We start from the raw sequence: 72,089 nt of genomic DNA on the forward strand, positions 1-72,089 counted from the left end.
TGAAGAGGCCAAAGGAGTCACCAGATGTTGTGCACTTAACACATTTAACAACATTTGATTCCATCTATCAACTGCGTTTGGGATTTTCTTCCTTAGCCTCTAACCCTCATAAATCTAAATGGTATCTACATTTGATGTGGCCTTTCACAATGTTCTCTATGCTTATGACTTGGTTTTGCGGGCGCGCCGTTGTTATAGAAAGCAACACCTTCAACGATCTTAAGTTACAATGTTGGCTTATACCAAGATTTAGAACACAAGTATGATATTTTTCACTCACTTTACATTTTGCACTTTAATCCAAGTCTGAGAAATTATTTATGATTTTATATTTTTTAGTATTTCTCCAAAAAGCATAGAAAAACATTGAACAATTTCATTGAAAACGCAATTATGGAGGCCGAGTTAAATGGAGCAAAGGTGGTAAGTCTAGGACTTTTTAATGAGGTAATTACTCACACTTTTTCTATTGATTTATTATTATTAATATTAATTAAACTAACACTAATTACTATATTACAATCATCTTGATATAGAAAAAATTTAATGCACACCGTGAACACTATATTGGAAGATTCCCAGAACTAAAGATAAAAATTGTAGATGGGAGTAGTCTAGTTGCTGCAATTGTGCTCAACAACATTCCAAAAGGAACAAATAAGGTGCTTCTTAGAGGCAAGTTTAATAAGGTTGTGTTTGCCATTGCTAATGCTCTATGCACAAAAAATATAAAGGTATATGTACTTCATTATTTTTTATTTCATACTATTTGTAAAATTTGAAGCTATTCTCATAATATATTGATAAATCGTAAGCAGGTAGGTGTACTATACAAGGATGAGTTTGAAGAGCTTGAGAAAAGGGTCATTAAGTCAAAAGAAAATTTGTGTATTTCACCCATCAATACTCCAAAGGTGGTTAATATAATATTTTTTTTATTTTTTATTTTAAATCGTGACAATTTTAATAACTAATTATATTACTCTTAATAGATATGGTTAGTTGGAGATGAATGGGATGAAGATGAACAAATGGAAGCACCAGAAGGATCTTTGTTCATACCATTTTCTCATTTTCCTCTAAATTATATCCGAGAAAAATGTTTCTACCAATACACACCATCGATGATTACTCCTAATACATTCACGAATTCACACTCGTGTGAGGTGTGTAAATTAAATAACACATTTTTATAGCATTCAATATGTATTATAATTTAAATGAGAATGATTATGTAATTTGTTTATATATGTGACAGAATTGGCTTCCAAGAAGAGTAATGAGTGCATGGCGTATTGCTGGAATAATTCATGCTTTAGAAGGATGGAATGTTGATGAGTGTGGTGACATTATACTCGACACTATGAAAGTATGGGAAGCAACTATTCGCCATGGTTTTCAACCTCTAAAGATATATGCTCACAAACCAAGTGTGACTGATTAATCGGGTTATCGATAGAGGTTTCTCGAGTTTGAGTTAATAAAGTTTGTTTTACATTAGTGTCACTATAGTTTTTTATAATTCCAAGATGTTCATGTATGCTACTTAAAACTTCAAATGTATATTACTACTTGAAATGCATGTTGAAGAAGAATGCAAGTTTGAGATTTATTGTAGTGTGATTATTCTGTTTATATCCGTTGTTGTTTTTATCACTTGAGATACTATGTCCTCATTGTTGGTGATTTGATTTTAAGGATATTCTATGTGAAATTTCGGATTCGATTACGACCACATTTCTATGATGATTCAGCATTAGAGACATATATAATGCTTTTATACAATCTGATGAATCCAAAGCTTTGATTAATCCAACTAATTTTAGAAAACTCATTCAAGCAATAATAATTTTGGGCTTTTCAAGCAAGAATTATTTAACAATAAATGGGAATACTTTGGTGATTTCAAGAGAGAATTAATTAACAAGGTGTGACATCTCACAATCATTCTTCTTTTAAGTAATAGTTGTATTAAGAAACATAAGCTTTGTGGAATTAAGTACGAGGTGTTAAAAATGATTAAAATAGGATTAAAAAAAAAGGAAAAAGTGATTTCATTGAGTTAAGAGGACAATATGGTCTTTTGACCTCAAAGTATATAAGGTGAACATTAGAGGAAAAAGAATGGTAGGGGGAAAACTATGTTGAGGAGGAATGTTTTAAAATAAAGAAGGAAGAGTAAACTTCAAGCTCAACCTAACATCGAAAGGATTCATCTTGTTCTTGAACAAGGTAAGCTTTTTCTCACAGCAAACATATTCTTATTACATATTATTGACGTTATTTTAAATGTGTGAAGAAAGATGCTATGACAAGATGTGAAATATCCCATCTTTCGTTGATCAAGGAAAGAAATAACATGTTAAGCATAATATGCCTCGTCCTACGAGCCATCTTGTCTCCACCAAGATTAGCTTCGCGTGCAAGTCTAACTGTGTAGTTCTCGCGCTGTTTAACAATTTATTTTCTTATTTATTTAATTAGATTTTATTCCTTTATACGTGTTTTTAGAATAAGAAAGTTTTTCTCAAGATATTTTTTAGAAAAAATAAATTTGATGAATTATGATATGATATAGATTTAATTAATCAAATATTTTCAATCAACATAATGAAAGACTAGTTTCTAAGACGCGACAAGTGTGCAACTCTGCAAAGTAGTATAAAAATAGATTACTGAACCACAAAGACCAAATATTTAATTACCGAATTTTATTCTATCGGTGTATACCTAGATTGACCAAAAATTGGTGTTTTGTGAAATAACTTAAATAAAAAGCATTTTTGAAAAACAACATAAATGAAAATCACTTAAAATATCATGAGACAAACAGGACTTAGGGTTCATCTTTCTTACTTCGACATATCCATATAATCCTTTCGCTTCTATTACGAGAAATCTGACACGGTTATAGAAAATAGATAAATATGGACAAAACCTACTTTCGTCAGCGTGTTGTCCTATCTATGGCAAATAAATCGTCGGCTTTCCACTACAACAAACAAGACCTTAGACAGCGCTTTTTTTAGCCTTAGACAGCGCTTTAAAGCGCTGTCTAAACCTCCACTGCTAAAGGTTTAGACAACGCTTTTTTAAATCTTAAAAGCGCTGTCTAAGCCCCCCCCCCCCCTTAGACAGCGCTTTGGCCAAAAGCGCTTTATAAGACCCTCTTATTTTAAATTTTTTAGATATACCTTAGACAGCGCTTTTGAAAAGCGCTGTCTAAGCCCCACCCCCTTAGACAGCGCTTTGGCCAAAAGCGCTTTCTAAGACCCTCCTATTTTAATTCTTTTAGGTATACCTTAGACAGCGCTTTTCAAAAAGCGCTGTCTAAGCCCCCCCCCCCCCCCCCCCCCCCCTTAGACAGCGCTTTTTACAAAAGCGCTGTCTAAGGTATACGAAAATTGAAACTAACATTTTGATTTGTAACTAACCATTGCATTTCATATAAGTTTAGCATTAATTTCATGAGCATTGTAACAGATTTTGAAGGATATATAAACGAAATTCCAGTTTCACAAAAGCAATTTTCTTCATCCATTCCAATTTTTAAAGATTCACTCATTCACAAAATTCCAGTTTCACAGAAGAAATTCTTCATTCATTCATGAAGCAGAATTGTCATATATTCATCCATGAATTTTCCACAAGTCAGAAACGGCACAAATCAAAAGTTTTAGAACATACATAACAACGCCACAGTTAGCATTCCACAGGAAAATAAGTATACCCTTAATTAAATCCTAATAATTACACATAGACATCATTGAAACTCGCTAATAAAAAATTACCAAAAGTGCAAGAATTAACCGTGGCAGCCCACCCCAATTCGGTACAGATGCAAATTCTGAAATCAGTTCGAAACCAAGGTAGTACATCCTGCATAATTATCACAACAGAACGAATGTTGTAAGTTAACATTAACCAATATAACTGAATCTAACATAATCATGTAATACCGTCACTAACCCTACTTCAAGTTATTAACATGGTTTTCTAAACAACTCAAAATTCAAACCATTCAAACAGCTTTTTAACAACATAGCAGTATGTTATAACCATCGTAAACGACATTTTAATCGAGTTTTACTAAGTATCGGTGGCAAAATTCTCAATTAACTTCAAATCCATTACAATTATTAAGTTGTTGGCAAGTGAGCAACTCAAAACACACTAGCTAGTGCTGTCTAAAACGAGTCGTTAGCAGATTCCCAAAATTAGTCATAACAACTTAACTGATACAACTTGCTGCGGTAACAGCTCCTGGCGCTCATGCCCAATGACAAGTCATGCACCAAGACAATCATTAGCATAGCGGAAAGTTTCAGCAAGTAAGTTCTACATCAAATAATCAGGCAAGTGTTTGGTCATGGTCTTGGCCTTCACTAATAATGTTTCTGATACTAATAGGCCATGACAGATCTCACCATCAACTTGCTAACAGATTTGCTAACATCAATCTAACCTTTTGTAGTAACATAATTTCAAAGCAATCGATTATAAATAAAACTAACAGAGTCAAAAAATGGGAAATAACTAACAGCAGGACTTTGACTAACAGTTAAGTTTTTTTTTCTAATTTCATAATAACCATGACTAACTAGTTCTCTAACTTAACCTAACTAATTTTAAATTGATTTGACAGACTTGTAACTAACAAAACAAACTAACATTTTAACAGCAGAACTTCCAACCACAACAAACCTTCATAGAAGTAACGTGCAAATCCAGCTGAACTGCAAGCTAAGGTCCAATTTTGACTTATCCCTGCAAGCAATACAACTATTTTAACTGATGGAAATAATTAATAGAAAATCAATTCACATATAAAATTAACTTGCAACTAACAGAGTTTTAACAAAAATCCTAACAACCTGCCCTAACATAACTAACCTGCCCGATCCGTTGCCCGATTTGGTTGAGAATACCATGTATATAACAGTGCAATCAGAAGCTTTTCTAGTTTTTTCATTCCTCACCTTCAATCTTCACTCTTCACTCTCAAGCTCTCTACCCTCATATTCAGAATCGGTTGCTTTTTGCTCAAAGATTAGAGCTCATTCTTCACAGTTCATCTCTGAGAAGCTCACTTCACTTCCCTCTCGCGTGACCACTTCGCCACGTAACCACCGCAGTGATGACTCTGCAATTCCATAACACAGTTCAGAAGAGTTGAAGAAGAAGAAGAATCGCAATCACAGTTGAGAAGAATAAGATACATAACGAGTGACACAACAAGAGGAAGAGAAGCTAATACCTGCGATTCTCTGAAAATCCACCGCACCGGAATTCTGAGCCGGATTGGAGTTGGATCCAAATTCGATCTTCCATTCGCAATTGGTGTTTAACATTAAAAGTAATCTGTTCAATTATAAGGCATTAGTTGTCAAAAGTTACTAACAATGGAAAATCCAAGTCTTGAGACATGAGAGTTTGGGCAGTCAGCTGTTAACCTTAACACCATCCAACTTCAAACATAATTATGATTTTGAAAATATATAACAAAAGAAGCAGAGAAAACAAAGAACAAGAGATAACCTGAATCCGTGCTCCAGTAGAAGCTTGCATACTCTTAATTGTTTCTCCTCCTTTACCAATTATAAGGCCGACCTAAGAAACCAAATCAACTATAAACAAAACACTGTAGAAAGTACATGGGTGTACATATTTCGGGCAACTTTGCACACCTTATTGTTTGGGATTTGCATCGAAAATTCATCACCCCCAGATTGTGCAGCCATCCGTCTAGTACCACCACCGGCAGAAGCCCCGGCTTCAGCCTAGTAAAGAAGCAACTCTTATCAGTGATGTTAATGGTTACATTTCCCCCAGATTATTACAGTTAAAAATCAGTAGAAAACAACCATCGTCAATGACGCTTCACTAACAGGTTACAGTTAAGGCCATTCGACTTTGAAGATCATTTTATAAAACAAATTCAGCACAAAACAATCATACTAAAGTTACAAAATCAGTTCAAAACAAATACTGTCAGCAATATTTCACTAGCAGGTTACAGTTGCAGTCATTCAAACCTCACTAGAGCAAATTAATCACTTTTTTTTTCATGATTATGGAAAAAAAATAGAGATGTACACGTAAGTACAGAACAGTTATAGAAAATAGGACAAGAACAAGGACAACATTTCTGTAGAAATTGTATAGAATCATGTAACCAAGCCTTTGGTAATTCCAGTGACCATGAACCAACAAGAGAGGAACTAAAAACCTAAACTGTCCCATTGCGAAATCTGATGACATTACAGCTTGCCTGCCCTCTTGTCCACTGATGCCGACTCCGACATCAGCCATTTGAATCATTGAAACATCATTAGCACCTGTAAACACATGCATATACATAATCAGACTAGTATATTACAGGAACTAGAACAAAATAATGGCGACAAAATGAACAAAAAATTTACTGACTAAAACGAAATCGAGATAAGAATTCATACCGTCTCCAATGGCTAGTGTCATGTCAGATGTTCTCTTCTTCACAAGGGAAACAATACTGGCTTTTTGCAGAGGAGCAACTCGACAACAAAGAACAACGGAACACAAACTCGCAAGTTGAAATAACTGAACCAACACAAGTAGCCAAAATTAGTAAATAAAGCATCATCAAGAAATTCACTGTAAAGAGGTGTGTGTGTGTAAATAGTATCGGTAATTGAAAAAACATAATTGATACCGTATAAATAAGAGCCAAATGCAGAATAATCAGTGTGTGTGTGTGTGTAAAGAGGTGTCAAATGATTAATTATAACAAATTATAGATTATTTGAGTATCAAATGATCTTGCATCCATTAATTGCAACATACATCTTGACATCTTGCAAAAAAAAACACTTTTTATTCCAGCAATGCTCTATCGTACTTACAGTTATGACTAGCCAGTGCCATCATGTGACAAGTGTAATTCCAGCAATGCTCAAAATGAAAGGGATACCTTTTCTCACAGAAAACTTATTATGGATTTGATTAACAATTGCCAAGCTAAACTGTGCATATCTACTCCAACCATAGGGCAAACTAGTTGAATCTGCGACATCCAAATACATGGACAAATAGTCCACATTGTTTCCTGTACCAAATGCCCTGCTGTCCATAGCCAAATACCCTCAATTCTGCAATGCATCACTCATTCCAACCAACCTTCACCATATTGCCATCACCAAATTTACAACAATGCATTCCAAAACATGCACAAACATCAAGCAAGGCAGGTCAACATACAAACCTGCAACAGACCTTCACAATTCAACCATGCATCAATTCAATTTCAGCCGCATCAAACTAGAACAAACCTGCAAAGTTCAGTGCAATTTCATATGAACAAACACACTTTCAATCCAATTCCATCAAGCTGCAAAAAGCCATAGCAAGCAAGCATCAATCCATGAGCACCCTGCACCAATTCAACTGTTGCAGCAAAACCCAACAAATACAAACAATTCCAAAAATACCTAACAACTTCATACCTGCAAGAAGACCAAGCATCCAATGCAACCTAACCATGTGCATATAAATGGACATAAAACTTGCAACAAATTCCAAACCATGCAACCAAAACCAACAGCAGTCCAAGTCAACAACAACAAGTCCAAGGCATCATAGCATTCACGCATTTGAAGCATAACTGCAATTCCACATTAATGTATAGTAAGCCAATTCCACTCAATTCACATTTTACTACAGTAAAGAAGTAACATTAACAAATGTAATATAGTAAAAAGAGCATAACAATCCAAAAGAAGCAGACAAGCAAGGTACAAGGGCGCAATGCTTTTTCAGAGCAAACATGCATTTGGAAAAACATGGTCTAGCATTTCCAATTCCATTCCCTTTTATAAATCAAAACCCAACAAAAATCCTTTACTCTTCAATATAAAAGAAGAGCACACTCAAAGTTAAAGGAGGGGAGACAACATCAGAGTTTGAAAAAACACACAACATCAAACACTATTCTCAAGCCCTAAACCTAAACAGTTGAAACACCAAACCTCAAAATCTCAAGTCTCGAGCTAGCCCAAAATCCCTCTCAACCCTCACTTATTTTTTTAATAGAGGAAGAAGAAGAGAAAGCATAGAAAAGTAAGAGAGGAGACCTCGCCTGAAATCTTCGTCGTCGTTGCCCTCACTCTGGTCATCTTTTCCGACGAGGTAGTGACTCAAGTTCCTCGATTGACCTTTTTTTGTTCCCATCATGTAAAGCTCGCCTGATAGAGTCAAATCCCTATGGTTTGAGACTTTGACTCTCTCTCATGGCCATTTAATTTATCTTTAGGATTTTAGGGTTCATGATTTCTTCCTTTCGATTCTCCTGTTTGATTGAGAGTTAGGTCTTGGGGTGGTGGTCTTTATGCCTAGGAGGACAAGACGAAGGGTTTGAGTCATTTTGTTTCCTGGTTTGAGCTCCACCACCGTCGACGATGATTTTGAGGTCTTGGGCGCTTTTGGTTTTAATTTTTTTTTTTAATTTAAAGACTTAAGACAGCGCTTTATCAAAAGCGCTGACTAAGGTCTATATTTAAAAGCGCTTTCTAAAAGCGCTGTCTAAGGGGGGGGGGGGGGTCTTAGACAGCGCTTTTAGAAAGCGCTGTCTAATACCCCCCCTTAGACAGCGCTTTCATTATTTTTTTGAAACATTTTCCGTGTTTAATTTTAATTTTAACCTTAGACAGCACTTTCTTTTAAAAGCGCTGTCTAAGATGCGCTGTTAAAAGTCATTTTTGGCGTAGTGTTCGCACGACCGAATTATTCATCAAAGATTCTTTTCTTTACGCAACTATAAAAGATGGAACGTTTCTCGATCAAATATGAGAATTTTCGTTGTATCAGACTTAATTCTTTAAAAACCTGCTTTCGGATACTGATGCATATCCTTTCAGATTATGATCGGTTCTTGAAAACTCTTTACTTTCGTATAAGGGTTGGAGTGAAAAATTCAGGTTTTAAAATAACGCGTGAATGTAATTCTCGGGAGTAATTTGTGAAGAATCATACGAATAGTCATGAGATAATTCTCTTGACCCTTAGTCCTTGTGGACTACTCACTTAAAGTGAGAAATAACACAATCAGAGCAATAATCATAATCGAAAACATGATTAATAGTAAAAACGTAAATTGATAATGATAAATAAAGGTAAATATAACTTTTCTGACAAGAAAATATCTTGAATTGATAAAGATCCATGTGCTCCAATGGAGACTTGAGTACATAAATACAGAAGAACTTAGAAAATAAAATACATAAAAGCTTAAACAAAAGAAAAAATGGTCTTTAAAACTCAAGACTACCTATGAATTTTATAACAAAATTCTATTAGTGGACCAAATTCATTTATTCAATTCCCATAAAATATAAAATATCTAAGATCAAATGATAGAAAAATCCCAAAGCAACAATAAGAGAGCTCGAAAAGGTGCAGTTTCCTTTTACCGCATTTTCATCATTTCGGTCCTAAAATTATTTATTTCTCAACCAAAAAAACATGACATGTGAATCTAAATTATGCCAGAATGTCATGATAAACTAATTGAGGAGTACTTTTCAGATTCTGAGTACTATGGTACAAATCTACACGTTGGACTTGTATCTTACTTTGCAGAAGATGGTCGTGACGTACAAGGATTGGCATGAGATGCTGCCTTTCGCTTTGCATGGGTACCGTACCTCAGTACGTACGTCGACCGGGGCAACCCCTTACTCCCTAGTATATGGTAGGGAGGCAGTCCTACCTGTTGAAGTGGAGATTCCTTCTCTGAGAGTCCTGCTGGATGTCAAGCTTGACGAAGCTGAGTGGATTCGAACGAGGTTTAACGAGTTGAGCCTTATTGAAGAGAGGCGGTTAGCAGCTATATGCCATGGGCAGTTGTATCAGAGAAGGATGAAGAGAGCCTTTGATCAGAAAGTGCGTCCTCGAAGCTATCAGACTGGTGATTTAGCTTTGAAGAGGATCCTTCCTCCCGGTACAGATAACAGGGGCAAATGGACTCCTAATTATGAAGGTCCATATGTTGTTAAAAAGGTTTTCTCTGGTGGAGCCTTGATGCTTACAACTATGGATGGTGAAGATTTTTCGTCCCCTATTAACTCAGATGTAGTCAAAAAATACTTCGCATAAATTCACCCGCTGGACAAAAAGAATAAAAGAGTCCAGGCAAAAAAGGGCATCCCGGCGAACCAAAAAAAAAAAGGAAAAGGTTCGGGCAAAAGTTAGGGATAAAAAGGAAAAAATATGTACACCCGGTAAGTCGAAAACCCGCAAGGGCGACTTAGGCAAAAATGGGTATCCCGGTGGATTGAAAACCCGAAAGGGCGATCCAGGCAAAAGAGGGATTAAAGCGAAGACTACAGTCTGAGTTATCAGTACTCCATCGCGCTTCAGTGTCTACCATCTTGAAGGATAGGATCGGTCCAGTCATTCTTCTCAGAAAGCAAGGAATTTGGGGAGAAAGTTGAGGATCTGTGAGTCATAACAGAATTGGGAAATAGTGGATGCCATGTTCACATTGCCATTAGGATAGTTTATTTTCCTTTTGTGCGCAATTACCTCTTCCTAGGAATTGCTTCCTGATGTATTTGCCTTTTCAAGCCCATTTTCAAGCAATAAAAGTCGTTATTCAGATAAATTGCTCTCTTGTTTTTATTTTACTATTTTGTTTGCGAAAACGTCTGAATTTTTGATAAACATTGCATATAAAAACATGAAGGCTAGACAATAACGTGCGGAAAGATAAAACATTTGAAAATCATTTTGAATGTTGAGTACACTCGGGTGTATCTTGTCCATACAATCCCCTGGGGCATGTATGTCTTGTTGTTTTGCAGGTTATCGTCTTTGGTTCCTGGCTAGAGCAGACAAGCCGCGGTTTGTTCAGAGATGTTTCGACACTGTCCGGTGGTGTGAGAAGTTCAAGACTTGTCTCCCTATCATAGTCAAGATCAGAGAGTCCTCAGCAGGATTGAGGATGTTTCCCCAGCAGGCTTGGAAGTGGCTTTTCCCCAAGCAAGTCTGAAAGCTATTATAACTATTCTTCCTCGGTAGAAGCATTTGTGGGTAGTGTGTCCCTCAGCAGCAAGTTCGAAGGCTATTCTATCCCCAGCTAGTCTGAAGGCCGTTAGTCCCCACTGAGTCTGAAGGATGTTGTATCCCCAGCGGAGGTATCAGTGAGTAGTTTATTCCTCAGCAGTCGGGTATGAGTACTGTAATCCTCAGCGGGGTTGTGAATGTTTTCCCCTAGCAGATCTCCCCAGCAGAGGTTTGTGTTGATGGTGTTCCCCAGCGAGTTCCCCAAGTGGATCAGGGTCGGTGAAAATTATCCCCAGTAGAGTTTATCCTACCTGTGGATTGGCCGCTATCTTCAGCAGAGGTGAGCATTGGTTGTTCCCTAGCGAAGTCCCCAAGTGGATTGGATTCGGTGAAGGTTGTCCCCGGTGGGATCCTTTCTCCAGCAGCAGTGCTATTCCCCAACCAGAGACTCCCCAGTTGAGTTGGTTTCTCTGCCGTCCCCAGAGTACCAGATCAGCAAGGCACCCCCGGCAGTGCGTCCCCCACAGAGTTGGAGGATCTATTCAGATTTGTGTGCTCAGCAGAGCAATCCGTTGGCTCCCCAGCAGGAGTTTTCATCATTTTGAATCTTGCATGTAGTAATCATTGCATCCTCAAAGCGCGTAGCATTTCCATTCAACATGGAGCATTACGCCATAGAAAAATTCAGACATATGCATTCATGTGTTAAACCTAATCAGACCATATCCCCGGCAGAGGCGGATCATTGTTCAACATCTGTACGACACATTTGCTACAGTTGCTCTTGACAGACAGCATTCAAGGTTGAATCTCCCCAGTGAGCTCCCCAATGAGATCCCCAGCAAGTGTTTAGCCTTGCCTTGACATATGTAGATGTCATCCCTGTGATACCGGTAAATGTCATGTCAGCACCCGTGTGTGTTCTTTCTTTGGTGTCGGTACGCACCATTGTTTCGGTGTCGGTAAACATCGAGTCTCACTCCAGTCATTGGTAAATGTCTGGTCGTTCTTTCTTTAGTGTCGGTAAACACCATTGTTTCGGTGTCGGTAAACATCGAGTCTTCCTCCAATCATCGGTAAATGTCTGGTCGTCCCTTTTTTGGTGTCGGTAAACACCATTGTTTCGGTGTCGGTAAACATCGAGTCTCACTCCAGTCATCGGTAACTGTCTGGTCGTTCTTTCTTTGGTGTCGGTAAACACCATTATTTCGGTGTCGGTAAACATCGAGTCTTCCTCCAGTCATCGGTAAATGTCTGGTCGTCCCTTTTTTGGTGTCGGTAAACATCATCTTTCGATGTCGGTAAACATCGAGTCTTTCTCCCAATCATCGGTAAATGTCTGGTCTTGCTTCACTTCTGTACGCGTCGTCTTTCGATGTCGGTAAACATTGTATCCTTTCCCAGTTCATCCGTTGATGTCTGGTCACCTCTCAGTTGGTGTCGATAAACGTTGAGTTTTTTCCATTTCGTCCGTTGACGTATGGTTGTATCTCTTTCCCAGTCATCTGTTGATGTCTGGTCACCTCTCCGTTGGTGTCGATAAACGTCGAGCTTCTCCCGTTCGTCCGTTGACGTCTGGTCGAGTCTTCCCAGTTCATCTGTTGATGTCTGATCACCTCTCCGTTGGTGTCGATAAACGTTGAGTTTTTCCCATTCGTCCGTTGACGTATGGTTGTATCTCTTTCCCCAAGTCATTCGTTGATGTCTGGTCACCTCTCCGTTGGTGTCGATAAACATTGAGGTTTTCCCATTCGCCCGTTGACGTCTGGCGATATCTTTTCATTGATAAAAATCAAAATCCCCGGTGATAAATATCAGATCCCAGTGGAAATTGCCATTGATGAACAGTTTTTTTCTTGGATCCCCGTAGAGTGCAAATTTCTACGGTGCTTTGGTATTCAATCCCTGTGTACCTTGAAGGTCTGACAGCCGTCGCTCTCATCCGTTCAGGTTCCCAGTTGATTGAATAGGGGCAGCTGTAGCACCTCAAATTTGCACCTCCCTTCTGTATATACATTTCATTTTTAGGTCATTAATATTGCATTCACATTGCATATGCCATTATATCTCATCAGTCAAGACTGGTCAGGAGATTCAACTGTGCAAGAGAGCAAGAGCATTTTCCATGAGGTGAAAGCCCTATGGTGGTTCCAATGAGCTTACATGACCCAAGGATCATTTTGAAGCAACTTGGCCAAGTGTTGAAGGCTCAGAGTCCACAGTACATGTCCAGGTCATCGGAGGCCCATAAAAGTCAACTGCAAAGTCAACTGTGGATTTGGAGGTAGGAAGTGATTAGAGACACTTCATTCATGTTCAAACAAGTCTCATTTGACATTTCAAACACTCACATTGAAGAATTTGAAGTCAAGTCAAAAGTTTCCCAAAATAGAAAGTGACCCATAATTTGAAATTTCCAAAAATGGAAAGGTCTTGGATCAACTTCAACTTGATTTTACATCATCAAAAAAGCTTCAAATGAAATTTTGTCCAACATGAAAGTTGAAAATGCAAATCATGCATGAGGTGAAAATGCAAATTGATGCATACACCTTGTAACTTGTTAATCCCAATTTGTTTTGGCTTAAGCATGATTTCAGATTCATTAACAAGGCATATATAATCATAATCACAACTGCATTGATCATTAACAACACTTTCAGATCTAGATTTTGGAAATTGATCAAATTTTTCTCTCAAAAAGAACTTCCAATTTTCTCACACAAAGACCATTTCTCTTGTTAAACTCATGATCATGAAGTGTTTCTGAGGAGGATTGAACGTGAATTTGGAGGAGTTCGTGCCATACTCAACCATACATGAAGCTTGAAGCATTAATGGAATTTTCAAATTCAACTGGATTCACACGTGTTTGAGCTCCAATCTCTCCATCAATCATCTCAACAATCATTGTAGAGGAGCTTTGGACCATTGCTGAGCCTTGTAGCACGCGTTTCCAACTTGCTGTTCTTCAAGAGGTCAAGTTTCGATCTCACCTGTTCTCAAATTCATTGTTATATTTGTGTAGATCTTGTGTTGGTGATCATTCTGGTAGAAAAATCAATTGAAATGGTGCATTATTCATGAAGTTATCTGTCTTTGAAATTTTGGTGTCAATTTTTATTTTCTTCGATCTGAACAATATATGAGGTTTTAGCATGATTTGTTGTTTGATCTTTAATGTGCATGAAACAAGGATTCGAATGGTGTTAAAATTTTTGATTTCTGGAATTTTTCTGGAAAATCTGGAAATGTGTTCATGAAGTTCATCGTCTTCATCATGAAGAAGATGAAGATCATGAGGTTTTTCCAGATTAGCTACGAATGTTCTTCATTTGCTACGAAATCTTCATGTTTAGCTACGATTTCTGGAAATTCTGGGCGCGCCAGGGCTTTACAGGGAAACGATGTCGTTTTACGCTTGGGCGCGCATTTTGAATCTGGACCAGGTTCGAGTCCCAGCGAGCGCGTTTATTCAAATTGCTTCACATTTTCATATTTTCCCTCCATTTCCATATGCCTTGATCATGTTTGACTTCGAATTTTTCCCAAACTTCATAAAATCATAATAAATTGAAAAATGATCCAATTCAATCCCAATTTTTTGCAAAATGCTCCTTGTTTTGTCTAGTTTTTTATTATCATGAATTGGAAAGTTGTGCATGGCTGGAAAATTTATTTGCTCTAGGTTTATTGAACACATGTGCATTTGTGACCTTGCCTTACTCTTTCCTTTGTGAAATGCTTGATTTTAATCCAATGGACTTGAAATTTTACATGCCGATTCTAGACACATTGATGGACATTTTGGCTTTGGTTTGACATTTTTCCCATGCTCCATTTCTGTTTTATGCTTGTGTTTGCATGGTGTGACAATTTGTGTCACACCTTTTGATGTTCAACTTGTGCAATTTGATTTCTATGCCAAATGACCTCTAATTCTTCTGATATTTTGTGTGATGATCATGTTAGATGTGTTGGATGTTCATGAATTTTTCCAGAATTATTTGAATCATTTCTGTTTTAATTGAGAATTTTCCTTCATGATGATCATTTGGATGCCTTGAATTGGTCATTGACTTCTCTTGCCTATTAAATGGACTTGCCTATTGATTTTTCTTTGGTACTTTTTATGACTTGTTCTTGATTGGTTAAACATGATTCATGTTGAGTTTGAGCTTCTGTTTTGGATTTTTGATTCACTTTTGACCCTAGGCTTTGACCTAGTGGTTTGCTACTTACATTTGAATTGTGAATTTCAGGTCCAAGTATGCATCTCCATGAATGATGTTGCTCCTTCATTTGAGCTTGATCATGTGTTCTTATTGGCTAACATTGGTTTGTTTTGTAGGCTTTGAGGACAATTTACTTGTGTTTATGGCTTGCTCATTATTGTTTGATTGGTGTTGTCTGTCTGTCTGATATTGACTATTGACTGTTTATCTGAGTGTACTGATTGGTTTAGCTGTTTCCACAGGTACCTAAGTTGCTTTAAGTTCATTTGAACTTTGCTTTGCTTGCTTGTGGTTGGCATACCACTGAGGTATAATTCCTTGATCTTCATGTAGTCTGGAAGACCTGTCATGTTATGTTGGCAGGCACCTGTTTGAAGCCCTCCTTAAGAGGCAATGCTTGTGGATGTTTAATTTTGTGCCAAGCAGGTTAAGTCCTCTTAAGAGGCAATTGGCAGATAAAAGGGATGTGCAATCCATCCCCTGCTATTCAGTTGTGTCATTCACTTTGCTCACACCATGTGTTGATGCATTGTGAATAAGAACCCAAGGTCTTGTTGTGTCAGTCATCTGTGCAGAAGAGTTCCTACATTCTGGACTCCCACACTTTCTATTTGATTCATGCTCTCCCAGGCCAGGGATAAGAGCTGTGAGGTCTTACCCTCACTTCCTATTTCATATGCTTCACCCTAACTCTCAATGTTAGGGTTAAGAGCTAAAAACACCCCATTCCAGTTGGCTTGTTTCTACAGCCTAGCCTTGCGTGAGCCAATTGTTTGTATATAGTGTGTGCTACTTGTGCTTATGTTTGATGATGTGCTGTTTAGGATAGCTTGCTTCCTGTGCAAGTTAGGATAGAAACCTCAACATAGGGATCTTATGCATGACAACTTCTAGGCTCGAGTCGTAGTCTCCCTAGTAGATTGTTATCCCCCCTTTGTCTCTGGTTAGGATAGAAGTTCTTTCCCTGTTAAGGGGAACTACGTCGCCCTGATCCTCATACCAGATGAGGTACGTAGGCAGGAGATGAGCTGATCTCTTCGGGCACCCTTTTTCTTTTTCAACCCCTTGCGTGTGTTCGGAGTCTGACGTAAGTCCAGAGATTGGCAGTCGGTTTCCTGTGTCTTGTTTGCTTGTTGGAGTCTGACGTAAGTCCAGCGATTGGCAGTTGGTTTCCTGTGTGTGTTTGTTGTTTCAGAGTCTGATGTAAGTCCAGCGATTGGCCTTCGGTTTCCATGTTTGCCTGTTTGTGTGGAGTCTGACGTAAGTCCAGCGATTGGCAGTCGGTTTCCTGTTTGTGTTTTGTTTGGCGTGCGTTAGCCGAGCTACAAGTGCTCTGATTCTTTCTCTGGTCAGAGAAGATACGTATGCATAGGATGCGACATCCTAGCGAGCACGTTTCCCCTGTCCCGAACTACGTCGACTCTGATATCTGTGCCTGACAGACTACGTAGGCCCAGGATGCGATATCCTGCCGAGTCTGTTTCTTCCGTCTTTTCTGTGTTTCCTTCCAGCCTTGTGCAGTTTGTGAGAAGTTTCTAGCAACCTTTCTTCTATTCTTTTGTGCGTGGATCCCGTCGAGTACGACGGATGCGTAGGGGTGCTAATACCTTCCCTTCGCGTAACCGACTCCCGATCCCATCCTTCTCTGGTCGTGAGACCATTCCTTTCCAGGTTTACTTCGAGCATTTCCTTTCCCTCTTTGGGATAAATAACGCACGGTGGCGGCTCTGTTGTTTCGTTTTCCCGCCGGTTTTTCGCGTAATGCGACAGACCATTTCTCCACCAATTCTAAATCCAATGTATTTGAAGTTTTAGTTGATGATCACTGAGCGAGAATCTCTGACGGATGTAAGTTTGTAGAACAAAGTCTTGTTAGGGTGCAGTTACTTGCCAAATCCCTTTTTTTGCAAAGATTACCCCAGGGTGAGGTACTCAATCTAGCGGGATACAATTTTTTTTTATGTCTCTAATTTTTGCCTGGATCGTCCTTTCGGGTTTTCAACCCACCGAGATGCTCATATTTTGCCTAAGCTGCCCTTTCGGGTTTTCAACTTAGCGAGCTATTCTGTTTTTATCTTTAGGCGAAGTATTTCTTGACTGCATCTGAATTCACTGGACGAGTGAAATCCTCCCCATACATAGTTGTAAGTATCAAAGCACCGCCTGAAAAGGCTCTCTTAACAACATATGGACCTTCATAGTTTGGAGTCCACTTGCCCCTAGAATTGGGCGCGAAAGACAAAACTTACTTGAGCACAAGGTCCCCCTCTCGAAACACACGAGGCTTGACCTTATTATCAAAAGCTTTCTTCATCCTTTGCTGATATAACTGACCATGACACATGGCAGTCAATCTTTTCTCTTCTATCAAATTCAGCTGGTCATAGCGACTATGAACCCATTCAGCATCAGTAAACTTGGCTTCCATCAAAACTCTCATTGATGGGATCTCCACCTCTACTAGGAGCACAACCTCCATGCCATAAACAAGGGAGAAAGGGGTTGCCCCTGTTGAAGTGCGGACAGATGTACGATAGCCATGCAAAGCAAATGACAGCATCTCATGCCAATCTTTGTATGTAACAACCATCTTCTGGATAATTTTCTTGATATTCTTATTAGCAGCTTCAACAACCCCATTCATCTTGGGTCTGTAAGGAGAAGAATTATGATGTGCGATCTTGAACTCGCTACACAGCTATTTCATCATTCCGTTGTTCAAGTTTGATCCATTATCAGTAATGATCTTATCTGGCACACCATACCGGCATATGAGTTGATTCTTGATAAATTTCACGACCACCTGCCTGGTCACGTTTGCATACGACGCCGCTTCGACCCATTTAGTGAAGTAATCAATTGCTACAAGAATAAATCTGTGACCGTTGGACACTTTTGGTTCTATCATGCCAATCATGTCGATTCCCCACTTGGAGAAGGGCCATGGTGAGGAAATCACATTCAGAAGTGTCGGAGGAATATGAATCTTATCCACATAGATCTGACACTTATGGCATTTCTTCACATATTTGCAACAGTCAGACTCCATTGTCATCCAATAATAGCCTGCTCTCAACATCTTTCTAGCCATGGCATGTCCATTGGAATGTGTACCAAATGAACCCTCATGGACCTCAGTCATTAACAGGTCTTCTTCGTGTCTATCCATGCATCTAAGCAGCACCATGTCAAAGTTTCTCTTATAAAGCACATCTCCATTGAGGTAGAAACTGCTTGACAATCTCCTCAAAGTCTTCCTATCTTTCACAGATGCACCAGGCGGGTAAATCTGGCTCTGAAGGAAACACTTGATATCATAATACCACGGCTTATCATCTTGCATCTCCTCTACTGCAAATACATGAGCTGGTCTATCCAAGCGCATCACAGTGATATTGGGGACTTCATTCCAAAGTCTGACCACAATCATTGAAGCAAGTGTAGCGAGAGCGTCTGCCATCAGATTCTCATCTCGAGGAATATGATGGAAGTCAACCTCAGTAAAGAACGTTGAAATACTCCTCGCATAATCCCTATATGGAATGAGGCCAGGATGATTCGTTTCCCATTCACCCTTAATCTGATTAACAACGAGGGCTGAATCACCATAAACATCAAGATGTTTGATCCTAAGATCAATACATTCTTCCAATCCCATAATACAGGCCTCATACTTAGCCATATTGTTCGTGCATTTGAAAGTTAGCCTTGCTGTAAAAGGAAAATGTGTGCCCTGAGGAGTGATAATCACTGCCCCAATACCATTTCCGTATTGATTCACAGCGCCATCAAACACCATGCTCCATCGGGAACCTGGTTCTGGTCCTTCATCGAGCGTAGGCTCATCACAGTCTTTCATTTTCAAATACAGAATCTCCTCATCTGGGAAGTCATACTGAACTGACTGATAATCCTCGATTGGTTGATGTGCCAAGTGGTCAGCCAAGATACTACCTTTTATCGCCTTCTGAGCTCGATACTCGATGTCATACTCAGATAACAACATCTGCCAACGGGAAATTCTTCCAGTTAAATCAGGCTTCTCGAAGATATACTTGATTGGATCCATTTTGGATATCAACCAAGTGGTATGATTCAACATATACTGGCTTAAGCGCTTAGCAGCCCAAGCCAAAGCACAACATGTCTTCTCAAGCATTGAGTATCGAGACTCACAATTAGTAAACTTCTTACTCAGGTAGTAGATAGCATATTCTTTCTTTCCTGATTCATCTTGCTGACCAAGGACACAACCCATTGAGTCTTCAAGGACTGTAAGATACATAATCAATGGTCTCCCTTCAACAGGCGGGGTCAGAATCAGAGGTTCAGACAAATACTCTTTAATGCTGTCAAAAGCTTTTTGGCAATCCTCGGTCCAATCATGAGACTGATCTTTCTGGAGGAGCTTGAATATTGGTGCACATGTGGCAGTCATGTGGGATATGAACCTGGAAATATAATTCAAGCGGCCAAGAAAACCTCGGACTTGCTTCTTAGTTTTGGGCGCAGGCATCTCTTGTATTGCTTTGATCTTGGCAGGATCAACTTCAATACCTCTTTCGCTGACAATAAAGCCCAAAAGCTTGCCGGAACGGACCCCAAATGTACACTTGTTGGGATTCAGACGAAGGTTGTACCTCCTTAAACGCTGAAAAAGCTTCAACAGGTGCTCTACATGTTCAACCTCCGTTCTTGACTTAGCAATCACATCATCAACATATACCTCGATCTCTTTGTGCATCATATCATGAAACAAGGTAGTCATAGCTCGTTGATACGTGGCTCCGGCGTTCTTCAAACCGAAGGGCATCACTCGATAACAAAATGTTCCCCAAGGTGTGATGAATGTTGTCTTCTCCATATCCTCGGGTGCCATTTTGATTTGATTATATCCGGAAAATTCGTCCATAAATGAGAAGACCTTGAATTTAGCTGTATTATCTACCAACATATCAATATTTGGTAGAGGGAAATCATCTTTCGGGCTAGCTTTATTCAAGTCTCTATAGTCCACACACATCCGGACTTTTCCATCTTTCTTATGCACGGGCACAATATTGGCCACCCATTGAGGATATGTAGAGGTCACCAGAAACCCCGCATCAATTTGCTTCTGAACTTCTTCCTTGATTTTTACTGCCATATCGGGATGAGTTCTTCTGAGCTTTTGCTTCACAGGCTCGCACTCAGGCTTCAAAGGTAGGAAATGTCGCACAATATCTGTATCTAGACCAAGGATGTTTTCATATGACCAGGCAAAAACGTCAACATATTCTCGTAGCAACTCAATCAACCCCTTCTTAACAGACTCTTCCAGGAGTGCCCCAATCTTCACTTCTCACACACAATCTTCAGACCCCAAGTTGACTGTTTCCAGATTCTCGTCAGGAATCTCTTCAACATCATCTTCTTCCGCCTCAAATACAGGGAATTCAAAGTTGGGAGATGGTGTTGGATCATTATGTTCAATGGGTTTGATTAACCTGCATGATGATTTGGGATATAAAAGAAACTTTAGAATTCAAACAAGGAAAATCATTATGCAGATGAAAAAATTGATTTTGTTCTTATTTTTAGGGTTTTATGCGATCACCAATTTCATGCAAAAGCAAAAAGGGAAAATAATTGGAAAAACAAACATTTAACATGAATTTATTGAATGAAAACATCATTGTATTTATGTGCCAACAATGTCATCACTTCTCCTTTTGGCATGGGAGAAGGGTTTTTAAACACAATGAACATTACTTTGACTTATGGATAACTATCGGAATATCAACAGCGACCCAATTATTGCAGACCCCTCCAGGGATGATGAAATTGCCAGAATCCTCTTCGTCTTCTTCCAAAACGGCAGCAACCTCTTCGTCTTGACCGGTGTGGATAAATCCACCACTCTTGAAAAATCCTTGCTTGTTGAAGACCCCAAAAGAGTAGCCTATGCCAGCCCGGGACTTGTTGTCTTCCAACTTGATCATTTACCCCAAACCGGCAGTTGCACCATGCTCAATGGTCAACTTTGCATCTTTGTAGGAAGCAAATGAAGGAGTTATCTTCTCAACAGGTTCAGCAATAGATAAAGCTTGGAGCGGAGTTCCAACTTCATCCTCAGCATCTATATAAGAGAAGGAAGACAAATGGCTTACCAGGAGAGCCTTTTCTCCCCTACCACCACCAGCTTCTTATTCTTTACAAATTTCAATTTCTGGTGTAGGGTAGATGTCACGGCGCCAGCCTCGTGAATCCATGGTCTTCCTAGGAGACAACTATACGATGGGTGAATGTCCATAACCTGGAAGGTAATATGGAAATCACTTGGTCTGATTTTGACTGGGAGATCAACATCACCAATCACAGTTTTGCGAGACCCATCGAAAGCCTTCACAACTACTCCACTCTGCCTCATGGGAGGCCCCTGATATGATAACTTCGCAAGAGTGGTCTTCGGCAATACATTCAACGATGACCCAGTGTCTACCAGCACATTGGACATGGCGTCATCTTTGCAGCTCATCGATATATGTAATGCCAAGTTGTGGTCTCTTCCCTCCTCGGGGAGATCAGCGTCACAAAAACTCAAATGGTTACAAGCGGCGAGGTTTGCAACAATGCTGTCAAATTGTTCTATCGTGACGTCGTGATCCGCATACGCCACATCCAACACCTTCGGAAGAGCTTCTCGGTGTGGTTCTGAATTCAATAGCAATGATAACACAGATATTTTGGATGGCGTTTGCAGAAGCTGATCTACAATGTTGTACTCACTTCTCTTGATGAGCCTCAGCATCTTATCACAATCTTCTTTCGCATTGCCACTCGGGCCAGCAGAAGCAAAAGTTTTCAACATAGAGGAGGGCTTAGCAACAAGTTCCGGATTCGGAGCGCTCACAGCATTCCCAATCGGGTGTTCAACAAAATTAGCATTAACACTTCCTCGAGCATCAGCTTAAGGCTTCAACGGGGCCGAAAAGACACGACCGCTATGGGTCAAACCGCTGACATCGGCAATATTAACGACGGATGAAGAGGGCAGGGATACCTCTTTCCCATTTTCCACTGCTACAGCATTGTAGCGATAGGGGACCGCCTTCTCAGAAGAGTACAGTACAGGGCCGACTGGCTTTATGGTCAGAGCAGGAGAAACCTTCTGCTTGCTACCATCATACTTGATGACAACAGGCTCAGGTATTCGGAATACCGGAGAAATTACGTTGACTTTGACAATATCTTCGTCAACATTTTTGTTCTGAAGGATCTCAATGACTCCCTCATCCAGCATTTCTTGAACATCTCTGCCACCTGGCGACACCCTCTCTGATTAACAGAACAAACTCGACATCTATCGTGGTCATGCTCATAATGGCTATAGTCACACAACAAACGATGCATCTCAACCAGCGATTGTCGGATATGACTGACATATTTAACTTTGTACTTGCCAGGGCAGCCCTGGACCATATTGACAGATTTCCCATGCTCGGGCAATGGGTTCTTCTTCATGTTCGGATCTACGTCCTCGAAAAACAAAATCCCGCTTCTCACAAGGTCTTGCACCTTGGTCTTCAAGGGATAACAATTCTCCACGTCATGTCCGGGAGCACCAGAATGATATACGCAGTGAAGCTCAGGCTTGTACCACCACTGGGGGTTAGCAGGTACAGCGGGAGGGTCTCGTGGAGTAATTAATTTTCTATCAATCAGAGATGGATAGAGTTCAGCGTAAGTCATCGGAATGGGATCAAAAGTGACCCTCTTTCTCTCGTAGTGTGTGTTGGCATTGTTGTTATTGTTTCGAGGCTGGTAGGCCTGTTGTTGTGGACGCTGCTGTTGTTGCTGATATTGCTGAGATTGTGGTTGTTGATAATGTTGAGCTTCCCTGAAAGTAGGTGCTATATGAGCCACCTGATGCTGGTTGTTGACTGGCGAGGAATCTTCCTCTTCACAGAGGGTCTTCTCTTGACATGGGAAGACACATCACGTGCCTCTCCCTCCTTCTTCTTTGCAAAGCTTCCATATCTCTTTGCTGAAGAGCCTTCATCTCGAGTCAAACGTCCTTCACGGACCCCTTCCTCCAGTCTCATTCCCATATTCACCATTTCGATGAAGTCTGAGGGAGCACTGGTTATCATTCTCTCATAGTAAAATTAACTCAAGGTCTTCAAAAAGATCTTGGTCATTTCTTTCTCCTCAAGGGGTGGCACTATCTAAGCTGCCAACTCGCGCCACCTCTGGGCGTATTATTTGAAGGTCTCTTTCTCTTTCTGGGACATTTCCCTCAACTGGTCCCTATCAGGAGCCATATCCGTATTGTATTTATATTGTGTGACGAAGGCCTTACCAAGATCGTTGAAAGAGAGGATATTCGAACTTTCCAGACCCATGCACCACCGGAGAGGGGCACCGAATAGGCTGTCCTGGAAATAGTGGATGAGCAATTGGTCATTATCAGTCTGCGTCGACATCTTGCGAGCATACATCACAAGATGGCTGAGAGGGCATGTGTTTCCCTTATACTTCTCAAAGTCAGGTACTTTGAATTTAATAGGGATCTTCATGTTGGGCACAAGGCACAACTCAGCAACACTCTTACCAAAGAGGTCATTTCCCTTCAAGGTCTTTAGTTCCTTACGAAGCTCAAGGAATTGATCTTTCATGTCATCCATCTTCTCATAAACGTCTGGGCCCTCAGATGGCTCAGAATGGTAGATGGTATCTTCAACTCTTGGTAATGTGTGCACGATGGGAGGTGGCACTGAAAGGACCGGGCTAGATGCCGGCAAAGAAGCAAGAGTAGGAGCAAAACCCTCTGGCATGAAATTGGCGGGCATTCCCCAAGGGAACCTGGTTGGCATAGATGGCACAAAGTGGGCTATTGCAGCAGGTACAGTAGAAGTCGCAATCTCAGAAATGACCGTCCTCTGGGAGGAGTTGAGGGTGTTGGAGAAGACTGGCTCTGAGCGGCCAAGAATGACTCCATCAGGGCAGTCAATCTGCCTACTTCTTCTTTCAGCTCGCGATTCTCTTGTTCCAAATGATCCATCAATCTCGAAGAGTTGGCTCTGGTGTAGTACTGGTGAGTCAGCTTGTCTTTGAAATAAATGAAGAACACAGAGTTAGACCATAGGACAAGAAGCCGGGAACAAAACCTGCTTATGCACATGATGCATGCAATGCTTGTGCATATGATTTGTTTTTTTATATCAGAGGAACTTTAGAGTTCTATTTGCAAATTTTGGGAAATATTACACTTTTATCATATATGGAAACATCTCATAATATCTGGAAAAATATTTTTTACACCAAAGAAGTACAACATTGATAACCAAATACAAGAGAAAAGGAAAATAATCATCATATGGATCCCTAGAAACAATCATCTAAAGCTCGGGACACGGGAATATGAGATGCATGAAGCCTCTTCACCTCCTCCTCATAGGATGCCTCCATATTTGCCTTCTCCTTGGCGAGTCGATCGTACTTCCTCTTCCAAAACTTGGAAGACTGAGGAAGTAGAGAAGTCCATGCATCATTAGGATCATCAATAACCTGATGCTCGAGAAACTCAATCAAAGCATCCTTCTCCTTGACCTGCTGAAGCAACTCTCCTCGTTCACGGATCCAAGCACGTGAATGGTCTTCATCTCTCAACTCCTCTACTCCTTGGTCAGGGAGGGTTGAAGGCCCAGCCATAACCAAAGGTGTAGGTCTCGGATACTCGTAAGGCATGAGGTACTCAGAAGCTCTCCTCCTAACCCAAGCAGTGTAAGGCTCCAAAGCGACACAGTTCTTTGGACCTAGTTCCTTCCTCCCTTTCCTATGAATATTGCGCCAAGCACGAACCATCTTGTCTTTCAAGCCTTTGGGATCTTTACCCTCCTGAAAGAACACACCCTCCAACAGAATGTTATTGGGTTTATCCTTTAGGGGGAACCCAAGCTGACGACGTGCCAAAACGGGGTTGTAGCTAATCCCACCACATGTACCAAGAAGAGGTACATTGGATAATTCACCACAAGAGTCGATAATCTTCACACCATCATAAACGCGGTTGTACCAAGAGATATCATCATTAGTGAGAGACATAAGTCCCGTGGACCACCGTAGACATCCTTTGTTCTCCTTGAAGGCAACCGTCTACGGCATGTGAGAAATAAACCACTTGTACAACAGAGACAAATAACACACAATGGCACCACCGCCTTTTGCATTCCTCATATGCAAAGAGAAGTAAGTGTCACCCAACAGAGTCGGAACGGGATTAAGAGTAGAGAAAATCCTAATAGCGTTCTGTAAGACCCCAATTTTGGGCCCTAAGATCCCTCATGGCCCATATCATATCATATCATGGCCTCAAGGATCATTGCATGCCCTAGCTTCCCTCCTAGTGGGTAGGTTGCCTTGTGGGTTGATTCTTGATCACCAAGCATGTTTTGCATTTGTATATCTTTGCTTTTCATATGTTTATCACCAAAAAGTACAAAAATATTGTCAGTCTAACCTTGTTGCTTGCAGTTGAAGCAATCATCAGCAGTTAGGTCAAAGTCAGTCATTGATCAGTCAAAGCAGTGGATGGTGGCCATTCTTGCAGAATTTGGGCACCATGATCAATAATCAAGAGTTCATACAACTTGGGACATCATTTGGAATCAAGGTCTCAAGGAATTAGGGTTTGGAATTCATCAGAAATGTTTCAGTCATCCAAAACCCTAGAAAAGTCAAACTTGGTCAACTGTGGATTTAATCAATGTTTTGATGGATGGAATTGATTTGAAGGAGTTCATTCATGTCTATATAAGCCTCATATATCATGCCAAACCTCATCATGGAAGAATTTGAAGCAAAATCAGAAATTTCCCAAAATAGAAAGTGGACCTGTAATTTTAACTGCCAAAAATGGAAACTTCTTGATCCTCAACTTACATCATGATACAAGCTTCAAATGAATTTTTGCCCAACATGAAAGTTGAAGGTCTTGTTCTCCCATTTTCAAAAAGTCCAAGAACACCCAAATCCCATGTGTGGTTTGCAAGATATGATCAATTCAATTTCAAAAATTTGTGAACTTCAAATGGCCATATCTCATGAACCACAAGGCCAAATTTGGTGGGGTTTTTTCCTACAAACCACATTTCATCCCCTCTTTCCAAAAATATAAATTTCATGAACCAAAACCTTGCCAATCAAAATGGCATTTTTTGACTTGTTCCATTTAAAATCAAGTTTGACCAAGAGTTGACTTTTGGAATTAGACATTTTTGACACAATTGGCCAATTGGGATGTGTTTAATAGGTCATTTGCAGCCTGTCCAAAGGCCCAACTCGGACAGACCATACCTCCACATGTACCTTTGGTTCACAATTAGCAAATATGCAAAATGGCTTCATTAAGTTAACTTTGGTTAGCACATGGATTAACAACCTTAAACAGACCAATATAAAGTCATTTTCTGCATTTTGAACTCTAGAGACAGCAGCCACACGACCAGAATTCTCTCTTCTCTCTCAATTTGCATTTTGGCCAAAATAGAATTTCTGTCAAGAACTCTAAACCACTCGAGCTAGCTTTCCTTCCTTCATCACTTGGACAATCTTTGGAGGCATTTTGAATCATAAAATCACGACTGGAACTCCCTTTTGAGCTCTGTTCCTTCAAGCTACCAACAATGGCAGATCGTGATTTGTTTATATCCAAGCATTCTTGAGCTGAAAGAACTTCATCATCCATCATTTCAAAGCATAAAGCACATCTGTCTTGAGCCAAAGAAGTCAAATAGCAACTGCATCATCACTTTGCTTCAGTTTTGGTGAGATTTCGACCTTCACCATTTACTATGCCATGCCATGTTTAAGATAGGTCTTTGTATGCTGAACACACTGCAATTTGTCTCACTTGAAATGATTATGATATGGCTGAGAAATCTAGGTTTACATTTTATGTTCCAACTTGTTTTTGTGGATTTCTCTTTTATGAGCTCGAATTGATGATGATGATTGTTATATTGTGCTTGTGTTTGGTTTGCTGAAGCTATTGATATGCTCGATTGATCTTTCTGGGCTTGTTGAAATTTCACGATGATTGTTGGTTGATGAAGATGAACCCTGTTCCATAAACCCTAGAATCCAGAAATTCATTTGAAATATGTTGGTTTATTGCTGTTTAGATGTTGCATGAACCTACTGTATCAATCCCTTGCTGTTTACCATGATGTTTGAATTTCGATTGATGATGATTGTGATGAAGATGATGAAGCCATGCTGTTAGAAACCCTAGCTGTTTGCTTTCCAGAAAACATGTTAACATGGTTGGTTGCTTTGTTTGGTTTTTCTGCGTGATCACTGTTCCATTGGGCATCAACCAATGAGAACATTCCGTTGCCTGGCCATTAAGCTGTGTGTTTTGATTAATGAGAGTGGTAATTGCGAAATTGCCACCGGTCAACCTCGTTGACCTAGTATAACCATGTTCTTTGTTCATTTTTGCCTCAATTGTTACTCATCTTCCAAAAATCATTACTCATTCAATTTAACTCCAAAATTCATGAAATTTTTTCCATCATTTGCACATGAATGTCTATTATTTAATCATGATTTTTGCTGAATTTTTGGGTGGCTGGATTTTAATTGGCTTTAGGGTTCTTAACATGTATGCTCATTTGATACCTTTTGCCAATCTTTTTGTGAAATGATCATGTTGCATCCAATGGTTCTGAAATTTTTTGTGGTGAAACTAGACTCATTCATCTTTGTTTTGATGTAGAGTTTGTGCATTTATCATTTGTGGTTTGCTAGATACAAATTTTTGAAGTAAGGTGTGACAATTTGTGTCACACCAATGATATGCAAATTCATGATTTTTGTTCACATGCTTCCTGGCTTCCAAATAATGTGAAATTTTGCATGAGCCATCTCTTATATGTCTAGTTGATGTGTGAATTTTCCTGGAATTAATTGTCCCATTTCCTATTTGTTTATGAATTTTCTTCCCTGCCTAGTCAATTGTTGACTTTGTATGATATATGTTGCCAAATCCTTTGTGAAATTCTCATATCTTATTGTATGATCATGAAATTTCATATGTGCATACTAGACATCTTGAGCTTTTCATTGGTGTTAATCCCATCCATTTCTCATCTGTTTTCATTTTGTTATGATTTTTTGAAGATGACACATGTTTTGTTGACTTCTTGGTGCATACTTGAAAATGTGTTGACTTCCTGATTTTATTTGACTATCTTCCCATGATCCAATTGAGCTGAAATTTCATATGCATGCTATGTTATGGATTTTGATTGAGTATGAATTATTTCTTAATTTTTGGAAATGTTTATGTTTGAGTTTGAGCTTGGTCTTGCTGTTGACCTTTTGTGTGCTTTCATTTGCCATGCCTTGCCTTCTTTGGTCTATAAAATGATAATGATACATGATATGAATATGAATCCAATTGTGCTTGCTTCCTAAATGTTTGAACTTGATTATGGCTGACTTTCCTTTGCTGTTTTGACTTTTTCATTTGTCTTTGACCCTAGGCTTGTCCTAGGGGTCTCCTGGCTTATGTTTGAGCTCATTGTTTCAGGTTAAGCACCAATGCTTCAAAGATCATACAAATGTGATTGAGTGTGGTTACATATCATATGCTAACTTTTGTTTTGTAGGTTTGACTCATGTGTTTGAGTCTTGTGCTTTGCACAATTGATCATCTGTTTTGTCTGTGGATTCAATTCCTTTTGCTTTGACTTGTGAAATGTTTACTGATTAGTTTGACTCTTTTAGGTACCCTTAGTTGCTTAAGTTCTCTGAACTTGCTTTGCTTTGCTTTTTAGCAACTTGCTTGAGGTATAATCTCTTTTTCTTCATGTAGTCTGGAGACCCGGTCTGTTATTTGACCGGGCAAACTGTCTGAAGTCCTCCTTAAGAGGCAATGCTTGTGTGTGTTTAAATTTTGTCCCAAGCAGGAAAAGTCCTTCAAGTAAGGCAATTGGTAGATCAAAGGGATAAGTAGCCTATCCCCTACTATTCAGTGAGTCTTCTCCTTGCTCCCATTACATGGTTGAAGCATTGAGATCAAAACCCAAGATCTATCGAGTCAATAATGTGGAAAGAGCTCCATCTTTCTGAGCTCCCACACTTTCCAATATGCTCTCCCTGATTAGGGATAGAAGCAATGAGGCACACCCCTCATCTCCTTTTCATCTGCTTCACCTTAGCCTCTCAATGGCAAGGTTAAGAGCGACCTTTACCTATTACAGTGGACTTTCATAGTCAAACCCTCTTGTGTGAGCCCCCTTGTTTGGCTATAGAGTGTGCTGTTTGATATTCATTGATTGATTGATTGCTTCATATGCACCTGTTTGCTTATATGTTGTGCATTTATCATCATCAATTGCCATTAATGCATGATCATCTCATTTGTCTTTGTGATGCTATCATTATTGCTTACCCATTGAGGACAATTGTAAGTCCATTGCTTTGGCATTTGCTCCTATGATATGGAAGGATAGAGTGTAAGACCTCATTGGTCACTCATATCTTCTGTTTTATCTGTTTGTATGTGAGGATACAGTTATAAGTCCCTGTAAGTTGGCATCTGTTGTCCTGTGATCATAATTTGATCTGTTTGATTTGTATGTGAGGTTGCAGTTATAAGTCCCTGTAAGTTGGCATCTGCTTTCCTGTGATCATAATTTGATCTGTTTGATTTGTATGTGAGGTTGCAGTTATAAGTCCCTGTAAGTTGGCATCTGCTTTTCCTGTGATCATAAGTTGGTTTATCTGTTTGTATGTGAGGTTGCAATTATAAGTCCCTGTAAGTTGGCATTTGCTTTCCTGTGATCCTTTGTTGCTTTTGTTCTTGTATGTGAGGATCCATTGTAAGTCCCCAGTAATGTGGCATTGGTATTCCTATGATCATATGTGGAGTTAACCTAAGTCCAGATAGATTGGCAGTTGACTTCCATATTTCATCTTTGTTTTCTTTTGTGGAAATTAGTGTAAGACCATTGAGTGGCTTCTGATATCCTGTTCTGTTTTAGGAGACTGGTGTAAATCCATTTATTGGTATCCGGTATCCGCCTTTTATTTCTTTGTTTGAGGAGATTAGTGTAAGACCATTGAGTGGCCTCTGATATCCCGTTTTATTTTAGGAGATTGGTATAAGCCCAGTGATTGGCATCCGATATCCGCTTTTGCTTTCTTCCTTGTTTGTTTGTTATTATCCATTGCTTATTCCAAAGGACACACTTGAATCATCTCCCATATGATCTCAAGAAGTGAACCTTCTAAGAAGTTTTACTTTCCATCTTCATCCATTCATCATTCATTATGTCCTAAACCTTTTCACACTTTACTTTTCAAACTTGACATAAGTGTTGTGCAAACATCTTCATGTTTTCTATCTAAAAACCTGGACTCAAGTCCTTGACTTTTTTTCAAACTTCATTTCATAATACTTCTTTGAATTAATATTAATCATACTTTGACTCCATTTTCATAATCACAATCAATTAACTTCACTCATTCACTTGTTTTGGCTTTGACCATTGTTAACCTTTTCATGCATGAGCTAGAGGTTTGATTTATCTTAGTGGTTGATGTTAATCTCACCTTCTGTCCTTAGTTGATTGAATTGTAAGTCTTCCTCGCCTATTATAGGGTTAACCCCTCCCTGGCAAGTTGAAGCTGTTCTCACATGGTGGACTTGTTGTTTGTATAAGGTTGAGTTTTCTCCCGTGGATAACGTAAGACCTCAGTGCTTGTGTTTAAAATTGAACCCAACTCATTTTTGGAAATCTTTTAGCCGAACTACGGCGTTTTGATCCTTACCTTTGATGGAAGGTACGTAGGCAGCGGGTTCATCCGTTCAAACCCAATAAAAATTGTACATTCTTTTCTCATCATCCCAATCATGTTTGCACAATACTTATGTCATAACAAATAACAATTTAATACAACAAGTGTGAAAAGGGCTCCCTAGGAGTACCTAGGACGTAGTGGGTGCCTAACACCTTCCCATTGCGTAATTTACCCCTTACCCAGACTCTCTGATCTTTTTATTAGTTTTCTACGTGTAAAACTTCTTAGGCTTTTGTTCGCTTTTTAGCCAGTCCTTTGGATAAATAAAAGTGCGGTGGCGACTCGAAAATTCATTGTATGCTTTGCTTATGGTTTAATCGATAAATCATATAGCGACGAATACACCGCTACAGAAAAGTGGCGACTCTGCTGGGGAAACTCTCACCAGAATCCCTGGTTGTATTGCCTACTTTTCACCCTTGTTGTGCTATATTGTTATCTGTTATATGACATATTTTTGTACAATTTGGGATCACTGTATTGATTGTAATGTTTGAATTGCTTGATATACAATTGCTGTGTGCTTTGGTGATCTGTGAGATGAGTTCTGTGCCCGAACTCGAGTGCACTCTAGGATAGGAGAATGGCATAGTCTTGTTGACTGGTGTGGAGTATTCCTTAGCCAGTTGACTTGCGAGTCCATTCACTTGGTGGAGGTCATGTTGGACTAATAATGTCACACAAGTTATTTGTGGTTAGGCATTATTCTTTCAATCATGTTCCGCAGAAGCCAAGGACCTTAGTTTACCAAACCCATCCTGGCCTATTTTTAGGACCGTAGTGCGGAGGTCGTTCAGATGTCAGTTCTGATACGATTGTTACGCGATACTACACTCATAAGAGTTTCTCTTGAGAATATTCTTGGAATACGAGTATTCGTTCCTCCGATAATATTCGAAAGATGGAACGATGATTATGGGAACCTCTGATAGAACATGTCTGGCAGGTTTAAACCCTAGTACACTCCCTTTGGGTGGTTCTTAACCGAGACTCCATGCTCGTGACTCTCAACAAACTCGTGATTCGTGGTTGAGTCGTTCAAACATTGTTAATATCAATGGATCCCGGATCAGGTTTAAAACCTAAAATCCACCAAAGCGGCTGGTTGATATTAAGAATGTCTGAACCGGTTCATGTACCGTTAATATCAATGGAACTTGGGTGTCGATAAGGTGAAAACCTAAATCCACCAAAATGGATGATTGATATTAGGGATACAATGAGCTTTCCCACGACCTTTGTTTGGTGTGCTTTGCTTGATCCTTGAGTGTGTTTGTTGCATTCATGCATTCACGCATTCATCCGCATTCATGTCATCAAAAAAGGAAAATTTTCAAGGAACTTAAAGGGTTATTTGCAAAATTTTCAGACATGGAAAGACCGAAAAGGCATACAAAGAAATACAGCTTTAAGCAGCCCGACGTAAAAGAGTTAAGGAATCTGACATCGTATGTATTAGATCCCTTGGGTTTCAAAGCTCGCTATGGGAAGCTCCTACCTCTGCTCACCACTCAGGTTGACGAAGGATTGATGAGTACCTTGGCTCAGTTCTACGATCCCTTGCATCATTGCTTCTTATTTCCGGACTTCCAGTTGTTGCCAACTTTGGAGGAATACTCTCATCTTATTGGGATTCCGATTCTGGATCAAGTGCCGTTCAGTGGCCTAGAGAGTATTCCATCTGCTCGAGAGATTTCCAGTCTGTTGCATATAGATGAGGATCTGATTGGAGCTAATCTGACTACCAAAGGCGGAATTCAGGGTTTTCCTTCCGAGTTCCTCATTGCCCAAGCTACCTTTTATGGGAAGGCCATGAGTGAGGATGCCTTTGAGGCTCTATTCGTGCTGCTCATCTATGGATTAGTGCTATTTCCCAACTTCGACAAATTCGTGGACATGAACGCCATTCGGATCTTTTCAGTCCTTAATCCAGTTCCGACTTTGTTGGGCGATGCTTATGTCTCCTTGCACCTGAGGAATATGAAGAATGGAGGAGTCATTGTCTGCTGTTTACCCCTGCTGTACAAGTGGTTTATTTCGCACTTGCCACAGACAGTTGCTTTCAAGGAGAACAAGGGATGTCTACGGTGGTCTCAGAGACTCATGTCTCTCACCAATGATGATATCACCTGGTATGATCGCGTGTATGATACCGTTCAGATCATCGATTCTTGTGGGGAATTCCCTAATGTGCCTCTTCTTGGTACATGTGGTGGGATTACCTACAATCCTATTCTTGCACGTCGTCAGCTTGGGTTCCTCCTGAAGGATAAACCTAATAGCATTCTGTTAGAAGGTGTGTTCTTCCAGGAGGGTAAAGATCCCCAAGGCCTGAAAGCCAGATTTGTCCGTGCATGGCGCAGTATTCACAAGAAGAGTAGGAATGAGTTGGGTCCAAAGAACTGCATTGCTTTGGAGCCATACACCTCTTGGGTCAGACAGAGGGCTGCCACCTACCTGATGCCATATGATCATCCAAGACCTACACTGTTGGATGTGGCTGGGCCTTCAACCCTCCCTACCCAACGTGTAGAGGAGTTGAGAGAAGAAGACCTTTCGCGTGCCTGGATCCGCGAGAGAGAGGAATTGCTGCAGCAGCTCAAGGAGAAGGATGCTATGATTGAATTTCTCGAGCACCGAGTGATCGACGATCCGAACGACACTTGGACTTCTCTGCTTCCTCAGTCTTCCAAATTCTGGAAGAGGAGGTATGATCGACTTGCTAAGGAGAAAGCTGATGTGGAGGCTGCCTATGAGAGAGAGATCAAGAAGTTGTGCACTTCTCGTCTTCCAGCATCCCGAGCTAATAGGGATCCATAGGATGTCTTTTGCCTTTTCTCTTTGTAATAATTGAATCAAAAATGCTGTATTTCTTTGTCTTAATATTTTGAATGAAATATTTTCCATGAGCAATTAAAATGTTTAAATATTCAAAATATTGCAAACAATACCCTAAGGGTTCCTTGAAAACAAAGCATTTGCACAAGCATTTCATGCATCATTCTTGCATAAACAGGTACCCTGTGTTTCTGGTCTTCCGGTTCTAACCTCTGTTCTTCATTTATTTTGAAGACAAGCTGACTCACTGGTATTATACAAGAGTCAACTCTGCCAGAATCATGGAACAGTTGGAGCAAGAGAACCAAAGTCTGAGAGATGAGGTCGCCAGACTTGGCGCTCTGATGGAGCAACTTCTTGCTGCCCAGAATCAACCTGCCCAACAGCCAGCAACTCCGGTTCAGCGGACTGTTATTTCTGAAGTGGCTACTTCAACGGTGCCAGTCAGTGCCCATCAGCCAAATGCCATGCCTCCCGGTTTTCCTTGGGGGATGCCTCCAGGATTTATGCCTGATCTGCCAGCTCCTACATTTGCTCAAATGTCGGCATCTAGCCCGGTCCCTGTTCCCGCTCCTCCTGTCGTGCATACCATGCCTAGGGTAGACGACACCATCTATCACTCTGAGGCATCTGAGGGCTCAGATGTTCATGAAAAGATGGACGCAATGAACGATCAATTCCTTGAGCTGAGAAAGGAATTGAGGACTCTCCGTGGCAAAGATCTCTTCGGCAAGTCTGCAGCCGAACTCTGCCTAGTTCCCGGTGTCAAGATACCGATCAAATTCAAGGTCCCAGACTTTGAAAAATATAAGGGGAACACCTGTCCATTGGCTCACCTGGTCATGTACGCCAGGAAGATGTCAACACAAACTGATAATGATCAACTCCTGATCCATTATTTTCAAGACAGTTTGTCTGGTGCCGCGCTCAGATGGTACATGAGCCTGGACAATATCAACATCCGATCTTTCAATGACCTTGGCGAAGCTTTCGTCAAGCAATACAAATACAATGTCGATATGGCACCTGACCGAGATCAACTCAGGGCCATGTCCCAGAAAGATAAGGAGTCGTTCAAGGAGTACGCCCAGAGATGGCGTGAGCTGGCAGCTCAAATAACTCCACCGTTGGAAGAGAAAGAGATGACCAAGATTTTTCTGAAAACTCTTGGTTCATTTTATTATGAACGAATGGTGGCAAGCGCTCCCTCTGATTTCACCGAGATGGTGAACATGGGGATGCGTCTTGAAGAAGGTGTCCGTGAAGGACGATTGGCTAAAGATGATGGTTCTTCCTCTAAGCGGTATGGAGCGTTTAAGAGGAAAGAAGGTGAAGCGCATGCTGTGCAATCTCAGCCGAAACATAGAAGACCCTCTGTTCAGAGGAAGCCTGCACGACATTCCAGTCATCAGCACCAGGTGGCTCATGTAGCGCCTGTATTCAAAGATAATGCTCAACAGTATCAGCATCAACAGCAATATCAACAACCACAATACCAACAGCAACAGCAGCGTCCACAGCAACAGGCTTACCAGCCTCGTGGAAGTACAACCAATCAAGCTAACATGAATTATGATAGGAAAAGGGTCAGCTTCGATCCAATTCCTATGACATATGCAGAGCTTTATCCCTCCTTGTTGGAGAGGAAATTGGTTTCTCCCAGGGATCCTCCTGCTATTCCTGCAAACCCGCAATGGTGGTACAAACCAGACCAGCATTGTGTCTACCATTCCGGTGCTCCGGGCCACAACGTTGAGAACTGTTTCCCGCTGAAGAATAAGGTTCAAGACCTTATGAGAAGTGGAATCCTGAGTTTTGAAGACTCAAACCCGAACGTCACCAGGAACCCATTGCCTTCGCATCACTATGCCAAACAAGGGATTAGACAGCGCTTTTTTTGACATTAGACAGCGCTTAAAAGCGCTGGCTATACTGGCGCTGGTATAGGTCTTAGACAGCGCTTAATTTACTAAAAAAGCGCTGGCATAGGGGGGGTTTAGACAGCGCTTTTTCAGTAAAAGCGCTGTCTAAAACCCCCCTATGCCAGCGCTTTTTTAGTTAATTTCATGTTGAAATTAACTAAAAAAGCGCTGGCATAGGTGGTTAATTCAACAAAATATAGTGTAAAAAAGCGTTGGCATAGGGTGGGCTATACCAGCGCTTTTACACTTAATATTGATTGCAATACCTTATAATGAAAACAAGCATTAAGATTAAGACAGTCAAAATATAATAACTTATGAAAACTTATAACAAACAACAAATAAACACACACGCATAGTATTCATTAAGCTCCTCATAAAGCTAAACTCACTAGTAAGATGGAAATTTTTACCCTGAACATTGTTGTTGCCAAGTGCTATGGATACAATAGTTGTAGGTGGATTTAGACTGCTTTCCCTACAATCTAGCAACATGATTGAACATTAGTGAGCAAATAATTGAATGATTTAAGTAAACTCGCAATGGAAGCGTTCTAACATACGCCTTAAAGAAGAACTCATTCTTAATTGCTTACCTTCCCTTACAGCAATAAAACGGTTAAAGCGTGTATCTAATACTCCATCTGCATAGCTTACAGTCGGTCCACCATAATCCGGAGTGAGAGGTATAGGAGACACATCTGGTGTGATCAAACACACAAAAAAAACAGCACAAGTTAACAAAATTGCTTGCTTCACACACATTGAAAATCACACAACACCAAATCAACATTCTCATGTTGATACAAATCAATATGCAAGTATTGAGCAAAAAAAAAATCAATATGCAAGTATTGAGCAAAAAAAAATCAATATGCAAGTAAACTACAGTTGACTATAAAGAAAACTTAATTTGATGGCAGAATAAAACTACCATGCATTTTTGGAAAGACGGTAAGTTTGATAAAATCATGGTGGCGCTGTGATTTTGTTGGTAGTTTTTGCTAAAATCGTCTGTGTGCCAGTGCCACCGTAATTCAGCTTAACTCGCCGTGAATCCAAACATGCACATATCAAAGGTGCGCAAAAATAAGGGTATTGGGGAGTGAAAACTGATGCTTGCTTACCAAGAGAAGAGATGGATTGTTTGTATAATCTCTGATCCTTGTAATTTGCAAAAAAGACAACATCTCCTGAAACAGTGAAAGCACCACCACCATATTCCTGAGCCAGGGTTCTCACTCCAAATTCCTTCGGAGTAATAAAATATTACTTACTACCAGTCAACAATTCTGCATGGAACTTGTGAACAAAAGAAACAAAAAAATCTTACTTGTAACGCTTGTAAGCTAAACCTCTAAAAGCAGCTTTAGCTTCTGCTGCTTCAAGGAAAACAACCTGAAATACCATCCCCAAATAATTCAAAGCCTGAACAATAATAATAATAATAATAATAATGATAATGATGAACATGGCCAGGAGAGGAAAAATACCAGGGCCAATGTTTTGGTGGAGGGGAGAATTATTTTATCCAAACTACCAAATTTCCCAAACATGTTTGCAAGTTCATTTTCGGTAGCACCATAGGGCAAATTCTTGGCTAAAATTACATGATTAAAATATGCATACATCTATAAATAAGAGAAAAAGCAACCTGCTATCAATAAAGAAACATACTGTATCAGGGCGCATGAACAGACTATTCCATGCTCTGGTATCTCCACTAGCTTCAGCTGCTTTCCTCTCTTCTTCTCTTCGTTGTTTGAGAGTTTTTGTTCCTTGATCCTTGGAAACATTGTTCCTACAACATGTAAACCATAAAATGACAATACATGATAATCCAATTTAACATCTTCCACGATGCAACATTATTCCTTACTCTTCATTGTTTGAACGTCTTGGTATAGCTGGCATAACATGTAATAATCTTCCCTGGAAGATTGAATTGTCTGACTCTTGCAACGCCCTGATAAACATTTTCATACACTTGCATAAATTACAATATAACAATAGTTGGTATAAATGAAGGTGAGAAAACAATTTCTATCCATCTAGCTGTTATTACCTGGCTGCAAAATCTGGAACTGTGAAATGAATATAAGCTATTCCCTTGGATCGTTTCGTTTCCTTATCAACAACTAAATGAACCTGTGAGACACCGCCAAACTGACTGAAATGCTCTTCCAGTTCCTCCTCCCTGTAACAGAGCAACAATAAAATGATAAAACCAATTAAAAATAAAAAAAATTTAAGATTAATTGAAAGATAATACTAACGTAAAATATTAGCTACCATAAGATATTCATTATGTAGAAAAATACTAAATGGAAAAGCAGGAAAAACAATATGAAACATGGATCCATAAGAGAATTTGAGAAAGTACGTGGTCGTGTATGGCAGAGCAGGAAAAACAATATGAAACATTCATTCAGTCATAAGCTCACGTGACTTGTCGGAATCGGGATTATTTGGTAATCCAACTACTTTTCTGTCGCTTAAGATAGGATGGTTTGCAATTGATGTACCATCCGTATCTTTATTCAATGCTGCTTGGTTGTTACCATCATTGGATACAACTGAAGTGTCGTTTTCCCACAGCTTAGACTTTGCGCGAGGTTGCATGACATGAAGAAAATCTTGAAGCTTCGGGTCCTTGGGCTGAAAGGAACAAATTTGACAGTAAATTATGTTAGAGTCCATGCTCAAGCTAAGGAAATCCACAACGAAATGAATGATGGATGTAGATCCCTTGAATCACAGTTCTTGTCTGCCTGTTTTGTCTCCTTGCAGAAAACTTCTATTTACCACTTTTAAAATAAGTGCTGCGAGTTCCCCAACTAAACCGAACCAATGTTGGAAAACCGAAGATAGAATGTTTGTGATTTTCTAGCCAAGACTTGGTTGCGGGATCTACATTAACAAAGAAACAAAACCATATTTATTATAATTACAATGTAAATCAATATAATACTCAATATCATATGCGACGTACTCATGACACTCTCACCTGCAGGATATCCAGAACCAAAGTTCCTGTGTATATTATCAGCAGTCTCATCGAGCACCCAATCTCTTACAGCTCGGTCCCTCGTAACCTGAAAGGTTGGATTAAAGATTTTAAGTAAACAATAAAACATTATAGTATACTGATGTAGTTTTAGAAGAGAGTTAAATACCTTTGCAGCTATACTTGCACCACTGACAACAGGATGACAACAGGATAAAGACTATCAGCTTTCTTAGCAACCACAAATTTGATAGATGGGAAATTTTTAGACATTTTTACCTCATATTTCCCTGGATCTCCGACCGTATCAATATAAACCTGAAAAGCACAAATCATACATTACATTACATCTCTAATAATTCAATTATCTGCTTAACATTACTACCCAAGTACTTTAACAATAAAAGTTACAAAAGCCTCAATTTTCTCTTTCAGTAGCCGATTTTACCTCGGTTAGAAGCACTCCGATTTTGAGGACCCTATCAACGAGGCCCATAGCAGAGTCATGTGATATCTCATTCAAGTTTATCTTATTCCTGTTAGAGTTACAAAAAGTTACAAAACGGAAGAAACAACAATTTGAAATTCACCAGAACAGAAAAACAACAAAATCAAAAGCTAACTAACTAGGGTTTATAGATTTACTTCTTGAGCATTTTAGCAGAGAGTTCCTTTGGATCAATGACATCAACAACCCATCCAATAGAATCGTTGCCTTTCAAAGCTTCAAATAATTCCTCCCTCTTCTCTTCCTTCAGAGTCTTAGAATATGTTTGAACAATCATTGGTGCCAATTTAATTGATTATAAAATAATCAGAAAAAAAAGAGAATGAAGTTGATTGAGAAAGTACCGGCGAAACTCAAAGTAGCTAGGGTTTTCTTGTAGGAGAGAGGACAGTATAAACAGCCATAGACCATAGGACCAAGAACGGGACCTCTTCCGGCTTCGTCGATTCCCATTATGCAAGGCTCCGATGCCCATTCTGGAACCATAGCTTCGGATCCCATTTTCGCACATATAATGGGGTTTAGGGGAAGAATCTTTCACACAGGATAAATAAGCTCTGATTGAGGGTTGGAAGAAGGGGGAGTGGATTTGGGAGAAAGAGAAGCAAGCTCTGATTGAGGGTTTGGGAGAAGAATGTAGGATTTTTAGGATTTGGGAGGGAATAACATTTTTTTCGTGACATGGAGGGAATAAAGACTTTAGACAGCGCTTTTGGTTTTAATTTTTTTTTTAATTTAAAGACTTTAGACAACGCTTTATCAAAAGCGCTGACTAAGGTCTATATTAAAAAGCGCTTTCTAAAAGCGCTGTCTAAGGGGGGGTCTTAGACATCGCTTTTAGAAAGCGCTGTCTAAGACCCCCCCTTAGACAGCGCTTTCATTATTTTTTTGGAACATTTTCCGTGTTTTATTTTAATTTTAACCTTAGACAGCGCTTTCTTTTAAAAGCGCTGTCTAAGATGCGCTGTTAAAAGTCATTTTTGGCGTAGTGCATGGGAAATCTGTGAACATGATCCCGGAGGACCTTGGGAAGTACAAGGTTAAGTACGTCAGCCACATCAGGCAGTCGTTGGTTGATTTACATAAGATGCTGTGTCAGTACAGCTATTTGGAGCATGACCACGACAAGTGCCGTGTTTGTTCGGTTAACCGTTGGGGTTGCGACCAAGTCCGCCGAGAACTTCAGAAGATGTTGAATGAAGGTACCATTGAGATTCTCCAGAATCGCAATGTCGATATAGCTGAGCCTGAGGTGAATGTCATATCTCCAGTGTTCAAGCTGCCAGAACCGGTGGTTATTCGCTATAATAGCAACAAGCCTAAGGCTCCACCTTCTTTGATCATCAAACCTGTTGGCCCTGTGCCTTATACATCTGATCAAGCCGTACCATTCCGGTACAATCCTGTTGCTGTCCAGGATGGGGTTGAAGTGCCTTTGCCTTCAACTTCCGTGACCACTATTGCCGATGTCAGTGGGTTGACCCGGAGCGGTCGTGTATTTTCTGCGCCTGCCAAGGCTACTGTTTCTGAATCTGTTGAACGTCCTGTGGGAACTGCTGCCAAAGTTCAGAATCCGGCACTTGATGTTGCCAAACCCTCCTCATCCGTACAGAGGACTCCTGTTTCTTCAGTTGGCCCGAGTGGCATTGTTGATGAAGAATCTGATGAGATGCTGAGGCTCATCAGAAAGAGTGAGTACAACATCGTAGACCAGCTTCTACACACGCCCTCCAAGATTTCCATTCTTTCTCTGCTGCTGAATTCAGAGCCTCATAGGGAGTCTCTGCAGAAAATCTTGGATCTGGCTGTAGCGGTGTATTCGTCGCTATATGATCTATTGGTTAAATCATAAGCTAAGAGATACATGAAAAATTTCGAGTCGCCACCGCACTTTTATTTATCCAAAGGATTGGCTAAAAAGCGAACAAAAGCCTAAGAAGTTTTACACGTAGAAAACTAATAAAAAGATCAGAGATTCTGGGTAAGGGGTAAATTACGCAATGGGAAGGTGTTAGGCACCCATCACGTCCTAGGTACTCCTAGGGAGCCCTTTTCACACTTGTTATGCAAAAATTATTATTTGTTATGACATAAAGATTGTGCAAACATGATTGGGATGATGAGAAAAGAATATACATTTTTATTAGGTTATTGGGTTCGAACGGATGAACCCGTTGCCTACGTACCTTCCATCAAAGGTAAGGATCAGAACGCCGTAGTTCGGCTAAAAGATTTCCAAAAGTTGGTGGATTCAGTTTTAAACACAAGCACTGAGGCTTTTCATTATCAATGGGAGAACACTCGACCAAGAACAACATCCACCATGTGAGGATAGCTTCGACGCACTAGAGGGGTTACCCCTGTTTTCAGTACGGAAGTCTTACTGTCGACTCACTAAGGATAGGCAAGATTTACATCAACCACAATGATAATTGAAGCCTATGGCTAATGCATGAAAAGATTAATGGACAAAGCCAAAACAAGTGAATGAGTGAAGTTAATTGATTGTGATTATGAAAATGAAGTCAAAGTATGATTAAGATTGATTCAGATAAGTATTATGAAATGAGTTTGAAAAAGGTCAAGGACTCGGGGCCCAGGTTTTTAGTTAAAAACATGAAGAAGTTTGCACAACACTTATGTCAAGTTTGAAAGGTAAAGTGTGAAAAGGTTTAGGACATAATGGATGATGAATGGATGAAGGATGGATAGTAAAACTTCTTAGAAGGTTCACTTCTTGAAATCATATAGAAGATGATTCAAGTGTGTCCTTTGGAATAGCAATTAATAATAACAAACAAACAAATCAAGCAAAAGCGGATATCGGATGCCAATCAATGGTCTTATACCAATCTCCTAAAACAAAACGGGATATCAGAAGCCACTCAATGGTCTTACACTAATCTCCACAGGAAAAGAAATAAGAAGCGGATACCGGATACCAATAGATGGATTTACACCAGTCTCCTAAAACAGAACAGGATATCAGAAGCCACTCAATGGACTTACACTAATCTCCTCAAAAGAAAACAAAGATGAAACATGGAAGTCAATTGCCAATCTATCTGGACTTAGGTTAACCCCACAGTATGGTCCTAGGAATGCCAATGCCACGTTACAGGGACTTACAATGGATCCTCACATACAAGAACAAAAGCAACAACATGATCACAGGAATGCAAATGCCAACTTACAGGGACTTATAATTGCAACCTCTCACACAAACAGATAAAACAAACTATGATCACAGGAAAGCAGATGCCAACTTACAGGGACTTATAACTGCAACCTCACATACAAATCAAACAGATCAAATTATGATCACAGGACAACAGATGCCAACTTACAGGGACTTATAACTGTATCCTCACATACAAACAGATAAAACAAACTATGATCACAGGAAAGCAGATGCCAACTTACAGGGACTTATAACTGCAACCTCACATACAAATCAAACAGATCAAATTATGATCACAGGACAACAGATGCCAACTTGCCGGGACTTATAACTGTATCCTCACATACAAACAGATAAACAGAAGATATGAGTGACCAATGAGGTCTTACACTCTATCCTTCCATATCATAGGAGCAAATGCCAAGGCAATGGACTTACAATTGTCCTCCATGGGCAAACAACAATAATAAAAGCCACACAAACAAATGATATGATCATGCACTAATGGCAATTGATGATGATGATAAATGCATAGCATACAGGCAAGCAAATGCACATGAAGCAATCAATCAAACAATGAATATCAAACAGCACACTCTATAGCCAAACAATGGGGGGCTCACACAAGAGGGTTTGACTTTGAAAGTCCACTGGAATAGGTGAAGGTCGCTCTTAACTTGGCCATTGAGGGGCTCAGGTGAAGCAGATGAAAAGGAGATGAGGGGTGTGCCTCATTGCTTCAATCTCATATCAGAGAGAGCATCAAAGAAAGTGTGGGAGTTCAGAAAGTAGGAACTCTCTCCACATTATTGACTCGATTAGATCTTGGGTATTTATCTCAATGCTTCAACCATGTAATGGGAGCAAAGAGAGGACACATTGAATAGTGGGGGATAGATTGCTTATCCCTACCTTCCACCAATTGCCTTACTTGAAGGACTTTTCCTGCTTAGGACAAATATAAACAAACACAGGCATTGCCTCTTAAGGAGGACTTCAGACAGTTTGCCCGGTCAAATAACAGACCGGGTCTCCAGACTACATGAAGAAGAAAGGTTTATACCTCAAAGCAAATGCTAAAAAGCAAAGCAAGCAAGCAAGTTCAAAGAACTTAGGCAACTAAAGTACCTGAAAAAGTCAAACTTATTAGTAAACAAGTCAACAGTCAAAATCAAAAGATAATGAACCAATAGTCAACCACAGAGGGACCAATTGTGCAAGGCACAAAGACTCAAGCATATGAGTCACCTACAAAACAAATGTTAGCACATGATAAACAAACCAACTCAATCAAAATTGAAAGGTCTTTGGGGCATTGGTGCTCAACCTGAAACAGATGAACTCAACATAAGCTTAGAAGACCACTAGGACTAGCCTAGGGTCAAAGATGAAAGAAAAAGTCAAGGCAGCAAGAAAAAGTCAACCCAAACCGAGTCTAAACATTCAAGAAGCATTCTCAATTGGATTCATAATTATATCATGCATCATGGTCATTTCATATGCAAAAGGATGCAAAGCATGGCAAGAGAAGCATACAAAAGTCAACAGCAAAGACTTCATTCAAAAGTCAACTCAAACATTTTCAAAAAATCATGAAATAAATCACATTCAATCCTAACATCTAACATGGTATACATGCAAAATTTCATGGCATTTGGATGAGAGGAAGGCAGTCAAGTAAAATCATGAAGTCAAATCAAATTCAAGTAAGCATGGTGAAAGTCAACAAACATGGGTCAACTTCAAAAAATCATATCAATTTGAAAACAGAAGAGAAATGAATGAGATTAACACCAATGCAAAGCTTGAGGTGTCTAGTTATCACATATGAAATTTCATGATCATACAATAAGATTTGAGAATTTCACAAAAGATTTGGCAATGCATAGCACAAAAAGTCAACAAGTGACCAAGTATGGAAGAAAATTCTCAATCAAATGGAAAACAGCAAGATTAATTCCAAGAAAATTCATACACCAACTAGACATGTGGAGGATGGTTCATGCAAAATTTCAAGTGATTTGGATAAGAGGAAGCATGTGAACAAAAATTGGGAAAATACATGATCATGGTATAGCACCAAATGTAACACATAACTTCAGAAAATCATAACTCTCAACCCACAAATGATAAATGCACAAACTCTATATGGAAATGAAGATCAATGTGTCTAGTTTCACCACAAAAATTTCAAGCTCATTGGATACAATATGAGAATTTCACAATAAGAATGGCACAATGTATCATTTTGGCATACATGTTGGGAAATCATTTATCATTTAAAATCCAGAACATGAAAAATTAATTAAAATTCACCATAAAATACTAGACACATTCATGAGTTTAATGCAAAAAATCTCACAATTTTTGGAGTTAAAATGAATTTAAAATGAATTGTGGAAGTTTGATGAATAATTGATGAAATATGAACAAACAAGCATGGCAAATTGGTCAACTAGGAGTCAACCGATGGCAGACTTGTAATTTCTGCCAACTTAAATGAAACGACACAGCATTGGCAAACAAAATGAAATGTTCTCATTGGATGGAACCAATGGAACAGTGCTTATGCAGGGGAACAAACAACCAACAGCCAATCATGTTTTAAATATTCTGGGAACTTCATGCAGTACTAGGGTTTGTAATTCAACAGCATGGCATTCACCAATTCAACTAAGTTCATCATCAACCAAACACACAAGCATACCATAATCAGTAAGCACGACCATGCAACACCAAGCAATCATGTAACAGCATGGCAACTCTCAATTATGCAACATCAAAACACAGTAAACCAAACACATATCATATGAATTTCTGGACAGGTTAAGGTAGCAAAACAGCAGGGCATCTTCAAAACAATCATTCAAACACCAACAGATAAATAGCAAGGCATTCATGGTGATGTTCACACAGCAACCAAACAATAGCATTCAACACAAATCACATTGGTTTTTCTGAACATGTTCATAAGGTTTCAAAAACTGCAACAGGGTTTTAGCATCCAAGTTCAGCATCCATTTTCGAGCAATTGGTCAAAACATCATCAAACAAACAACAGCATGCAACATATTTTCACATGATGTTTGGTTCAAATAACAGCAACATTCATCATTATTATCATGTGCTCATCATAAACCACAACAAACACAAACTTCATACAAGCTCAATCACATCCAAACAAATTCAACAACAAACACTCAGCGGCCAGCATTTTGGCAATGTTCTCGCAGCAGGCAATCAACAGCAACATGAGCTTAATTTATGGAAGCAGTATAAGGGTTTCAAAATAACAGTATTCATCATCCACATACTCATCATCACCAAACCAAGCAAAGCAAACACTGATCATGGCAATGGTAATGTTCCTACAGCAGCCAAACAAAAGCATACATTCATATTTCAAAACTGCAGCAGGACTTTAGCAGCATGGTATCGTGTGACTTCATGCAATCAATTCAAACTGAAACTCAACAAAAACTCACAAACAGCATGGCAAAGGCATTCTTCTCATGTTCATTAACAGCAATCAACAAACAGCACCCAAACTCGATCAATCATAACAAACACCAACATGTGGATTTTACAAGCAAGTTTAATGGTTTTCAGACAGCAAGGCATATGCAGCAATGGTATTGGTAACTTCGAGCAAGCATCAACAATCATCAAACAATATTAGAACAAGCATGCTCATGGGAAATCCTGGACAGCTTAAAGTTTCAAAATAGCAGCATATGCATTGTTTTATTATCAACATTAAAACACATTCAAAAACCAAAAGACAAACAGCATGAAAAATGATTGTGACATTCACACTGCAAACAGACAACAGTAAGACCAAGCAAATTTCTGGATTCAACAGCATGGTTCATCATGTGATCAACATTGAGGTCATCAACATCATCATCAATTGAGACTCCAACAAATAAACAACTAACATGGCAGCATTCAAACATGATTTACATGGATTTCTAGGCATGGTCATGAGGTTTCAATGTAACAGCAGTATATCATCATCAATTTGACAGGTTTTAAGCACAAACACATAACAGCAGTCAATCAACTTTGAATTTTATGGGTTTTCATGCAATACTAGGTTTCTCATACAGTATACAATCCCAACAAGATCATGAGCAAATTCTGGACAAGGAAGTTTTGCAAGACAGCAGTATGAGATCATCATCATATTCATGGTTTATTAACAGCATGGCCAAGGTATTTTCATTCAAACATCTACACAGAACTCGACCAGCATACAACAGCATTGCATAATGATGGACAAAATAGTTGGTTTAGACAACAGCAGCATGGCTAACATGTATCCATCACTAATCATCATTCAATTAGCAACCAAACAACAGCATTCAGCAATGTTTCACATAGATTTTCTAGGCATGGTCAGGTTTGAACAGCAGAGCATGTGCAACAAGGTAATCAACAAGCAATTGACAGCAACATCCATCATTATCATGTGCTCATCATCAGAGAAAAAAAAAACGAATTCCAACAGCACCTCATAAACAAGCATGGCCATGAACATTCGTGCAATCATCAAACAACCATCAAAACAAAATCACGCAAGCAGTATGGTCTTAGCAGCATCAGGTGTTCATCAACGTCCAAACAAATTTAAACAATAAACACACAACAGTACAGCATGGTCCTTTAAGCAATCGTCATGAACAACAGACATAAACCAACATCAAAGTCAAACATGGCCATGACATTCTATCCTCATGCAACACTTGAGAGCAACTAAACAGCAACAAATATGGGATTTTTCTGGTGCAGGGTAATGTTTAAATGCAACAGTATTCACCAAGTTCATGTTTAACCATTAATCATGAACAATCAATCATAACCAGAATCAACAACAATCAAGCATGGTAATGAATATTTATCATTAAGCAACATCCAAATAACAACAAAACCAAACACAACAAGTGGAATGCTGGAAACAGTATGAGGGTTCCAAAACAACAGCATGCCCTCATCAATAATATGCAGAATCAACAAGAATCAACATGCCTAGAAATCAACCATACACCTATCAATAGCTTCATCAAACTAAGTACAAACATCATATAGCAATGGTTTTCAAGAAATCACAACCATATGAGCAAATCGATGGATAGTGCATTTGTACACAAAAATGAAACTCAAGATTTCCTGGCCAAACCACCACCAAATCAAGCATGCTTTAGTTCATTAGAAACAGCTCAAAAAGATCTTTCAGAAGTACATCATGGCATGGCAAAAGAAGGGATTCGAAAACTTACTTAGTTTTGAAGCAACTCAAGATGCAGTGAGGTATTGATGGTATCGTGTTGAAACAGATGGTCCTTGAGCTTTGTAGTGCTGGATAATGATGCTTTTCTAGCTCGAGAAAACTTGGAACCCTTCAAATCTCAAGTTGCCATTTCATGTACATGAGGAAAACAGAGTGAGAAGATGGCTGTGATGGTGATGAGTAATGCTTGAATGAGCTTCCCAATACTGTCTAAGTCATGGAACAATGAAGGTTGTTCAGGAGTTTTTTGGTGGTTTGTGCAGGAATCTCGAAAATGCCAAAATGCAAGAAGGAATGAAGTCAGGAATTTCTGTGTGTAGGCTCTAAAAACTAGGGTTGGAAAATGCTCAGAATGAGCTTTATATTCTCTGTTTATCCTTGCCTAATCATGTTGTAAATTGGTTTAGCTTAATGAAGGCCAATTGCATTTTTGCTAAGTGGAAGAATGTGGAATTGGAGGGTGCAATGCTGCTGCGAATTGGGCCTGCAACAGGCTGCAGACAGACTGTATTTTTGCTGTTTGTGGTTTGCTGCAGCATGCTGTATGTATTTTGCTTTTGTACTTCCTTTTTGCACCTTTTGCCAACTTTGAATTTTAGGTTAAAATGATGGTAAAAAAAAAGTGGTATGATGATGGTTTTAAGCTTGAGGCAAGTCACAAATGATATATGGAACATTTCCCAATTGGCAAAATCAAGAAAAAGTCAAAGAAGCCAAAAGTCAAAGTTTGGTCAAACTTTGAATTTAAATGCAAAAGGTCCAAAAATGCCATTTTGAATGGTGAGGTTTTAGGTCATGAAATTTATATTTTTGGAAAGAGGATGAAAAATGTGGTTTGTAGGAAAAACCCCACCAAATTTGGCCTTATGGTTTGAGAGATATGGCTTGTTGAAGTTCAAAAAATGGTGAAAATGATTTGATCATATCTTGACAACCACACATGGGATTTTGATGTTCTTGGACTTTTTGAAAATGGGAGAACAAGATCTTCAACTTTCATGTTGGGCAAAAATTCATTTGAAGCTTGTATCATGATGTAAGTTTAAGATCAAGAAGTTTCCATTTTTGGCAGTTGAAATTACAGGTCCACTTTCTATTTCTGGAAAATTTCTGATTTCACTTGATTTTCTTCCATGATGAGGTTTGACATGATAGATGAGGCTTATACAAGCATGAAGGAGCTCCTTCAGATCAATTCTATCCATCAAATCTCTGATTAAATCAACAGTTGACCAAGTTTGACTTTTCTAGGGTTTTGGACTGATTGAACTTCTTCTGATGATTTCCAAACCCTAATTCCTTGATAACTTGACTTCAAATGATGTCACAAGATGTATGAACCTTTGATTAATGATCATGGTGCCCAAATTCTGCAAGAATGGCCACCATCCATTGCTTTGACTGATCAATGACTGACTTTGACCTAATTGCTGATGATTGCTTCAACTGCAAGCAACAAGGTTAAACTGACAATATTTTTGTACTTTTTGAATGATAAACATATGAAAGCAAAGATATACAAATGCAGAGTATGCTTGGTGATCAAGAAATCAAACCACAAGGCAATCTATCCACTAGAAGGGGACAAAGGCATGCAGTGATCCTTGAGGCCATGATATGAATGATATGGGCCATGAGGGATCTTAGGGCCCAAAATTGGGGTCTTACAGATGCCCCTATTTAAGGTCATTCTAGCCGGAGAAGTGAAGTTTAGAAATCTTCATCTTGACGCGGTAGAATGGGCTTAAATAACAGTAATGAGACAAATTTTGGTCCCTAAGAGACCTCATGATGCAGATGTATGCATGCAAAAGACACAAATTCTGTGGGGAATATGATTCACACAGAAGAAAAGACGATCCATCGGAGTAGTACACTCACCAGGAACAGAGACTCTAATAAGATTCTATGGGGATAATAAGAAAGAGAGATGTGTGAACAATACACGACTCCAAACTGGGGAAGATAAAACTGACATAACGTGAACAAGACACGACTCTGATTAAGAAAAGAAAAAAAAACAGACTGGAGAACTCACTGGGGAGTGAAGAACTCATACTGGGGAAAAGAATTCCAAAGGAAAATAAATCCATTGGAGAGACACAAGCTGACTCCTGGGGGAGAAGCAAAAGAAAAAACTCCACTGGGGAAGCAACAAAGAAATGAGATGTTACCAGGCATACGGGTAACAAAACAGGAAAATCTGACTCCACAGGGGGACCGAGGTCATAATAGGGAGCAGAAAGGAGGGAACACCAAGGATACCGGTTACTGGGTATATAATAGGTGACCTGACCAAAGCGTGAGTTGGATTTCACTTCCAAAACACTCATCATCCTGAAGAGAGCTAGAAAAGCAAACTTGTTTATAGGATGGATATTCAATTCCACAAGGAAAATGAATCTTACTCTGAGGGGAAAACAATCAAAAGGTTGACTCAAGAGCGAACGAGATATAATATCCATTACCGTCAGAACGTGGATAGAATACTCAGATGAGACATATTATTCATTACCGGCAGACCGTGAATAATATACTCGAAAGGAAAATTATCCTGAACCGGTTACTGGGTTGTTTTAAAGGATAAAATCCGAAGACGTGAATTGGTTTTCACTTCCAAAACACTCATCATCCAAAACACAAACTGGTTAAAGGATGGCTATTCGATTCTACAAAGAATACGAATCTTACTCGACTGGGGAAGATCAACAAAGGACTCCAACCAAAGAGCGCATGAGACATACTATTCATTACCGGCAGACCGTGAATAATACACTCGCATGGCAAGAAACACCAGGGATACCGGTTACTGGGTATATAATAGGTGATCTGCCGAAACGTGAATTGGTTTTCACTTCCAAAACACTCATCATCCGAAAGGAGGGCTTGAAAAAGCAAATCGACTTACAGGATGGGCATTCGAATCCACAACGGGAAAACGAATCTTACTCAAATGGGGACACAAACCCAAAGAGTGCATGAGATATAATATCCATTACCGGCAGACCGTGGATAAGAAACTCGCATGAGGTATATTATCTATTACCGTCAGAACGTAGATAATAAACTCGCATGGTAAGAAACACCAGAGATACCGGTTACTGGGTATATAATAGGTGATCTACCGAAAACGTGAATTGGTTTTCACTTCCAAAACACTCATCATCCAAAACGCAAACTGGTTAAAGGATGGCTATTCGATTCTACAAAGAATACGAATCTTGCTCAGTTGGGGAAAATCAACAAAGGATTCCAACTAAAGAGCGCATGAGATATATTATTCATTACCGGCAGACCGTGAATAATACACTCGCATGGTAAGAAACACCAGGGATACCGGTTACTGGGTATATAATAGGTGATCTACCGAAAATGTGAATTGGATTTCACTTCCAAAACACTCATCATCCAAAACACAAACTGGTTAAAGGATGGCTATTCGATTCTACAAAGAATACGAATCTTGCTCAGTTGGGGACAATCAACAAAGGATTCCAACTAAAGAGCGCATGAGATATATTATTCATTACCGGCAGACCGTGAATAACATACTCGCATGGAAGATTATCCTGAACCGGTTACTGGGTTGACAAAGGATAAAAAACCGAAAAGAAAGGCATCGGGATACCAGAATAGGTATATAATGATGACCAATCAAAAGGAGCAACAGACATTACCAACAAAAGGGTAAATGAAAGGCGAACTGCTGAGGATAAATTGCAAGCATCCGGCAATTATCGACAGAAGACTAGCTGGGGATGCATTGATAAAGGATCAATGATCCAGGGAACAAATCACAAGCATACGGTGAAAAGACCCACTGGGGATAAAATTGCTAGCATACGGCAATTATCCACAAAAGACTTGCTGAGTATATAAGTGCTGATCTGAGCAACTTATACAAGCAAAGGAAAATCATCATCAAAAATTGAATGAAGATAACCACAAAATTAGGGTTTACATCTACCGAATACGGGGTAGAAGACCAACAACTCCGCGTGGGGATAGAACAAATCACAAATCCGCACGGGAAACCAAAACAGGGTTTATAACAAACCACAAACTGCTGAAGAGCAGGAAAATAGGATTTACAACTATCGAGTATACGGGTAGAAAACCAAAAACTCTGGCTGGAGAATAAAAGGTGTATAACCACAAATTCTGTCAAGAAAGCCAGGAAAAGTAGGACTTACAACTGCTGGTTTGTAGGCAGAGGCCCAAAAACATTCCACTGGGGAACAACCCACTGGGAAGCACAAGATATCTGACAAATAGCCAATTCGGGAATGATCCGAAAAGACAGACTGAATCAAGACACGTCCTAATGAGGATGTAACTCAAATAGGAAAATCCATCCCAATATATGTGTTGGGAGGAAACGGAAAAAACCGTCATCCACGAGGATATATCTCGGTGGGGAACTGCAGAAGGAAAGACAGACGCATTTTCTGTTTATGGGGTTGACTCTATATGGAGAGATTTTAAACACCCGACATCTGCTTGGGGAGATCTGTAAAGAGATCTATATCACCATAGCAGGAGACACGACAAACAAAAGATATATGGCAAGAAATGCAACATGAATATCTGAATGTTTTATGAATATGCATGAATATGCGCGATTTATGTTTGATGAATGCTGACAAAACAGACAGTTCTAACACAAACAGGTTCAGGAACCAAACGTCCGGTATTATACTTCCAGGGGAAAAACCAGCTGGAGAGCCAATCTGCGGAGATCTACATGCTGTAAAGCAAAGATCTGCAAGTACTGCCGAAGAAGCAGAGAATCAGAAATATCAGGAAACAACCCAATCAGGGTACAGAAAGTCACAACGGGCGATACGGCCACCAAGACAAATCTGTAGGGGAACAAGAGAAGTCCCAAAGTATCTGCAGGGGATCCCAGTGTCAACTGAGAACAACAAGTGCATTGCACAAGCACAAACTGCTGTAGAAGCAAATCCACAAAACTCCATTGGGGAACAACCCACTGAGGGAGAATGATATCATCCAAATAGAATCTAACTGCATAAGCAACTCTACTGGGGAAAACTGTCGGCTACTCTCTTGGGAACAAACCACTGAGGGAGGACAGATCAAACAAATAGATTCTGCAACGAACCAATCCACTTGGGGAGAACATACAAAGCAAACTGATCACAACAAGTAGATTCTGCAATATAAGCCAATCTACTGGGGATCACAAACAGTCAGGAAATCAAATCCGTTCACTGGAGGCAAAAGCCATCATCCGACCATATTGGGGATTGAAGGAGCAATCAACGGGCGAAACTGCCGCAACGAACATTCTGCAGACTATGCTGAGGAAAAGATGGTTGCAATACTGGGATGTCAACCCAAATCAACCACTGAGTAGGAAAATAAATCCTGCTCTGCTGAAGAGAATAAACTCTGATGAAGAGATAGCAACAATTCCGCAGACGACTTCGTCGGGGAAAAGGTAAAGTACTGGGTATCAAACCACTGACTTACCGAGTCTTCAAAAAGAAAGCGATCGTGCTGAGGAAACAGACAAATCCTGCTGGCACACTGCATGGGGAAAAGAGGTAACAAACTCTGCTTGCAACTCTGGTGGGGATATTAATGACAGCTCTACTCGCGACTCCGAGGGGAGTATCAATCAATGGCTATACTCATGACTGTGCTGAGGAGATAAATAAAGTCTGGGGATACAACCCACTGGAGAAAGTGTCGGGGCACCAAGATGACAAACCATCAACCGCCGAAACTTCACAATAAAACACCCATGCTGGGGAAACTGCTGCTGGAGAGTACGAAGTCTTCAACAACACGTCACTTGCGACTGTACTGGGGAACAACCCCAACAACAACTCTGTTTGAGGAACAACCCCAACAAAGATCTGAAGAAAGAAGATACCACCAAACCAGGAATATGAACAAATGTCTTACCTGTTGGGAATCATGCCACCCTCGGGAGAGCACTGAGATATTCTTGAGTATCCTTTCAATCTTGTGAATGTTCACTTTGTTTAAAACAAAAATTTTGAAAAAAATTGATTTGTTTAAACAATGATATTTTATCAATTTAAAACATGCAAAACATTTGTTGAATTGAAACAAATAAGAGTGCAAATAATTGGATAAAAAGCTCAAATTGATTTGATAGAATGGTAGTCTGCAAATGGCAAGACTCCATAGATCTGTACAAATTTGAAATCAGTGATATATATTGGAAGAGGGCTACATTGAACATAATGATCCTTTCTCTACCAATTTGAATCTCGATGTATCCGAAGCTTCAGTTGACGACGAATCGAGAGTCTTCTGACGAAATGACGACTGATGAACCAGAAAGTCTTGTCAGGATGCAGTTACTTGCCAAAATCCCTAATTTTTGCCTAGATTGCCCCAGGGTGAGGTACTCAATCTAGCGGGATGCAAATATTCTTTTTTTTTTCAAGTCTCTAATTTTTGCCTGGATTACCCTTGCGGGTTCTCCACCGAGACGCTCATTTTTGCCTAAGCCGCCCTTTCGGGTTTTCAACTTAGCGAGCTATTCTGTTTTTTTCATTTGTTTTTTCATTTGCATATACTTTTTTTTTTTTTTTAGGCAAAGTATCTCTTAACTGCATCTGAATTCACAGGACGAGTGAAATCCTCCCCATCCATTGTTGTAAGCATCAAAGCTCCGCCTGAAAAGGCTCTCTTAACAACATATGGACCCTCGTAGTTTGGAGTCCACTTGCCCCTGGAATCGGGCGCGAAAGACAAAACTTTCTTGAGCACAAGGTCACCTTCTCGGAACACACGAGGCTTGACCTTCTTGTCGAATGCTTTCTTCATTCTTTGCTGATATAACTGACCATGGCACATGGCAGTTAATCGCTTCTCTTCAATCAAATTCAGTTGATCATAACGACTCTGAATCCATTCAGCATCAGTCAACTAGGGACTTGAGGGTATACTTTCTTTTTTCCTTGGAAAAATTTTGAAAAAATTTTCCTGGTTTTTGATTTTTTTCTCTTATTTTTCACCCTCTTTCTTTTTCCTTTTTTTTTTTTTTTTTTTTTTTTTTTTTTGACCCTTTTTTTTTTGAATTAATGCCCCAGTTTAACTGTCTTGCTGATTCTCATGATACAGCTGAATGAGCTTCTTTGGTGCTCAAGAAGGTGGGTAATCTCGTCAGGAATCCCCTTCAACATCATCTTCCTCTGCCTCAGATACAAGGACTTCAAGATTGGGAGATGGCGTTGGATCATTATGTTCAATGGGTTTAGAAATCCCTGCATAATGATTCTGGATAATGAAAAGCTTTTGAATTTTAAACAAGCAAATCATTTATGCAGATGAAAAAAAACTGTTTTTGTTTTTCATGGTTTTTTGTGATCACTGATTTCATGCAAAAAGCAAAAAGTGAAAACAAATGGAAAAACAAATGTTTGACAATGCATTAATTGAATGAAAACATCATTGTATTAAATGCTGCCAACAATGTCATCACTTCTCCTTTTGGCATGGGAGAAGGGTTTTAAACAAAGTGAACAAATCACGCTGACTTATGAATGACCGTAGGAACATCCACAGCGACCCAATTGTGGCAGACACCACCAGGTATGATGAAATTGTTCAGCTCTTCTGCATATCTTTCCTCAAGATAGCAGCAGCTTCCTCTTCTGCAGGTTGATCAGCATGGATGAATCCTCCACTGGTGAACAAACCTTGCTCATTAAGTGCCCCAGAACAGTAGCCAATGCAAGCCTGGGATTGGTTAAACAGGAATAAATCCATCAACAGGAATAAATCCATCAAAAGCACTTAGGCTGGCAAAATCCTCCTTGAGTCCACAATTCTCTAGCTCAGGATGATCCATCAATCTGGCAGAGTTGGCTCTGGTATAATACCGGCAAAGCGCGTCTTCAAAATAAATGAAGATCGCAGGGTCAGACCACAGGACGGGAGACCGGAACAAAACACCTGCTTATGCAAATGATGCATGAAGTGTTTATGCATATGCTTGTTTTTATATCAAAGGAACCCGAGGGTTTTATTTGCAAACTTTGAAAGATTGAAGCATTTTGATCATACATGAGAATATCTCATCAGATATATCAGGTGAAAAAATTTTCCCGGTTTTTTCATGTTTTGAAAATTTTTGCAAATAAACTCCTTTGAGTTCCTTGAAAATTTTCTTTTTACTGATGATATGGATGCGGATGAATGCGTGAATGCATGAATGCAACAAACACACTCAAGGATCAAGCAAAGCACACCAAACAAAGGTCGTGGGAAAGCTCTTTGTATCCCTAATATCAATCATCCATTTTGGTGGATTTAGGTTTTCACCTTATCGACACCCAAGTTCCATTGATATTAACGGTACATGAACCGGTTCTAACATTCTTAATATCAACCAGCCGCTTTGGTGGATCTTAGGTTTTACACCTGATCCGGGATCCATTGATATTAACAATGTTTGAACGACTCAACCACGAATCACGGGTTTGTTGAGAGTCACGAGCATGGAGTCTCGGTTAAGAACCACCCAAAGGGAGTGTACTAGGGTTTAAACCTGCCAGACATGTTCTACCAGAGGTTCCCATAATCATCGTTCCATCTTTCGAATATTATCGGAGGAACGAATACTCGTATTCCAAGAATATTCTCAAGAGAAACTCTTATGAGTGTAGTATCGCGTGACAATCGTATCAGAACTGACATCTGAACGACCTCCGCACTACGGTCCTAAAAAATAGGCCAAGATGGGTTTGGTAAACTAAGGTCCTTGGCTTCTGCGGAACATGATTGAAAGAATAATGCCTAACCACAAATAACTTGTGTGACATTATTAGTTCAACATGACCTCCACCAAGTGAATGGGCTCGCAAGTCAACTGGCTAAGGACTACTCCACACCAGTCGACAAGACTATGCCATTCTCCTATCCTAGAGAGCACTCGAGTTCGGGTATAGAACTCATCTCACAGATCACCAAAGCAAACAGCAATGTATATCAAGCAATTCACACATTACAATCAATACAGTCATCCCAAATTGTACAAAAATATGTCAGATAAAGAATAACAATATGGCACAACAAGGGTGAAAAGTAGGCAATACCACCAGGGATTCTGGTGAGGTCTCCCCAGCAGAGTCGCCACTTTTCTGTGACGGTGTATTCGTCGCTATATGATCTATTGGTTAAATCATAAGCTAAGAGATACATGAAAAATTTCGAGTCGCCACCGCACTTTTATTTATCCAAAGGATTGGCTAAAAAGCGAACAAAAGCCTAAGAAGTTTTACACGTAGAAAACTAATAAAAAGATCAGAGATTCTGGGTAAGGGGTAAATTACGCAATGGGAAGGTGTTAGGCACCCATCACGTCCTAGGTACTCCTAGGGAGCCCTTTTCACACTTGTTATGCAAAAATTATTATTTGTTATGACATAAAGATTGTGCAAACATGATTGGGATGATGAGAAAAGAATATACATTTTTATTAGGTTATTGGGTTCGAACGGATGAACCCGTTGCCTACGTACCTTCCATCAAAGGTAAGGATCAGAACGCCGTAGTTCGGCTAAAAGATTTCCAAAAGTTGGTGGATTCAGTTTTAAACACAAGCACTGAGGCTTTTCATTATCAATGGGAGAACACTCGACCAAGAACAACATCCACCATGTGAGGATAGCTTCGACGCACTAGAGGGGTTACCCCTGTTTTCAGTACGGAAGTCTTACTGTCGACTCACTAAGGATAGGCAAGATTTACATCAACCACAATGATAATTGAAGCCTATGGCTAATGCATGAAAAGATTAATGGACAAAGCCAAAACAAGTGAATGAGTGAAGTTAATTGATTGTGATTATGAAAATGAAGTCAAAGTATGATTAAGATTGATTCAGATAAGTATTATGAAATGAGTTTGAAAAAGGTCAAGGACTCGGGGCCCAGGTTTTTAGTTAAAAACATGAAGAAGTTTGCACAACACTTATGTCAAGTTTGAAAGGTAAAGTGTGAAAAGGTTTAGGACATAATGGATGATGAATGGATGAAGGATGGATAGTAAAACTTCTTAGAAGGTTCACTTCTTGAAATCATATAGAAGATGATTCAAGTGTGTCCTTTGGAATAGCAATTAATAATAACAAACAAACAAATCAAGCAAAAGCGGATATCGGATGCCAATCAATGGTCTTATACCAATCTCCTAAAACAAAACGGGATATCAGAAGCCACTCAATGGTCTTACACTAATCTCCACAGGAAAAGAAATAAGAAGCGGATACCGGATACCAATAGATGGATTTACACCAGTCTCCTAAAACAGAACAGGATATCAGAAGCCACTCAATGGACTTACACTAATCTCCTCAAAAGAAAACAAAGATGAAACATGGAAGTCAATTGCCAATCTATCTGGACTTAGGTTAACCCCACAGTATGGTCCTAGGAATGCCAATGCCACGTTACAGGGACTTACAATGGATCCTCACATACAAGAACAAAAGCAACAACATGATCACAGGAATGCAAATGCCAACTTACAGGGACTTATAATTGCAACCTCTCACACAAACAGATAAAACAAACTATGATCACAGGAAAGCAGATGCCAACTTACAGGGACTTATAACTGCAACCTCACATACAAATCAAACAGATCAAATTATGATCACAGGACAACAGATGCCAACTTACAGGGACTTATAACTGTATCCTCACATACAAACAGATAAAACAAACTATGATCACAGGAAAGCAGATGCCAACTTACAGGGACTTATAACTGCAACCTCACATACAAATCAAACAGATCAAATTATGATCACAGGACAACAGATGCCAACTTGCCGGGACTTATAACTGTATCCTCACATACAAACAGATAAACAGAAGATATGAGTGACCAATGAGGTCTTACACTCTATCCTTCCATATCATAGGAGCAAATGCCAAGGCAATGGACTTACAATTGTCCTCCATGGGCAAACAACAATAATAAAAGCCACACAAACAAATGATATGATCATGCACTAATGGCAATTGATGATGATGATAAATGCATAGCATACAGGCAAGCAAATGCACATGAAGCAATCAATCAAACAATGAATATCAAACAGCACACTCTATAGCCAAACAATGGGGGGCTCACACAAGAGGGTTTGACTTTGAAAGTCCACTGGAATAGGTGAAGGTCGCTCTTAACCTGGCCATTGAGGGGCTCAGGTGAAGCAGATGAAAAGGAGATGAGGGGTGTGCCTCATTGCTTCAATCTCATATCAGAGAGAGCATCAAAGAAAGTGTGGGAGTTCAGAAAGTAGGAACTCTCTCCACATTATTGACTCGATTAGATCTTGGGTATTTATCTCAATGCTTCAACCATGTAATGGGAGCAAAGAGAGGACACATTGAATAGTGGGGGATAGATTGCTTATCCCTACCTTCCACCAATTGCCTTACTTGAAGGACTTTTCCTGCTTAGGACAAATATAAACAAACACAGGCATTGCCTCTTAAGGAGGACTTCAGACAGTTTGCCCGGTCAAATAACAGACCGGGTCTCCAGACTACATGAAGAAGAAAGGTTTATACCTCAAAGCAAATGCTAAAAAGCAAAGCAAGCAAGCAAGTTCAAAGAACTTAGGCAACTAAAGTACCTGAAAAAGTCAAACTTATTAGTAAACAAGTCAACAGTCAAAATCAAAAGATAATGAACCAATAGTCAACCACAGAGGGACCAATTGTGCAAGGCACAAAGACTCAAGCATATGAGTCACCTACAAAACAAATGTTAGCACATGATAAACAAACCAACTCAATCAAAATTGAAAGGTCTTTGGGGCATTGGTGCTCAACCTGAAACAGATGAACTCAACATAAGCTTAGAAGACCACTAGGACTAGCCTAGGGTCAAAGATGAAAGAAAAAGTCAAGGCAGCAAGAAAAAGTCAACCCAAACCGAGTCTAAACATTCAAGAAGCATTCTCAATTGGATTCATAATTATATCATGCATCATGGTCATTTCATATGCAAAAGGATGCAAAGCATGGCAAGAGAAGCATACAAAAGTCAACAGCAAAGACTTCATTCAAAAGTCAACTCAAACATTTTCAAAAAATCATGAAATAAATCACATTCAATCCTAACATCTAACATGGTATACATGCAAATTTCATGGCATTTGGATGAGAGGAAGGCAGTCAAGTAAAATCATGAAGTCAAATCAAATTCAAGTAAGCATGGTGAAAGTCAACAAACATGGGTCAACTTCAAAAAATCATATCAATTTGAAAACAGAAGAGAAATGAATGAGATTAACACCAATGCAAAGCTTGAGGTGTCTAGTTATCACATATGAAATTTCATGATCATACAATAAGATTTGAGAATTTCACAAAAGATTTGGCAATGCATAGCACAAAAAGTCAACAAGTGACCAAGTATGGAAGAAAATTCTCAATCAAATGGAAAACAGCAAGATTAATTCCAAGCAAATTCATACACCAACTAGACATGTGGAGGATGGTTCATGCAAAATTTCAAGTGATTTGGATAAGAGGAAGCATGTGAACAAAAATTGGGAAAATACATGATCATGGTATAGCACCAAATGTAACACATAACTTCAGAAAATCATAACTCTCAACCCACAAATGATAAATGCACAAACTCTATATGGAAATGAAGATCAATGTGTCTAGTTTCACCACAAAAAATTTCAAGCTCATTGGATACAATATGAGAATTTCACAATAAGAATGGCACAATGTATCATTTTGGCATACATGTTGGGAAATCATTTATCATTTAAAATCCAGAACATGAAAAATTAATTAAAATTCACCATAAAATACTAGACACATTCATGAGTTTAATGCAAAAAATCTCACAATTTTTGGAGTTAAAATGAATTTAAAATGAATTGTGGAAGTTTGATGAATAATTGATGAAATATGAACAAACAAGCATGGCAAATTGGTCAACTAGGAGTCAACCGATGGCAGACTTGTAATTTCTGCCAACTTAAATGAAACGACACAGCATTGGCAAACAAAATGAAATGTTCTCATTGGATGGAACCAATGGAACAGTGCTTATGCAGGGGAACAAACAACCAACAGCCAATCATGTTTTAAATATTCTGGGAACTTCATGCAGTACTAGGGTTTGTAATTCAACAGCATGGCATTCACCAATTCAACTAAGTTCATCATCAACCAAACACACAAGCATACCATAATCAGTAAGCACGACCATGCAACACCAAGCAATCATGTAACAGCATGGCAACTCTCAATTATGCAACATCAAAACACAGTAAACCAAACACATATCATATGAATTTCTGGACAGGTTAAGGTAGCAAAACAGCAGGGCATCTTCAAAACAATCATTCAAACACCAACAGATAAATAGCAAGGCATTCATGGTGATGTTCACACAGCAACCAAACAATAGCATTCAACACAAATCACATTGGTTTTTCTGAACATGTTCATAAGGTTTCAAAAACTGCAACAGGGTTTTAGCATCCAAGTTCAGCATCCATTTTCGAGCAATTGGTCAAAACATCATCAAACAAACAACAGCATGCAACATATTTTCACATGATGTTTGGTTCAAATAACAGCAACATTCATCATTATTATCATGTGCTCATCATAAACCACAGCAAACACAAACTTCATACAAGCTCAATCACATCCAAACAAATTCAACAACAAACACTCAGCGGCCAGCATTTTGGCAATGTTCTCGCAGCAGGCAATCAACAGCAACATGAGCTTAATTTATGGAAGCAGTATAAGGGTTTCAAAATAACAGTATTCATCATCCACATACTCATCATCACCAAACCAAGCAAAGCAAACACTGATCATGGCAATGGTAATGTTCCTACAGCAGCCAAACAAAAGCATACATTCATATTTCAAAACTGCAGCAGGACTTTAGCAGCATGGTATCGTGTGACTTCATGCAATCAATTCAAACTGAAACTCAACAAAAACTCACAAACAGCATGGCAAAGGCATTCTTCTCATGTTCATTAACAGCAATCAACAAACAGCACCCAAACTCGATCAATCATAACAAACACCAACATGTGGATTTTACAAGCAAGTTTAATGGTTTTCAGACAGCAAGGCATATGCAGCAATGGTATTGGTAACTTCGAGCAAGCATCAACAATCATCAAACAATATTAGAACAAGCATGCTCATGGGAAATCCTGGACAACTTAAAGTTTCAAAATAGCAGCATATGCATTGTTTTATTATCAACATTAAAACACATTCAAAAACCAAAAGACAAACAGCATGAAAAATGATTGTGATATTCACACTGCAAACAGACAACAGTAAGACCAAGCAAATTTCTGGATTCAACAGCATGGTTCATCATGTGATCAACATTGAGGTCATCAACATCATCATCAATTGAGACTCCAACAAATAAACAACTAACATGGCAGCATTCAAACATGATTTACATGGATTTCTAGGCATGGTCATGAGGTTTCAATGTAACAGCAGTATATCATCATCAATTTGACAGGTTTTAAGCACAAACACATAACAGCAGTCAATCAACTTTGAATTTTATGGGTTTTCATGCAATACTAGGTTTCTCATACAGTATACAATCCCAACAAGATCATGAGCAAATTCTGGACAAGGAAGTTTTGCAAGACAGCAGTATGAGATCATCATCATATTCATGGTTTATTAACAGCATGGCCAAGGTATTTTCATTCAAACATCTACACAGAACTCGACCAGCATACAACAGCATTGCATAATGATGGACAAAATAGTTGGTTTAGACAACAGCAGCATGGCTAACATGTATCCATCACTAATCATCATTCAATTAGCAACCAAACAACAGCATTCAGCAATGTTTCACATAGATTTTCTAGGCATGGTCAGGTTTGAACAGCAGAGCATGTGCAACAAGGTAATCAACAAGCAATTGACAGCAACATCCATCATTATCATGTGCTCATCATCAGAGAAAAAAAAAAACGAATTCCAACAGCACCTCATAAACAAGCATGGCCATGAACATTCGTGCAATCATCAAACAACCATCAAAACAAAATCACGCAAGCAGTATGGTCTTAGCAGCATCAGGTGTTCATCAACGTCCAAACAAATTTAAACAATAAACACACAACAGTACAGCATGGTCCTTTAAGCAATCGTCATGAACAACAGACATAAACCAACATCAAAGTCAAACATGGCCATGACATTCTATCCTCATGCAACACTTGAGAGCAACTAAACAGCAACAAATATGGGATTTTTCTGGTGCAGGGTAATGTTTAAATGCAACAGTATTCACTAAGTTCATGTTTAACCATTAATCATGAACAATCAATCATAACCAGAATCAACAACAATCAAGCATGGTAATGAATATTTATCATTAAGCAACATCCAAATAACAACAAAACCAAACACAACAAGTGGAATGCTGGAAACAGTATGAGGGTTCCAAAACAACAGCATGCCCTCATCAATAATATGCAGAATCAACAAGAATCAACATGCCTAGAAATCAACCATACACCTATCAATAGCTTCATCAAACTAAGTACAAACATCATATAGCAATGGTTTTCAAGAAATCACAACCATATGAGCAAATCGATGGATAGTGCATTTGTACACAAAAATGAAACTCAAGATTTCCTGGCCAAACCACCACCAAATCAAGCATGCTTTAGTTCATTAGAAACAGCTCAAAAAGATCTTTCAGAAGTACATCATGGCATGGCAAAAGAAGGGATTCGAAAACTTACTTAGTTTTGAAGCAACTCAAGATGCAGTGAGGTATTGATGGTATCGTGTTGAAACAGATGGTCCTTGAGCTTTGTAGTGCTGGATAATGATGCTTTTCTAGCTCGAGAAAACTTGGAACCCTTCAAATCTCAAGTTGCCATTTCATGTACATGAGGAAAACAGAGTGAGAAGATGGCTGTGATGGTGATGAGTAATGCTTGAATGAGCTTCCCAATACTGTCTAAGTCATGGAACAATGAAGGTTGTTCAGGAGTTTTTTGGTGGTTTGTGCAGGAATCTCGAAAATGCCAAAATGCAAGAAGGAATGAAGTCAGGAATTTCTGTGTGTAGGCTCTAAAAACTAGGGTTGGAAAATGCTCAGAATGAGCTTTATATTCTCTGTTTATCCTTGCCTAATCATGTTGTAAATTGGTTTAGCTTAATGAAGGCCAATTGCATTTTTGCTAAGTGGAAGAATGTGGAATTGGAGGGTGCAATGCTGCTGCGAATTGGGCCTGCAACAGGCTGCAGACAGACTGTATTTTTGCTGTTTGTGGTTTGCTGCAGCATGCTGTATGTATTTTGCTTTTGTACTTCCTTTTTGCACCTTTTGCCAACTTTGAATTTTAGGTTAAAATGATGGTAAAAAAAAAGTGGTATGATGATGGTTTTAAGCTTGAGGCAAGTCACAAATGATATATGGAACATTTCCCAATTGGCAAAATCAAGAAAAAGTCAAAGAAGCCAAAAGTCAAAGTTTGGTCAAACTTTGAATTTAAATGCAAAAGGTCCAAAAATGCCATTTTGAATGGTGAGGTTTTAGGTCATGAAATTTATATTTTTGGAAAGAGGATGAAAAATGTGGTTTGTAGGAAAAAACCCCACCAAATTTGGCCTTATGGTTTGAGAGATATGGCTTGTTGAAGTTCAAAAAATGGTGAAAATGATTTGATCATATCTTGACAACCACACATGGGATTTTGATGTTCTTGGACTTTTTGAAAATGGGAGAACAAGATCTTCAACTTTCATGTTGGGCAAAAATTCATTTGAAGCTTGTATCATGATGTAAGTTTAAGATCAAGAAGTTTCCATTTTTGGCAGTTGAAATTACAGGTCCACTTTCTATTTCTGGAAAATTTCTGATTTCACTTGATTTTCTTCCATGATGAGGTTTGACATGATAGATGAGGCTTATACAAGCATGAAGGAGCTCCTTCAGATCAATTCTATCCATCAAATCTCTGATTAAATCAACAGTTGACCAAGTTTGACTTTTCTAGGGTTTTGGACTGATTGAACTTCTTCTGATGATTTCCAAACCCTAATTCCTTGATAACTTGACTTCAAATGATGTCACAAGATGTATGAACCTTTGATTAATGATCATGGTGCCCAAATTCTGCAAGAATGGCCACCATCCATTGCTTTGACTGATCAATGACTGACTTTGACCTAATTGCTGATGATTGCTTCAACTGCAAGCAACAAGGTTAAACTGACAATATTTTTGTACTTTTTGAATGATAAACATATGAAAGCAAAGATATACAAATGCAGAGTATGCTTGGTGATCAAGAAATCAAACCACAAGGCAATCTATCCACTAGAAGGGGACAAAGGCATCCAGTGATCCTTGAGGCCATGATATGAATGATATGGGCCATGAGGGATCTTAGGGCCCAAAATTGGGGTCTTACACTGGCGTACGTTGATCACGACGTCACTCTCGAACAATTTGATAGTATTGTTGCAAACATCACCGCTTGCAACACTTTGAGCTTTTGTGACGCTGATCTCCCTGAGGAGGGAAGAGACCACAACATGGCTTTACATATCTCCATGAACTGTAAATCAGATGCAATGTCCAACGTGTTGGTGGACACTGGATCTTCTCTAAATGTATTGCCAAAATCCACACTCTCTCGTCTGTCATATCAAGGTCCTCCTATGAGGCAGAGTGGGGTTGTTGTGAAAGCTTTTGATGGGTCGCGCAAGACCGTGATTGGGGAAGTTGACCTCCCAATCAAGATAGGACCAAGTGATTTCCAAGTTACTTTCTAAGTAATGGATATCCACCCATCTTACAGCTGTCTCTTAGGCAGACCATGGATTCACGAGGCTGGCGCCGTGACATCCACCCTACACCAGAAGCTGAAGTCTGTCAAGAACAAGAAATTGGTTGTAGTAGGGGGAGAAAAGGCTCTCCTGGTCAGTAATTTATCTTCTTTCTCGTACATTGACGCAGAGGATGAAGTTGGAACTCAGTTTCAAGCTTTGTCTATTGATGAACCAATCGAGAAGAAGTCTCCTTCATTCACTTCCTACCGTGATGCGAAACTGGCCATTGAATGTGGTGCAGTTGCTGGATTAGGGAAAGTGCTTGAACTTGAAGACAACCGATCCCGGGCTGGCATTGGCTATGGTTCTGGGGCATTCAATGAGCAAGGTTTGTTCACAAGTGGAGGATTCATCCATGCTGATCAACCTGCAGAAGACGAAGCTGCTGCTATCATTAAAGAAGAAGATGCAGAAGCCTCGAACAATTTTGTTATTCCTGGTGGTGTCTGCCACAATTGGGTCGCTGTAGATGTTCCTACAGTCATCCATAGATCAGAGTAATTGTTCACTTTGTTTAAAACCCTTCTCCCATGCCAAAAGGAGAAGTGATGACATTGTTGGCAAAGCATATATACAATGATATTTTCATTCAATTTTTGCATTGTTAAACATTTGTTTTTCCTTTTGTTTTCACTTTTTGCTTTTTGCATGAAATCAGTGATCACAAAAAACCCTGAAAAACAACAGAAAACAGCTTTTTCATCTGCATAAATGATTTGCTTGTTTAAATTCAAATGCTTTTCATTATCCAGAATCATTATGCAGGGATTTCTAAACCCATTAAACATAATGATCCAACGCCATCTCCCAATCTTGAATTCTTTGTATTCGGAGCAGAGGAAGATGATGTTGAAGGGGATTCCTGACGAGATTACCCGCCTTCTTGAGCACCAAAGAAGCTCATTCAGCTGTATCATGAGAATCAGCAGAACAGTCAAACTGGGGCATTGCAAATGCATTAATCAAAAAAAAAAAAAAAAAAAAAAAAGAGAGGGTGAAAAAGATGAAATAATCAAAAAATCAGGAAAATTTTTCCAAATATTTTTCCAAAGGAAAAAAGAAAAATTATACCCTCAAGTCCCTAGTTGACTGATGCTGAATGGATTCAGAGTCGTTACGACCAACTGAATTTGATCGAAGAGAAGAGATTAACTGCCATGTGCCATGGTCAGTTATATCAACAGAGAATGAAGAAAGCATTCGATAAGAAGGTCAAGCCTCGTGTGTTCCGAGAAGGTGACCTTGTGCTCAAGAAAGTTTTGTCTTTCGCGCCCGATTCCAGGGGCAAGTGGACTCCAAACTACGAGGGTCCATATGTTGTTAAGAGAGCCTTTTCAGGCGGTGCTTTGATGCTTACAACAATGGATGGGGAGGATTTCACTCGTCCTGTGAATGCAGATGCAATCAAGAAATACTTTGCCTAGAAAAAAAAGAGAAGTATATGCAAATGAAAAAACAGAATGGCTCGCTAAGTTGAAAACCCGAAAGGGCGGCTTAGGCAAAAATGAGCGTCTCGGTGGAGAACCCGCAAGGGTAATTCAGGCAAAAATTAGAGACTTGAAAAAAAGGATATATTTGCATACCCGCTAGATTGAGTACCTCACTCTGGGGCAATCTAGGCAAAAATTAGGGATTTGGCAAGTAACTGCATCCTGACAAGACTTTCTGGTTCATCAGTCGTCATTTCGTCAGAAGATTCTCGATTCGTCGTCAACTGAAGCTTCGGATACATCGAGATTCAAATTGGTAGAGAAAGGATCATTATGTTCAATGTAGCCCTCTTCCAATATATATCACTGATTTCAAATTTGTACAGATCTATGGAGTCTTGCCATTTGCAGGCTACCATTCTATCAAATCAATTTGAGCTTTTTATCCAATTATTTGCACTCTTATTTGTTTCAATTCAACAAATGTTTTGCATGTTTTAAATTGATAAAATGTCATTGTTTTAAACAAATCAAATTTTTCAAAATTGTTGTTTTAAACAAAGTGAACATTCACAAGATTGAAAGGATACTCAAGAATATCTCAGTGCTCTCCCGAGGGTGGCATGATTTCCAACAGGTAAGACATTGGTTCATATTCCTGGTTTGGTTGTATCTTCTTTCTTCAGATCTTCGTTGGGGTTGTTCCTCAAACAGAGTTGTTGTTGGGGCTGTTCCCCAGTATAGTCACAGCAGAGTGTTGTTGAAGACTTTGTTTTCTCCAGCAGCAGTTTTCCCAGCATGGGTGTTTCTTGTAGAAGTTTCGGCGGTTGATGTTTTGTCATCTTGGTGCCCCGTCACTTTCTCCAGTGGGTTGTCTGCCCCAGACTTTATTTGTCTCCTCAGCACAGTCATGAGTATAACTGATTGATTGATATTCCCCTCTGAGTCGCGAGTAGAGCTGTTATTGATATCCCCATCGGATTTGCAAGCAGAGTTGTTGTCACTCTTCCCAGTGCATTTGCCAGCGGAATTATCTGTTTCCTCAGCACAATAGTTTTCTTTTTGAAAGACCCGGTAAGTCAGTGGTTTGATACCCGGTACTTTACCTTCTCCCCGGCGAAGTCGTCTGCGGAATTGTTGCTATCTCTCCACCAGAGTTTGTCTCTTCAGCAGAGCATGATTTATTTTCCTATCTCAGTGGTTGATTTGGGTTGACATCCCAGTATTTCATCCATCTTTTCCTCAGCTTAGTCTGCAGAATGTTTGTTGTGGCAGTTTTGCCTGTTGATTACTCCTTCAATCCCCAATATGGTCGGATGTTGGCTCTAGCCTCCAGTGAACGGATTAATTTCCTGACTGTTTGTGATCCCCAGTAGAGTGGCTTGTATTGCAGAATCTACTTGTCGTGATCAGTTTGCTGTGTATTCTCCCCAAGTGGAGTGGTTTATTGCAGAATCTATTTGTTTTGATCTGTCCTCCCTCAGTGGTTTGTTCCCCAAGAGAGTAGCCGACAGTTTTCCCCAGTAGAGTTGCTTATGCAGTTAGACTCTATTTGGATGATATCATTCTCCCTCAGTGGGTTGTCCCCCAGCGGAGTTGCGTGGATTTGCTTCTACAGCAGTTTGTGCCTGTGCTTATGCCTTTTTGTTTCTCAGTTCACACTGGGATCCCCTGTAGATACTTTGGGGATTTCTCTTGTTCCCCTACAGATTCGTCTTGGTGGCTGTTTTGCCTGTTGTGACTTTCTGTACCCTGATTGGGTTGTTTCCTGATATCTCTGATCTCTCTGCTTCTTCGGCAGTACCTGCATATCTTTGCTTTACAGCATGTAGATCTCCGCAGATTGGCTCTCCAGCTGGTTTTTCCCCTGGAAGTATAATACCGGGTGTTTTATTCCTGGACCTGTTTGTGTTAGAATTGTCTGTTTTGTCAGCATTCATCAAACATAAATCACGCATATTCATGCATGTTCATAAAACATTCAGATATTCATGTTGCATTTCTCGCCATATATCTTTTGTTTGTCGTGTCTCCTGCTATGGTGATATAGATCTCTTTACAAATCTCCCCAAGCAGATGTCGGGTGTTTAAAGTCTCTCCATATAGAGTCAGCCCCATAAGCAGAAAATGTGTCTGTCTGTCCTTCTGCAGTTCCCCACTGAGATATATCCTCGTGGATGACGGTTTCTTCCGTTTCCTCCCAACACATATATTGGGCTGGATTTTCCTATTTGAGTTATATCCTCATTAGGACGTGTCTTTATTCAGTCTGTCTTTTAGGATTATTCCCGAATTGGCTATTTGTCAGATATCTTGTGCTTCCCAGTGGGTTGTTCCCCAGTGGAGTAGTTTTTGGGCCTCTACCCTCATACCGGTAGTTATAAGTCCTACTTCTCCTGGCTTTCTTAACAGAATTTGTGGTTATACACCTTTTATTCTCCAGCCAGAGTTTTGGTTTTCTACCCTACCCGGTAGTTGTAAATCCTATTTTCCTGCTCTCCAGCAGTTTGTGGTTTGTTATAAACCCTATTTTGGTTTCTCGTGCGGATTTGTGATTTGTTCTATCCCCACGCGGAGTTTTTGGTCTTCTACCCCGTATTCGATAGATGTAAACCCTAATTTTGTGGTTATCTCCATTCAGTATTTGATGTTGATTTTCCTTTGCTTGGATAAGTTGCTCAGATCAGCACTTATATCCCCAGCAAATCTTTTGTGGATAATTGCCGTATGCTAGCAATTTTATCCCCAGTGGGTCCTCTCACCGTTTGCTAGTGATTTGTTCCCCGGATCATTGGTTGTATACCAATGCATCCCCAGCTAATCCTTGTCGATAATTGCCGGATGCTTGCAATTTATCCTCAACAGATCGCCTTTCATTTACCCTTTTGTCGGTAATGTCTGTTGCCCCTCTTGATTGGTCATCATTATATACCTAGTTTGGTATCCCGATGCCTTTCTTTTCGGTTGATTTATCCTTTATTAACCCAGTAACCGGTTGTGGATAATCTTCCATGCGAGTATATTATTCACGGTCTGCCGGTAATGAATAATATATCTCATGCACTCTTCAGTCGAAGCCTTTTGTGTTTCCCCAGTCGAGTAAGATTCGTTATTTCCCTTTGTGGAGTCGAATATTCTTGTTGTTGGATAATTGCCGGATGCTTGCAATTTATCCCTTTGAGTTGTCTTTCGTTTACCCGGATGCTTGGTATCGATTGTCTCTCTATTGTGGTTAGTCAACTATTATATACCCAGTAACCGGTATCTCTGGTGTCTTTTCCTTTCGAGTGTATTATTCACGGTCTGCCGGTAATGAATAATATATCTCATGCGCTCTTTAGTTGGAATCCTTTGTTGATTTTCCCCGACTGAGCAAGATTCGTATTCTTTGTAGAATCGAATATCCATCCTTTAACCAGTTTGTGTTTTGGATGATGAGTGTTTTGGAAGTGAAATCCAATTCACGTTTTCGGTAGATCACCTATTATATACCCAGTAACCGGTATCTCTGGTGTTTCTTACCATGCGAGTTTATTATCTACGTTCTGACGGTAATAGATAATATATCTCATGCGAGTATCTTATCCACGGTCTGCCGGTAATGGATATTATATCTCATGCACTCTTTGGGTTTGTGTCCCCAGTTGAGTAAGATTCGTTTTCCCGTTGTGGATTCGAAGGCCCATCCTGTAAGTCGATTTGCTTTTTCAAGCCCTCCTTTCGGATGATGAGTGTTTTGGAAGTTAAAACCAATTCACGTTTTCGGATTTTATCCTATAAATAACCCAGTAACCGGTTCAGGATAATTTTCCTTTCGAGTATATTATTCACGGTCTGCCGGTAATGAATAATATGTCTCATGCACTCTTGGGTCAATCCTTTGTTGCTTTCCCCTCAGAGTAAGATTCATATTCCTTGTGGAATTGAATATCCATCCTATAAACAAGTTTGCTTTTCTAGCTTTCTTCAGGATGATGAGTGTTTTGGAAGTGAAATCCAATTCACGCTTTGGTCGGTCACCTATTATATACCCAGTAACCGGTATCCTTAGTGTTCCCTCCTTTCTGCTCCCTATTATGACCTCGGTCCCCCTGTGGAGTCAGATTTTCCTGTTTTTTTGTTACCCTTATGCCCGGTAACATCTCATTTCTTTGGTGCTTCCTCAGTGAAGTTTTCTTCTGCTTCTTCCCAGGAGTCAGTTTGTGTCTCTCCAATGGATTTATTTTCCTTTGGAATTCTTTTTCCCAGTGTGAGTCCTTCACTCCCCAGTGAGTTCTCCAGTCTGTTTTCTGTTTTTCCCCTAATCAGAGTCGTGTCTTGTTCACGCTGTGTCAGTTTTGTTTATCCCCAACTAGAGTCCTGTCAGAGTCTCTGTTCCTGGTGAGTGTATTACTCCGATGGATCGTCTTTTCTTCTGTGTGAATCATATTCCCCCACAGAATTTGTGTCTTTTGCATGCATACATTTGCATCATGAGGTCTCTTAGGGACCAAAATTTGTCTCATTACTGTTATTTAAGCCCATTCTACCGCGTCGAGATGAAGATTTCTAAACTTCACTTCTCCGGCTAGAATGACCTTAAATAGGGGCATCTGTAAGACCCCAATTTTGGGCCCTAAGATCCCTCATGGCCCATATCATATCATATCATGGCCTCAAGGATCATTGCATGCCCTAGCTTCCCTCCTAGTGGGTAGGTTGCCTTGTGGGTTGATTCTTGATCACCAAACATGTTTTGCATTTGTATATCTTTGCTTTTCATATGTTTATCACCAAAAAGTACAAAAATATTGTCAGTCTAACCTTGTTGCTTGCAGTTGAAGCAATCATCAGCAGTTAGGTCAAAGTCAGTCATTGATCAGTCAAAGCAGTGGATGGTGGCC

General features: G+C 39.5%; 2 protein-coding genes and 1 pseudogene across 2 annotated transcripts in view; 1 reads left to right on the forward strand and 2 right to left on the reverse strand.

The window, feature by feature from the left end:
- The window catches only part of LOC127126421 (very-long-chain aldehyde decarbonylase CER1), a 2,922-nt gene extending 1,193 nt beyond the window's left edge, over positions 1-1,729 (forward strand). The window contains exons 4-9 of the mRNA XM_051055350.1: positions 1-260; positions 340-447; positions 537-734; positions 819-914; positions 993-1,166; positions 1,259-1,729. The exon at positions 1-260 is cut by the window's left edge and continues 116 nt beyond it. Of these exons, the coding sequence (XP_050911307.1) occupies positions 1-260; positions 340-447; positions 537-734; positions 819-914; positions 993-1,166; positions 1,259-1,444 (1,022 nt within the window). The 3' untranslated portion in view covers positions 1,445-1,729. The remainder of the gene's footprint in view (positions 261-339; positions 448-536; positions 735-818; positions 915-992; positions 1,167-1,258) is intronic.
- Positions 1,730-37,501: 35,772 nt separating this feature from the next.
- On the reverse strand, positions 37,502-38,311 carry LOC127130508 (uncharacterized). Its single transcript, XM_051059502.1, has 4 exons — positions 38,271-38,311; positions 37,953-38,084; positions 37,767-37,853; positions 37,502-37,688 (listed from the first exon to the last, which is right to left on the reverse strand). The coding sequence occupies exons 1-4, from the start codon at positions 38,309-38,311 to the stop codon at positions 37,502-37,504; spliced, it is 447 nt and encodes a 148-aa protein (XP_050915459.1).
- A 237-nt stretch (positions 38,312-38,548) lies between these two features.
- On the reverse strand, positions 38,549-39,197 carry LOC127130510 (ribonuclease H2 subunit A-like; annotated as a pseudogene).
- Positions 39,198-72,089: the final 32,892 nt, after the last annotated feature.

The sequence above is a fragment of the Lathyrus oleraceus genome, chromosome 3 (assembly GCF_024323335.1).
Source record: "Lathyrus oleraceus cultivar Zhongwan6 chromosome 3, CAAS_Psat_ZW6_1.0, whole genome shotgun sequence".
NCBI lineage: Eukaryota > Viridiplantae > Streptophyta > Magnoliopsida > Fabales > Fabaceae > Lathyrus > Lathyrus oleraceus.

What these genes read in the sequence shown, in the direction of transcription:
- LOC127130508 (XM_051059502.1), bottom strand. Translation starts at nt 38,311, where the DNA reads ATGTTTCATATTGTTTTTCCTGCTCTGCCATACACGACCAC. An exon ending in GCTCTGCCATACACGACCAC is followed by an intron (nt 38,085 to 38,270) that starts GTACTTTCTCAA and finishes GCTCTGTTACAG; the next exon opens with GGAGGAGGAACTGGAAGAGC. An exon ending in GTTCCAGATTTTGCAGCCAG is followed by an intron (nt 37,854 to 37,952) that starts GTAATAACAGCT and finishes AATGTTTATCAG; the next exon opens with GGCGTTGCAAGAGTCAGACA.